The following is a 53,843-nucleotide window of genomic DNA, read 5'->3' as shown; positions in this document are numbered from 1 at the left end:
GGGTTATCCAAATAAAGCTTTAAAAAAAATTGAAAGATATAGTTATAAGTTAACTACTTTAGTAAGTTATATATTAAATCATTATCAACTGAACTAATTTTTTATTTCTTTTCTTTTTTAAAAAAATAGTAATCTTTTTCCATTGTAAGCAGGTGATGGATTAAACTTTCATTATGAGGGGGGGTCAGAAATGGGTGGGACGTGAGTAGAGGTTTTATATATTTGAAACCTTTATGATCAAGGTATAAAAGAAGTTATAATATAGAACTTAATTTAATTTAATTTTTTTAAAAAAAGCAGAGATATTTTATCAAGCTTTTTGTACGGAATTACAGAAGGATCATATGTTTTCTATACTTTCATTTACAGATCTTCCAAAATTTAAAATTATATAAAATTTGAGAAGTTTTACACAAAATGCAGGTATTTCCCATTATATATAAATTTTGTTTGAAAAAATGACAATAAAATCTCTCCAAATTATATAAATAATAATTTAGTCCCTTGAAATATTATAATATCAATGAAATTCTTAGAAATTTTTTTATCATTAAAGAATTAATATAAATAACCAAATTAGCCTTACTTCAAATATCAATTGTCATTCACAAGTTTTGTTCTAAGATTCATAACTTTTCCTTTTAAAATTGCAAGAATTCAATAATAATTCACTAATTTACATTTAAAATTTTGATAATCCTCAAGTGTTGCAAATATCAATTACTATTCACAAGTTTTATTCTAATATTCACAATTTTTCTTTTTAAAATTGCAAGAATACAACATCAATTCTCAAATTCGCATTTGAAATCATAAACTAAGGATAATTTGATCATTTATATTAATTCTTTAATAATAGAAAAGTCTCTAGGAATTTCATTAGTATTATAACATTTTAAGATATCAAATTATCATTTACATAATTTGAAAAAATTTTATTGTCATTTTTTCATTTTGTTTTGCCAAAATAGCTGGTTTTTTTTTTTTTTTTTGCTGTATAATTCTCATTAATTCGATGCTTGCTTTTTCCTGCGCATCGATTGTCATTTTTGTATTCGGTTGAGCAGCAAGCTGCAATAACTACTCTGAACTCCCTTGAAAGCTTATATTTCACAATTCACATCAAAATCTGAATGGGTTTGCATATTTTTATTGGCTTTCAATTCAAGAACCTAAGTCTCATTTACAATTGATCTTGTCCATGAACATGTAATCTCATTTATTGAAAATTTTGATGCTTAATAAAAAATTTACGGCAGCTGCTATGTATGTTTTCCTTGTTAAAATGAAATATTATTTTGACGCAAGTGTTTTTCTTGTAATTATATATGATTATTCATACAATGCACGATGACTATGCATTGTATGAATAATTACTGATACATGAATAACAAGAAAAACATATGCATCATATGATGTTTTATTTCAATGCAGAATAAGTCATGGAGAATAATAATTACCTTATGGTTTTTTGGTTCATGCAATTCATTATATATATATATATATATATATATTACTCCAACATATTTTAATAAGTTGGTTATTTTTTATTCATGTGTTAAAATTTATGATAATTTTATTAAAATACCCTTCTATTAAATCAACCTAATATTTTGAAGTGAAAATATTTTGTAATAAATAGGGTTATTTTTAAATAATAATAATAAGATAGACAAGTGATATTAAAGTCTTACGAATATAATTAAAACAAGCTCTTCAACTAGTTCTCACATTTAAAATAAGATTAGATAGGGTACACTCCTTCCCATCCTAATTATGGAGCAAAGTTAACAAACTATATGGTTTTCAAGAAATTGTAGTTTTTTTACCTTAAGGAAATGTAGTTAATACCTTAAACTTGTATAAAAATATATGACTTTTCAATTTTACCCTTAATTAAAGTTAATAACCATAATAAAATGCTCTGTAGAAATCAAAAGCATGTCAACAATTTACTGCAATTAAGAAATGATAAGATTAAAAAAATTAGCTACCATATCTTTGTCCTATATAATGCTCCTTCTGTTAAAAAATATAAGGTATTTTTTAAAGAGTTGGGTGTTCAAAAATGTAAGGCATTTTTAATCTTTCAATGTGTAATCATTGCCTTTTTTTTTTTAAGTATCCCTATTGATAATGACTTTATATTTATTATAAGGTATTTAATAGGGGTAAATATGAAAAGATGGAGTTAATTAAAAAGTAGGTAACTACTTTATTAAATGTAAAATTCGGTTAAAAATGCCTTAAATTTTTAAACGGAAGGAGAATTTAAAATCAAATAAGGTTTTAAAATTGTCTTATGATTAAGATTAAAGAGAATAATTCCTCCAAGCCCTATTATAAATCACCTTTAACTATCTTTTCAAAATCAAGGTAATGTAGTTAAATTATTATTTTTGTCTAAAAATGAAATAAATTTTCAATTTTACTTTTATTTAAATAAAAAAATTTGAATTTGAATTGAATTCTTTCTCATAGTTAATGAATTTAAATAAAACATATTAAAAAATGTAATTAATACTTCATAATGTGTCTTATATTAAGAGGAATATATATATATATATATATATTGAATGTGCTCTGTAACAAAGGCAAGAAATAGTATAATTTTATTTATGTTGAACAAATAGAGGAAAAGGGCTTTGGGGTTGCCGGCAGCCAAATGCAAGGAGTTAAGAGTGGTCACCACCTTGTAATCACAAACCGGCCATGCCTTTGTTTACCTTTTATATCACACATAGAAACATCCTTGTTAGTTATTAGCCTCCCTCTTTATCTCTTCCTCTATGGATTTAACTCTTTCCATTTACTATTGCGCATAAATACCAAGTTTAACTGTATTTGGCCTTTTCTTGCTTGGAACCCAGGCCAATGTACACAATCTCGACTCTCAATAACGTCACAATAACTTAAAAGATTTCAATAATTTTTAGCTTATTAAACCTCTGAGTGTGTTATTGGCCAATTCATGAATCTTAAAATAATAACATATTTAATTGTCAATTTTCTCACCTTGAAGAAATGCACATGATACAATAAAACCACCTTATAATTCAATTTCCCCTGCCCAAATGTGTCCTTAGCAGCTTGATGACATCTCAATAAAGAATTTTGCTATCACTTTATTATTAAAATCTCCCTAACTTTCTCTCTCTCTCTCTCTCTCTCTGTGTGTGTGTCTCTGCTCTTCTCTTCTGGAGAAAGAAACTATAAGATAACGACAGTCCCACGTCTGAAAATAATCCCATCTAACTCAAAAACGTAGATCAAATAAATGCTTATTTTGCTTCCAATTCCAATCTCTGAAAATTATAGTCGACCCACAAAATTTCACATCTCTTTAAGTCTCCTTCTTTTCTCTCCATTCATTTGCAATCACTCGCTCTCAGTCATAATTTCTCACCATTACCTTGCCTTCACACCTTCTGAGGAATTCCCGGAATGGGAAAAAAGGATAGTTTCTTCTCTGCCCTGAGTTCTGATCATTAATTACATTATCACCTTCAAATTTGAAACTCAACTATACTCCCTCTCGTCCTATTTATAGGGCAGAGAGAGAAGAACTATTTTGATCCTATTTATAAGTCACATTATTAAATTTTTATTATAAATTTTCTTACCCTCTATTGAATGTTGAAGAGAGGAAATATGTTATTTTAGTATGTATATTTAATAGGAGTAAAGTTAAAAACTTATTAAATTTTAAAACAAAATTAATGAGTTTTAAAATTTTTTTTGGTACTGATAAAATATATTGAAAGTGACTTATAAGCAGGATCAAAAGAGTATTTCTTTATCTCATCTGAGGAATTTCCTGCTCAAAAGATAGCAACTTGTGATGACCCAGATGGAGATTTCGGGCAAGATTCCATGGCGACGATTGGGGCAGTGATATCTTGGTACAATTCAAACATTATTGTACTGCTGAACGTCATCCCGTTCATGCTTCTGTACAAATTTTGCATAGATCCCATTGTAACATTGCCTTCTAAAAGCTTTATAATATATTCAAGGGGAACTGCCAAGAAGCTAAATAGAAAAAAATAAAAAATCAACCTCAGCTTCAGCATATAGGATTTTGTTCATTGACTTTCTCATTGTTGTCTTGAGATTAATTACACAATCATTTACACTTTGAGCGAGTCCAATGATCAGGCCGGCACTTTGATGGAGCTAGTTTAGGTATGAAAGAGGATGTAAGGTTAGATCCACCAGCTTCCCAAGCTAAGAATACATCATGCTGAGAGGAGATTTGGAGATCAAGGCTCGCTTTAACTAGACCTCAATCTACAAGTTTTTTGAGCCCTTTCTCCAGTGAGAGAATCTTTGAATTTTCTTTTGTCCTTTCTTTCCTTCTCTCTTTCCTTTTTGCTTCTCATTCACTCTACTTTTCCCCTTTTTTGTCTTTTTATTCATCCTTCTACCGTCTTCCATTTTTCTTTTGTTGCAATCTTTTTTACTTTTTTTTGCTTTTTTATATTTTGTAATGACGAAAGCTGCTAGTAAACAAAGAATATCATTGGAGTAGATGGAGGCAATTGCTCAAATTGAGAAAGAATGTCTGCTCGTTGGGAAGCTCTTCACTGATAAATGGATGAATCAAGAGTTTTTTGAAAAATGGTGTTGAAGAATTGGAGAAAGTTGAAATGAATGAGCATAGTGGCTGGTACATCTTTAGTTTTTCTTCTAAGATTGATTATGATCATATTATTCATGATGGCCCTTAGAATGTATCTAGTCATTTATTGCATGTGTGGCCATGACCGCTATTGTTGTCCATTTATGAGGTTTGTCTGGAGAAATGTCTCTTTTGGGTTCAAGCGTAGGACCTCCTAAAGGAAGTTATGACGGTGAAAAATATTCTGCTAATGGGTAGCCAAGTAGGGAAGGTTATTTTTTTAAATACTCGAAGCTTAACAATGCCCTATTTCAAGATTTTGTTTGAATTAGAGTTGAGATTGATCATCATAAGCCTCTTATTGTTGGGTTTTAGGTATCTCGACTAGAGTTATCTGATGCTTGGGTTAATATGAGATATGAAAAACTAAAAAACTCTTGTTATAAATGTGGAATTATTGGGCATGATCAGTGATCCTGTGGGAAGGAAAGAGTAATGTCTAAAGTTAACCCTGATATTCCTTTGTATGATGCTTCATTGGGTTTTAGCCCAGTAAGAGACATATCTGCTCTCATTTCTATCCATGATGCGTCTCAGTGGATATGGAGGAGGTGCGTGACTCAGTTGATTCTAAAAGGAGTGTGGGTGAGGGCCATTCAAGTATGGGAGATGTTAAATGTGATTATGTTATTTTAGATATAAAACATGATTTTGTTATGGTAGAGAAGAAAAAGACAGTCCGTTTTAGCAACTTACCACAGGGTGCTAATAGGTCAACACCTGTATAAAGGAAAGAAAAGACAAAGGGTATAAGTAGGGGAAGATAAGGATATAGGGCCTAAGCTTAGGAATTCATATGCATAGAGGCCAGAAATGGTTACTAAATCAAAGGATAATTAATGTTCAATTCTAAGCCCATCTAATGCTATAGTTATTGTACCTGTGAAGAAGTCCCTTTTGCCTACTACAAAAAGCCCCTTTAATTAAAAGCCCTCAGATTAGTAATTCCTATTTTGTTGAATTTCCATTTGAAGAGGAGAAGCGTATGATTCCATTTGAGATTATTCCTAGGCTTCTTATCTATAAGAAAATTTTGATTTAGGAATTAACTAAAATTAATCTGAAAAGAGGTCGTGGTGAAAAGTGGGAGGATTTTGTTGCTAAGAAGGCTATAATCTACAAGAAATTAGTTTTTGAACCACAAAGTGAGAAAGATAATGGTTCTATTTAGAAACTAAGGTTTGTTGAAAGGAAGAAGTCTTGTTGTTCTCTAAAAAATAGGAAGCAAAGAGGGAAGGAAAATAAGAAGCAAGGCTTTTCTAAGCTGGTTGAGGTTCCTGTGTCTATTTGTGATGCAGTGGATGTCAAATTTATTGTTGATGCTATTGAAAGGTGTGGTGGCCTACCGTCAAAGGCCACTGAGTCGCCATGAGTGCTATAACTTGGAACTATCAGGGAGCAGGGTCTTTTCTGACATGAAAGGAATCTTTAATTCCTTATGAATAAATATTGACCCCATCTGGTTTTTCTCTCCGAAACCAGACAACAACAAGCTAGAATGGAGAGATTTTATAGGCAATTTGATTTTCATTTTTTGACTTATGTGGACCCTATAGGGCTTTCTGGTGGTTTGTGTTTATTGTGGAAAGAGGAGGTGGTCATTTATATTTATAGTTCTTCTAAGAATAACATTCATGTTAAGGTTAAAAGTGGTACAAACAATCTCAAAGGGTAGATTGCCTTTGTTTATGGCCTACCTACTTTTGATGAAAGGCAACGTTGGTGGGCTTTGCTTACTCAGTTAAATCCTAGATGTGATGAACTTTGGGTTTGCTTGGGTGATATTAACGATTTCATTTATGATAGAGAGAAAGAAAGTGGAAGGGTGCGTCCTAATAAGTATGCTCATGGCTTTTTTAATTTTATGCAATTTAATCAGTTATTAGATTTGGATTGGAAAGGGCAATGTTTTAATTAGGCTAACAAGAGAGAGGATGCTGACTTTATACGCAAGCATTTGGACGAATCTATTTGCAATCTAAGGTGGAGATTTAAATTTCCTAATGCTATTTTATTTAATTTGGAGCCTGTAGGGTTTGACCATTCCCCTATAATTCTTCACTCTCATTATGTCGATGTTAAAGGTTAAAAAAGTTTCAAATTTAAGCATATATAGACCTCTCACCCCCAATACCAAAGCGTTGTTAACAAGAGTTGGAAGCAAGCTTTGGAGGTTCAAGAGATACTTATTCACGAATTAAGAGCTAGACTGGGCATTACAAGCAAAGCCTTGATTAAGTGGAGTTGTGAGCACTTTAGGAATAATCAAATTGAAATAGCTCAAATTAAGGAAAAGCTGAAATAGTGTTACATGGGGGATTAGGATGCTGTAAAAAAAATACAGTCAGGGAGCTCAAGCAAGAATTGTTATGTAGGTGGGAGAATGAGGAAAAATTTTAGGGAAAAATGGCTAGAATTAACTAGCTCAAATATGGAGATCAGAATTCACGCTTCTTTCACTTATCTACTATTATGAGAAGGCAGCATAATAAGGTGATTATATTAAAAGATCCTGAAGGGAATTGAATTGAAGATCATTTGGAGATTGATAATCAATTCAAGAATTTGTATACTGATCGTTTTTCTACGACAGGACCTCGAGATTTTAATGAAGTTCTTGGTTATGTTAAACCTGTTGTTACTTCCCAAATGAATGAAGATCTATTGAGACTTGCTTCTAGAGATGAAATTTGAAGAGCTGCTTTTGATCTTGGTAAACTTAAGGCACCTAGCCCAAATGGCTTCTCAAGTATCTTTTATCACTTTTCGTGGGACACTATTAGGGACTTGGTTTGTGATTCTGTCAGTGATTTATTCAATCATAATCATCCAATCGATATTATCAATAATACTAATCTAGTCACGATTCCTAAGATTGAAGTGCCTGGGACTGTGGGGCACTACAAACCTATTAGCCTTTACAATTTCTCATTCAAAATTATTTCAAAAATTATTACATCTAGGCTAAAGCATATTTTTCCTAAGTTGATTTCTCAAAATCAAAGAGCTTTTGTTGCAAAAAGACATATCCAAGATAACATTGTTATTGTTTATGAGATGTTCCATTATTTGAGAACTAAGAATTGGAAAAAAATAGGAATTAGCTTTGAAGTTAGACATATATAAAGCTTATGATAAGGTAAAGTGGAACTTTTTGAAAGAGGTTTTGTTAAAAATGGGTTTTGACAGTGGTTGGGTTGATAAAGTTATAACCTATGTCACCTCTATTTCTTTTAATCTCCATATAGCTAGGAGAAGTCTAGCTACAATTCTTCCCCAATGTGGTCTCCACCAAGGGAACTCATTGTCTCCTTATTTGTTCATCATTGTTGCAGACGTTCTATCTAATACGATTACTACTTTTGCTGAAAATAGTTTACTTACTAGTGTGAAGCTTGTAAGAAATTGTTCTGTTATCACCCATAGCTTTTTTACTGATGATTTAGTCTTCTTTATTAAAGCTAATAGTCAGAATTGTGTTGTTTTGAAGTCACTTATTGATTTGTATTGTCATGCTTCTGGGCAAAGAGTCAATTTATAAAAATCTTATTTATTTTTCTCTAGTGGTACTCCTAATACCATTAGAGAAGAGTTGTGTGATCTCCTTAATATACAGATGGTGGATTGTCCAGGGAAGTATTTGGGTTTGCCAGTGCTGTGGGGTAGATCTAAGTTATAGGCTTTGGTGTTTGTAAAAGATAGAGTCAAAAGAAAGATTTAAGGTTAGAAAAATAAGTTTTTATCTTTTGCTAGTAGAGAAGTTCTTATTAAATTTATGGCTAGTGCTATTCCAACCTTTTCAATGTCTTGCTTTCTTTTCCTAAAAAAAGTTTGCCAAGATTTGAATAGTTTGATTTCTAATTTTAAGTGGGGACAAAAAGCTAATGAAAGAAGATGCATTGGGTGGCTTGGGATAAAATGGCACATTATAAATGTAAGGGTGGTTTAGGTTTTAGGGATTTTTTAAATTTTAATATTGCTTTTTTAGCAAAATAAGGATGGCGTATTCTTAATGAACCTAATGAACTATGGGTGCAAGTTCTGAAAGGAATTTACTTTCCTAAATCTAATTTTATGAGTGCCGAGCAGGGATCTTAAGCCTTATGGCTTTGGCAGAGTATTTTGGTAGGTCGCAAGCTTCTGGATGATAAAGTTTGTTAGAGTATTGGGTCTAGCTAAAATTTAAGTTTCTAGAATGACCTATAGATCCCTAGTATTCCTAGCTGTAGATTGTGCCTTAGTGACAATCCCAGGGGTCTTACTGACAATCCCTAGTATTAGGCCAAAATTTAAGATTAGCACTAGCTCAATGGGAAAAAGAACATGTGTATAATGTTAATTGTCAAGTTCTATATGCAAATGCACTATTCACAAGCAAACTCCTCATATCAAGCCATAAACCAATCCTCATAACTAGAGAAACTAATACTAAGTTGTAAGATCTCCTTTACTGATCCACAATAAACTCCAAAATCAAAGTAATCAAGGGATTAACCTTAAAAGGATTACCGAAGTTGTAAAATTTTATAAAAAAGAAAATTTCTCAAATCATGTACAATGGAATCCTAAATTCAACATTTTAAATCTCAAATAATACTTATTAAGCTCAAATCAGAGTTTGAAAACAGTGCGAAAGCTTAAAAATCAAATGGGACCCAAAACACTGAATTTTACAACTCAAAAATAAATTTTGTACAAAAAATGACATGTGCACTGCAACATACGACATATGTGTCGTGGCTCATCCTTCTTTGTGCCATATGCCACGGCCCATTGCACGAAATGACAGTATCAGTGCTGTAATTTGACAGCATAAGGGGCAAACTTCTGATGCATTTCAAATCTCCGTCTGACATTCGATTGAGGTAGTTTCAATGTCTACACAGAGCTTTCTCCTAACTTTAGCTAATGGCATAGGTTTCGCACTCAAATTCTTTTTCCATAAAAAGTTGGCTACTAAAACCTATTTTGACTACTTTTCACAAAAATCTCACAATTTTAGTGTTCCAACTCAACTACAAGTGCTAAAAGCCTACATCTACCATCCAACAACACTCAATAGACTATAGCGGACTCGTGTAATGCACCATATACAATCAAAAACACTTATATTATAAAGTCACTACTCAACCCCAATTTTCACAAAACACTAAAAGGGGAGGAAATTGTTGCACAAAATCATCATTTTCATTCCAAATCTTTCAAAATACACATGTTTCTACTTGCACGAGTATTTTAGCCCTATCCACAGGTTTACAACTAAAACTCACTAACCCGAGGCACAAAATACACAAGTTATTCACAAACTAATGCAAGTAAAATAATGTCAAGTGATCCTAATTGGCAATTGCATTAACATATATACATGAAAATAATAAAAAAAGGCATGTAGATGATTACTCCACAATCCTAAGCCTCCATATGTTTTCCCAAACTCGGATCCAAAGAGCTAGATCTTAAAATATTGAGAATTAAGGGGTGAGTACAATCACTCAGTAACCAAGTTTTACCTAACCTATACAGTTGTATATCAATTGTGGGTAGATGCAAACAAGCGAACACATAGATAACACATGTGAAAACTTAGCCGCGGATCATAAAACTAACAACCATGTGAATGGGCCCAAAAACACATATATCCACTTTTTAAATCACAATGCACAATACGGGATCGCAATACTACCAACCATGTACCCCTAATACATGCTGGACCACAATATTAAAAACCATGTGGCTGAATTTATATGCATGATTAAATGCCAACCTTATACCCTCTTGTTACCTTCTACATAAAATCGGTGGTTATCACGTGGTTACGTCCTTCACGGACTAACCCAGCCTTCCACTTATGAGGAGTTATTGGGCTACGATAAACTCACTCACTTATGTAATCTGGTTTCCTCCAATACTAACAACCATGGGGTGTTGTATTCCTAATCTAGCCTCCTCATGATCCAATAGAGACTAATTAAGTCCAAATCTCTCATAAAACAAGTGGGACAGTCTTTAATCAACCATGGGATAAGGACTACCTCTCGATTTCAATGGTCGGTGCCAAGGCAAGTTTCCAATTTCAACGATCACTACTAGCACCACGTGGATTTAAACTAATTTACTCCTCTTCCCTAGGTGAACTCTCACCAATGATCATGCTATGCACATTTCTCACATAATATGCTTTTCAAAGAATTAATTTATGGCAAATAATCTCACATACTCATATTCACTTACTCCACATAGTCAATACATGTCATATCACAAATCACCACCCATAACAACAAACCATAATCAAGTTCACAAATCATAAGGGGTGGCAAAATTGAGGTTTTTCTTTTCAAAATCATTTTACAAGTCAAACACATTACCAATATGCATCATTAATTTAAATCATAAACCATATTTCACAAATACAATTAATATTCAATTATAAAAATTAGGTTTTTTCCAGGTATCTCAAACTTTTGAGAAGTCAAAGGTTTACCCTTCACACAAAAATACTTCCAAAGTTTCTCCCAAGCTTGAATGGTGCCAAATTTAACTCACACTACAATCAAAATCAAGAATATTATCATAATCCCATCTTTGAGGATTCACCAATATCAAACTCCACATGTCTATTCTATCAATCCATAAATTTCTACCCATTCACACCCAATGGGCTCTTTAAGTTCCATTAATACACATTATCATTAATAACTCTTCAAACCACTATTAATAGACATAAACCTCTCCTAACTATCACATTTATATTAATTTTTGAGTATTTACTACCCCCATGGACTTGCCACTTGAAAAATCATTAATGTGGTATTCCAACACCTTAGATAACTCCCATTATACTCATTTTAATCAATGGAAATGGACACATAATCCTACGGACCAAAAATTAATCTCTCAATTCAAACCCTATCACAAATCATCATAAATGAAGGAGAGAAAGGAAGAAGAGGGCTTAGATTACTTACCTTAGGTGTTTAGGAGCTTCAATCTATCCTTAATGTGATCCCTCAATATGCCCTAGCAAAGCTAAAGTTGAGCTCTTCAGTTTCCTTCCTTCTTCTTCTCTATTTTTACATAGAATGCAAACTGATTTATTAGAATTTTGGTTGTATGCCATGGCGCACGCTGCCCTCTGCCACAACGTATGGCACAAAGAGGCCTATTACTTTCATATTTTCCCTGTACGCTGTGGCAGATTGATCACGTGCCGCAACATGTGGCATAAAGGGCAAACCTTCATTCTTTCTTCCTCTTTCCCTACTCGGGTGGCCCGCCATCGATCTGAACCCACTTCTAGGGCTAAAATCACAACAATTACACCAAGTTAGGCCCCTTTAGCCATACACCTCATTAACTCATTAATCTAAATCATTAGGTTAACTAATCATGATTAATTTGTCCCAGATGTTACATTACACTAGTGTTTTTTAGATTCTGATTTTGATGATTTCAGGAAAGCTTTAATTGATATGATGTATTGGCAAATTTGAAAATGTAAATGCTCTTGCTTATATAGTCTCACTAATATTGATCCTCTTTTTATTGCTAATCATGCTGAATTTATGTTGTGTGAATTCTAGATGGCTCATGGTTGGGAAGATCACTTTCAGTCTAGCTCTAGTTCATATAATGTGTTGTGCGCTACTCAACCACATTAGTTTTCCCTTTCTGATCCTTTCATTAAATGTAATATTGAAGGAAGTTTTAATTGTGATGGCAAGAAAGGTGGGGTTGGTGTTATGTTTCAAGACTCTTTTGGAAAGCTTGCAGATTGGATGTCTTGCTCCTGTAAGGCTATTTCTCCTTTGATGGCAGAAGCCAAAGCTTTGAGAAAAGGGATGCAAATGGCTTTAAATTGCAGTTTTCTCTATGTGGAATTTGAATTTGAATGCAAGTTGCTGGTGGATGCAACTAATAACAATAGTCTTGGTCTTGATAGGAAATCTAGCTATTTACTTTCTAATATCTTAGAGCCTAGGTCTAAATTTTTTGCTATTATTTTTCATTGGATTCCTATATCTATTAACCTAGGAGCATACTGGCTTGCTAGTAGGTCCCATGAGGAGGTGTACCCCTTTGGTTGGGCCCCTGTGCCCCCACCTGCTCTTGATAGTATTTTATGTTTAGATGGTCTGAATTCTCATCCTGGTATTGGCTAAATTTTTGTATTGGGTTTTTGTCTTGACTTATTTTGTTGAATGAATTTCTTTTGACCAAAAATAAAAAACTAGACCTCAATGTAAAACGCACATTTATGTGTGTAAGCACATTAATCATCAAGTTCAATTAAGGTATTTCGAATCCTACTCTTTTTTTTTTAATTAATCTTCAGGCAGTATTGAATATGATTAATGGCAAAATAAATAAATTAAATCAAATGTGTGTGTGTGTGAAGAATATCAAAAATGATTGTTTACATCTTCTAGTTTTGCGTAGTTGTTTTATTCAGGAAAAAAAAGAATGGATATAATACTTTTAACAAACGAATTTGTTTTTAAGAGAAGGCTTACATAAAATTTGAAAATAAAAAATATTCATGAAAATATTGCCTAGTTTAAGCCAACGTTTGGAGTGACTTGAACTAGATTGAGCTTGGTGAAGCCTGTGAAACCAAGTTGGAGAAGTTGATGTACAGTGTTTGCAGGAGAATTTTGAAGAACCCTTAGATCATCAAAGATCAAATATATACTCTCGCATCTAACAAAAGCACCATCTCCTTTGGAATTATCTCTCCCCCACTCTAACTCAGGATATGTTTGGGTAAACTACATTTCATATTTAGAAAGGACTTTCTAACATTTAAGATGTAAAAGTTGTTTGGTATCAAATAATTGAGAAAATATGCTTTTAAAAAGTACTTTCTGAAATGATTTAAATGTGAATTTGCAAAAGTAACTTGAAAGAGGATTTGAAAAGTGAATTTAAAAAATGAGATATTATTTGACCATGCTACTCCTTTAATATATTATTCTTTTATTTAAAATATATTGTTAATTTATTAAAAATATAATTATTATTTAAATAATTATTATTATTAGAGATCAAGTTTTTAGCATTATAGATTGAATAATTAATCTTGTTAATTTTTAATATTGATGTATATTCAAACTATTTATATAATTTTGTCCAAAATATCAAATTTTATATTTTATACTATTATTAATTAATATATCAATCATGTTAATTGTCAATATTAATATCTGGTGAACTATTTATTATATAATTTTTTTAATATATCAAACTTTATATTTTTTTTATTTTTATTATTTAATATATTAAATTTTATGGCATTTAATATTTTTATCATATTTTTAAACATTTTAAATATATTACATTTATATAATAAAAATTATAAATTATTATGAATTAATGTCCTTTGTAATAATTGTATATTTTATTATCATAATTTAAACAATTTTTAATTTACTGAACTGACTTTTTAATAAATATATTTAAATTTAAATTTTATTATAATAACTCAATTTTATTAAATTAATTTTTAATAAATAAATTTTTAATAAATTGAAAATCAGACACAAACTTAATTTCACTAGCCATAAGTTTCCGACATAAGCAACTCGCTCCTGCAAAGGTTCTTTGCAATTTTCCACCGCCCACACCACGGGAGTGACATATCAAGTACTTGGTGGACTCTGTGTCATCGACATTGAATCTTAGTTTCCGGCACAGCTTTTCGCACGGATTACGCGGCCACAGTAGCATCTTTTTACAGATTTCACTCCGGAAAACCTACGTGAAGAGATAAATTCAGCTTCACATATATATCAAGTTGATAATTTTTCTTACCTTCAAAAAAAGAAAGAAAGAAAAAGTTGATAAACAATGATAATGATGAACAGTGGACACGGTAGCGAATGAGAATGATTAAGGGGTAGTGTTTTAAAACCAGGATGTTAAACCCAAAAAACGAATAAGGCATGTCAAAGGCTTGATTCTTATAATTTAATCTATTAGATCAATGATTGAACTGATCATAAAATAATTAAATAAAATAAAAATATAAAAATTAATATTAACTAATAAAAGAGTAAAATATTTTTATAAATATATTTTAATGGTATGTAACACTTATAATATTTATATATAATTTATTGTTTATATTATGTAGTTTTATTTATTTAGTCTTATTTATTTTTTAATCAAAAACTAAAATAAATATTTAAAGCTAGCATGAAAAATTATAATCATTTATTTTAGGTAAAATAATAGAAAAAAAATTATATGTGCTGTGGAGCGACGAAAGTAGAAAAACAAAATTGAGTTTTTTTTTTTCCCCCTTTCAAAGTTGGCAGTGAGCGCAAGACTCAATAAAACTGAACCAATCTGAAGATAGCTCCTCCCCTGTTCTATCCTAAAACTACCTCCTCACCCAAAGTCACCATTTAATATTCTTAGCTTCTGTTTCATTCCCTCTTCGTATCCATCTTCCCCGTGCTTTGTGTCTATCACATGTCTCTCTCAAGTCTCAAACGTTTACAGGCTCAGCCTCAGTAATTGAAGAACAGACTAGCGAGTAGCAACGCACGAACGGAGGCTTACAAACAGGAATAGGGAAGATTCCTGTTGCCGATGGAATGAGTAAAGACGGACGACGACAGCAGCAGATCTGATTGTGTGAAGAAACGTGAAAGGAAAGCTGAATGATTGAAGAAGTGAAGAACAAAAAGCCAGAACCCAGTTCCTGTCGCTGCGAGATCAACTGAAGAGTCAGGAGGCTTTTCTTTTCTTTTTTCCCCCTTTCAGACCGTTTGACTGGCTATAGACCCATTCCGGTTTGAATCCAGTGTACTGAAATCCGCCCGGTTAAATCCGACTCAACCCGATCCAACTGTCCAAACAGTCCAAGTAGCTTGACCAAGCCGTTTTCAAAAGCGGGGGGCAATCGGACGGTCAGTATGTCCAGTCCTTAAAATACTGTTAAAGAGCCTTAAGAGCGTATCAAATTTAGATGTATGATTAAATTATATTAATACATTCATAGCTTCCTAGCGCATTGTACATTGCATGGAAAAGCGCCAAAAATGACTCTATACTGTTCACTTTCTCTTCATATTCATGAATCTAATCAATTCATATTTATACGGATAATGATAAAGAATATCAAAAGGTGCATTAATTTTGATTAGTATACTCCCTCTCTTTAAAAATATAAAACATTTTAATTGGATCTTATTTTTCAATAAAATAGTTATGTACTTTTAAATTAGCCTTATTTTTTCATATTTATTTCTATTAAATATCTTACAATAAATATAAAGTTATTATTAATATGGATATTTTTTTAAAAAAGATAATAATTATACCTTAAAAGATTAAAAATACCTTATATTTTTAAATATCCAACTTTTCAAAAATTTTCTTATATTTTTAAACGAAAGGGGTGCATTTTTAATATTTATTATTATAAACATAAATTTTAATATATATAACTTTGAACAAATGTGCATGGATTTAATAATGTTTTTTAATATTTAGGCAAAATTATGATTATGATTATCTTGAAACTTTTATCATAAAAAAATCCAGATTCTAGTAACGAGTGCATAGTTATTTATTTACATCACAACAATGTTGAGTTCCATACAAATATCTAGATACTCGTTGTCTTTGTTGTTTGACTGATATAAAAGTTCCATCCAATGCAAGATATTGCCATTACGACAGTATTATTTATTTACATCACAACTTTTAAGTTCCATACATATATCTAATCCAGGATATTGCCATTGCCATCTGATATAAAATCAACATATCCAAACTTAATACAGCAAGTTCTAGAATGCCCCTTTCCTTGTAACCAAATGCAAGAAGTTCAAGCTTTGGTTGCTTCTTCTTGTTTTTTTTTTTTTTTCCTATTTTTCTAAATATAATTACTCATTATCCTACCGCTCAGTCGCTTCTTTTCTTTGCTTCTTCACCAAATAGAGAAGCCCATTGGTCAATGCAGCTTCGGATGTCAGAGATGCTCCCAACAGATTCAGTGCCTGAACCATGTAAAATAATTGATAATTGATGTCACAGTCATATTGAAAATAACAACTTTTCCCAGCATTTTCCATATTCTTAATTCACCTAATAAATCAGTCTTTAATTTCCAGAAAAACGCTAGAGCATAAATTTTACCTCAGTCTTGTGAATTGTCACCTTATGCTGTTCCAGATCGTTCAGAGGGACTTCCAATCCCTTCAGAAACGAAATGCTTGAAGTAGATGTCAATGGCTTGACTTGAAGATCATCCATCACAGCAAAAAGTGCTGGTCTCCTCACAAATCCCACGCATCCTCTCCTTCCATCAGCAGATCTTGGGTCATGAAACATCAGCGGCGATGGACTCTGTGTCTTAGCAGGGTCCTTCGAAATCACTCCATTATTGCTTAAATAACATGTGTTATTTCAATAGACGCCTGTGCCATGATAGTATTTAGGCCTTTCTTCTTCTAGGACATCTAATCTCTGCTTCTTACAGCCATATTGAGAAGCACCCTTTAGATCCAGTAATGGAGAGAATGGAGAGTATGGAGAGCGATAATGTCCAAACCATGAAGGATTCAGACCCTTCACACTTTTATGCAGATTATGCATTGAACCCAGATTGACATTGCCATCTAAAAGCTTGAGAGTAGATCCAAGAGGCATGGCCAGGAAACTGAATAGAAAATCAGCGAAATCTTCCTCAGCAAACAGGAATTTGTTCTTTGACTTGCTCACTGTTATCTGGAGATTATATGAAGAATCACTCCCATGCAAATCTTGTGAAGCTAGTCTAGGTGCAAAAGACGCCACTGGCTCGGATCTACCAGCTTTTCGAGCGCAGAATACGTCAGATAGAGGAGATGCTGAGATCAAGGCACGCTTCAACAATTCCATAATCTAAAACACACATTGAACATCAAGTTCAAACAAGGTATTATATGTGTATTGAGTGAAATAGAGTGAAAGCGACAACAATAATGACCTCGTTTAAGCTAATGTTGAATCTGAATATCTCAATTTATATGTATAATAAAATATGATAGAATAAAGTAATTCATGCGTGCCTGAAGAATTCATGAGTGTTAAAGAAATCTCAATTACCTCGAGTGTAGACAGGTGCACAACCCACAGGCCCCCAGAGCTTTTAGAGAGTTCAGAGATAATAGAAGAAATTGAGTTGTGTGTCTTTGCAGTTATTGACTAATTGTCTTATATAGATCAGATCGGTAACCGCCTTATTAAATAATAAATAATTATATATTTTATTATCTCTGACTCAGTCAGTTAAGAGATATGAAATAACTGACGGTTACTGGGTTGTGAATTGGGCCTCTGCCCATTGGGCTCACTTATGTGGTCCTCCTATTACGATCCACACAAGATCATAAGAATCAATCCATTTGGACTTATTAATTAATGTTAATTCATAAATATATATATAATTACAACAGTTCAAACAAGGTATTATATGTGTATTGAGTGAAATAGAATGAAAGCGACAACAATAATGACCTCGTTTAAGCCAATATTGTCTGGAGACTTTTCAGCGAGGTTGGTGAAGTCTGTGTAGCCAAGTTGGACAAGTTCGTGGATAGTGTTGCATGCAGAATTTTGAAGAACTGTCAAATCATCAAGGATCAAATACATCCTCTCGCCTCTAACAAAAACTCCATCTCTTTTGGCATTATCATCTTCTTCCCCCTTCACCTTCATCTCTTGGTCCATCAGTTTCCCACATGTGCAGCTCGCTCCTTCAAAAGTACTTAGCCATTTCTCCTTTAACCGTCTACAGGAAACACACATAAAATACTTGGTAGGCTCGGTGTCATCCACATTGAATCTTAGTGTCTGGCAAAGCTTCTCGCACGGGTTACGCGGAAGCAACAACATTTTCTTGCAGATTTCATTCCACAAACCCTATTCACATGCAAATTTGTGTCATTCATACAATTTTTAATTTGTAAATAAAATTGAACATGTACATCAGAATTATTAGTGCGCGTACCTGTGTGTTGAAATGTTGGACACTGTTGTAGAGATTGTTGATGCAGCCAACATTTAGTGATCGATCGGTTTGCTCGTCGGAGAGAAGCCGAACGATGGTTCCCAAAGGAAGGGTTAACAAACTGAAGAGAGCGTCTATGAAATCTGCACTTGCTTCGCCCACAACCACTTTGTTTCTTTCTCTGTCCACAAAAAGTCTCAATAGGGGCGGTGAAGAGCCTTGCACGGAAGCCATAGTTGAGTTCACAGGCGAGAAATCTGATATCGCAAATTCTGATTTCTCAAGTGGAATTAATCAGCTGCTATGAAGCACCGGGTAGCGACACGATACAGCATGATGTACGTATACGGTAATTTTGAGAGAGAGAGAGAGAGAGAGAGAGAGAGAGAGAGAGAGAGAGAGATATATATATATATATAATTAAATATTAATTATTTAGACACGTGTATATTTTTAATACAATAAACAGTTAGGTAATTAGAAAAAAAAAAGAAATAACGAGAAAATCAAGAAAATTACTCTAATATTATAAAAATAATGAACTTTGTCAAAAGTTTTTATTTTTGAATAGAACCTTTATAAGATTTTGAAAAATATTTTTTCTTGATATATAATATTAATTCATCCTTAATCTTAAAATTTATTGTTAAGTTATTTTAAAAATAATATTTATTTCTTATATATATATATATATTATGTATGTATATATATATTATTATTTTTATTTAATTATTATATTATTAATTCGATCAATGATTTAATTGATTGAATCATAAAAATTATGACTTGTTATTTTATTTGGTTTAATATCTGATTTAATTTTTAAAAAATTAATATCTTTTTTGTTCTCTTTTGCTTCTTTTTAAACTACATTGATGGATTGCCCCGCATTAGGTAAACTCAATAAACTCATATGGGTCCTGCCAATTGTCATGCCGCTGCAGGCTGTCATTGATAGAGTAAAAGTATGTTGTACTCTTCTGCCATTACGGGAAATCATTATTGTCGTGATACCTTATGCACCATGATTTTATCATTTCTTATAATGCTTATTAGATAATTGTTTGGCCTACACAAGGGGGCTTATCATTAAGATAGATTATTTTTTTTATGCATTTAATTTGCACACTCATTCTAACTCTGTGTATACCTGGGAATTTTCTTAATTCTATCAATAAGTTTGATTTAATTTTTAGACTTATCCCTCTAGGTTGCACTAACTTGTCATGTTAAGTTCTAAATATGGAAGTAAAGAAATTGTTAGGAATAAAACAACCTTAAATTTTAGCTTTCAACATACTCATTCTGTTAAAAAATATAGAACATCTTTTGAGAGATCATATGTTAAAAAATGAAATTTTTTTTTAATTTTTTAAAGTATAATCATTATATTTTTTTAAAACGTTCTTAATGAATAAATCACTTTATATTTATTTTAAAGTAAAACACCTTATTAAATATAAATAAATATAAAAAAATAGTATTAATTTACATAGAAGTAACTATTTTATTGAAAATAAAATTTAATTAAAAATGTTTTTTTTTATTTTTTAATAGGAGGAATATAAACTTGGAACGAAGAAGTATGGACCTTAAAGGTCTCACCTACCAAAAATAAATATGCTATAACTTGCAATTGTAAAAGGCCCCGCACCTTGCTTGCTTTTAATTTTGCTGCAATGAATAAAGTCAATACTTTTTTTTTAAATTTTTCAGGCTGAGCTGAACGAGAATGCAATAGATAGAAATACTATACCACAAGGACCACCAACCTTTGGTGCAAACTCACGCTATGTATTCGAAAAACTATTATCCTAGGTCTGCATCCAGAGAGTCTCTTCATATGTATGTATGCATTAAAATTAATATATATATATATATATATATATAAAGGATATCTTTAATTAGGAATGCTTTTGATTAATTTTGATTTATGGTTTGGGATTCCAAAGGCATTTAACACAATGAGGTAAGGAATTACATTTTCATTTGGCATCTGTGAAAGTTCATTATGACATCTGCTATTATTGAGACATGAATGTGGAAGTAACTACTAAAATTACTGAAAATAATAAAGATAATCATTGTGATGAAATAATAAAGCATGTGATTTTAAGTATCGCCCTTAGATTATCTATTATCATGGATCTCTTTTTTGTATAAGTCTATAAGACTAGAGGCTTGTATTTATTTCAATGATGTTTTGGGTTCAATTTAATGTAGTTAAGTATTTCCTCCAATTCTATTTATAAGACACATTTTAAAAAATGTATTTGGTTCTATTTATAAGTCACATGTGACTTTTTAGGTAATATTTAAAATATATTTTTAAAATTACCTTTTATAAAAAAGAAAAAGTAACATGGCATTATTTTTTAAATTTGTTATTTAAGAGCACATTTAGAATTCTACACATTTTTATTCTTTATATTTTTTTTAATATCGGTATTGATGAGATTAGTAGAAATGACTTATAAAAAGAATTAAAAAAGTATTAGGTGAAGAGTTTTCTATCAAATAGCTCTTAGATTATCTATTTTCCTAAAACTCTTTTTCATATAATAATGTTGTATTCAATGATGTTTCATTATAACAGAAAAGGTTTTTTTACAATGATTAAAAATAACTTTTTATATCAATTTACAAGACTATGTTGTTTCAGAGGCTGTAAAAAATCCTTAACTTTTTACATCAATTATTTTCTACATCCATTATTTATATAACCGATATAGAAAGTCATCTAATTTTTTTAAAAAATAAATTAATAACTCACTTTTTACATGGTTTGTAATCACAACTGATGTAAAACTTTTTACATCAGTCATAACCACAACTGATGTAAAAATAACTTATATAAAAATTAGGTAAAATTAACTTTTTATGCCGATTGTGGTTACAATTAATGTAAAAAGTAATTTTATATATATATATATATAATATTTTCATATACTACTCCATCCCTATACATAAAAATAAACAAACAAACAGCACAATTCATATAAAATTTTTATCCAAACAACACAATCTATTTTATTTTTTAAAACTATCAACTATCTAACATAATTCATTTACAATTTACAAACAATTGAAATTGTAACTATGAACTAACCACAAGATATTCAAAACTTGCCTAAATTCAATAAACTTATTAAAATTATCTAGAACTATCTAAACTTACAAACTCTCCATAAAGGTTGCAAAAGTTAGTCTTTATTGTTTGTTTATGGCTCTGTATAATGATAAGAAATGATTGAATAAGTTCATAAAATGTTATTCACTTACCTTTGGTCTAATCCATATAGGATTCTTGAACTTATGTGCATTCTTTCAAGAACAATTAATATGTTCTCATTGCCCTATATATGAGTAAGATCATGTAGTGACTAATATATTCATAGAAAATTAAATTAAATAGTTTTGAACTAGTATAAAATAGTGGATTCTAAAAAAACTTTACTTAGCTGGTAACATTAGAACATAAAAGAAGTTTCACATCTAAATATTAAAAGATATATTATAAATATATAAGTTTAAAAATATTTATCCAAATGGCTTAAGCTATGTTGGTGAAGTATACTATCCTTAAGCATAGTTAATATGAGAAATCTAATATGATGTTAGAGCCATTCGATCGAGGACAAAAAAAACCAAGAGAGAGAGAGAGAGATTAAAAAAATAAAAGAATTAAAGATAAAAAAACAACAAGTGATTGAAACAAAATAAGAAAGAGAGAAAAAGAAGAAATTGAATAGATTTGGGGCCTTTAAAATTAAAAAAAAAAGTACAAGCCCAAGTAAAAAGAAGAAAAAAATGAGAAAAAAATAGTAGAGAAAATATTAGAACATAAAAGAAATTTTACATCTGAAGATTAAAAGATATATTATAAATATACAAGCTTAGGAAGTATCTATCCAAATGGCTTAAATTATTTTGATAGAGTATACTATCCTTAAGCATATTTAATATAATAAATCTAATAGGTGATTTTAAGAACAACATGTTTATCACTACATATATTCATTAGCACCAAAACATACATATAATTGATTTAAAGATAATGAATTTTTTAAGTCATGAAAATGAAAGAAAAACAAAAATAAGACCAAAGAGCATATATAAAATATATATTGTTAAATCCATTAGAATATTTGAAAGTGATATATATTGAAATCATAATCATGACTTTTCTTTAGCTAACATTGTTAAATCCATCTAAACCCTTAAACTTAATCGTCATAATCATTATTACATTTGCATGCCACTTATTTAACCTTCACAACCTCAAATCATCATAAAAATTCATTCACTTTGTCTAAGGTTTCAGATTTAAGTTCACTGTTGTCATAATCACTACCAAAACAACTTAAACAACACATATTTAACCTCAAAATCATCATAAAATTCAGATTCAATGATTGGGTATCTTCAAAAACGAAATTCCTAACCATAAACTCTACAAAAACTAGCCTAAAGAAGAGATTATATGGTAGAAATAAGATTAAACAATCTTACCTTATTAATTTGAGCCTAAAAAAGTGGTTGGAATCAATGCTTTTACTAAACCCACAAGCAACTAGCTGTAAAAAGCAACACCAGCACATCTGAAAATGAAGAAGATGAAGAAGGGGGAGGAAGATTTTTGAAAAAAATAGAAGATAGGGTTTTAAGAAGAGGATGATAATAGGTGAAAAGAATCAATACCATTGAAGATCTGTAATTTCGGACAAGGAAAATAATGAAGATTAAAGAGAAAATCAAATTTATAAGTAAGAAATCGTGAAAAATGACATCTGTGTGAGAGGAGGAAGACCATGCAAAAATTTAAAAGATTTTTTTGCATTAGTTTATTTCTACATGGGTTAAAATTATAATCGATATAAAAAGTACTTAATTTTTTAAATTTTAAAAATTTTAAAATTGATGTAAAAATATTATTTTTCATATTAGTTCTGTAAAAATATTATTTTTTAAAAATTAATATAAAAAGTATTTTTTCACATCAGATCTTAAAAAATTGATGTAAAGAATTTAACATATAAGCTGAGAATTATAAAATTATTATCAATCTTAATTTTTTATATCATTTGCCTGTCAATTGATATAAAATATCTCATATAAAAAGTTAAATCTATGGTAATGTTTTGTCAACATGAGCGAACTCATGTATGAATTTTTATTAAAAATATCTAGTTATCTGCCCTTTATATGTCTGCATTGATATTGATATGTCTCCATGTCAATAGTCTATCAATTATCTATTCGTAATGAGCACACTTCGGAGACCTTGAAGGGTCTGAAAACTGAAAGCAGTACCAAACGAATTTAAAAAAACAAAACAAAGATGTCAGAATTCACATGCACTCGTCACTATTTGTGGGAGGCACTTGGTCTCAAGTCTCTATCATACCTTTAAAAAGATCCACCCACTTTTCATCTATCACAAAGTTCTAAGATATCAGGTTATAGAGAAGAAGGGTTTTGACAGCACATGAATTTTGCAGCCCCCTTTGAATAGCTGAAAAGAAAAGGACATTTCCCTTGATGTGGCTTGATTACAAGCTACGTTTTACAAGTTCAATTAATTAGCTTCACAGGTTGAAAATGGCAAAATTTGCTTCCATTGATCAAAAGACACTAAGGCCTCGTTTGGTATGATGAAATTTTTTTTGATAAAATCAGAATTAAAATTAAAATTGGAATTGGAATTAAAATTGGATTATATATGTGTGTTTGGTATGTACATGAAATCCTTATATTATTTAATATTTAATCTGCATATCTACATATTAAAAGACTAAAATATCCCTGAATAAAAAAAAACTCCCTCTGCATAGCTTTTTTTACCAGATCCCTCTACATCAAGTCTAAGCATCATGACCCTCCCAAGACCCACCTACTTTGTCTTCCTCGTCCACCTTATACATTGCCAGATTCACACCGAGACGAAGAAGCGGTGCTCAACGACATAGCTCATACAACATCCATTGCTAGATATTCATGCCCAGACCAGGAACACCTACACACACACGCACAGAGAGAGAGAGAGAGGTCATGGGAGGTGGGTCATCGACCTGTGATAGTGGTGTGTGTCTCCTTAAGTCGACGAAGATCTAGAATTAGGGTCATCGCCAGTTATGGAGTCATTGACTTGTGTGCAATAGAGAGAGAGAGAGAGAGGTCGTCGGAGGCAGGTCGTCCCTGGATGATGGAGTCGTCGACCTGTGATGGTGGTGTGAAGCTCCTTGAGTCGATGGAGAGCAAAGGTGGCTCATCGCCGGTGATGGAGCTGTCAACCTGTCTGCAGTAGAGAGAGAAAGAAAAGGAGCATCACAAAGAACCTATTGCAGTTTATGCTGAGCCTGTTGTAGAGAAGGACGTTGTCGTCCGATGCCGGTGAAAGGTAGTCATCATTGGTGGTCACCTTGTCGTCGCCATTGCTGGAAATGTCATCCTTTTCCTACTTATTGATTCCGGTAACTCATGATAGAAAAAATAGAAGGGGAAGAAGACAGTGGAGAGGGAGCTACAGATCAAGAAAACAAACCTCTTACACTCATAAAATGGCATGTCGATGGCACAAAAAAGTTAGAAGCGATGGTGATGGCGAGTGGCAAAGGCAAAGGCGATGGTTGCAGGTCATGATGGTGCTTCCATCATTTACCATTGCCAACAACAAAGAGATGATGTTCAGGCGGATTCGACGGCAAATGAGTTGAAGGGTAGAAGAGAGAAAAGATTGAATTCCAGGGAGTTTGCTCGATTCCATAGATAGAATGATGAAATCTGATTCTGCATTTTTTCATTAAATCAGGATTCCTAAGAATCCTGATTCATATATATCAAACGCTACTCTATTCGGATTCCTGCCCAAATTCCATTTCCATATTCAGGATTCTGTACTACCAAACAGGGCCTAAAAGACGCAAGATGTTATTCCTTAAATTTGTTAAAGCACAGACCATGACAAGTTAGCAAAGTCAGTCTGTTTGTGTCTCATATTGTACAGTTCTGGCATTCATTGGCCTTGAAATGTTTTTGGTCACAAGCTTTGAAAATTTTGAATATTCAATCATGTAAGCAGCTTTTTAATGCTTCTTTCAATATTCGTTTTAATTTTAGCTTTTTTTCAGCATCGTCCAGGAGTCATGGTTTATTAAGGTTGAAGCCAGTATCAACAGCATCAAGATGCCAGTGTTTAGGAAGTTGAGTATGGAGGCGAAGAAGAACGTGATGATGCCAATTTGACATCGATGGATGGAGGTGTCTCCATCTTATTATTGCTCGAACCATTATCATTATTTGTTCTTTCTTGTGAGCTCTAAGCTCTTCGATTGAATTTGTTTCATCTATACACGCATGCATGCATGACATGCATATATACATACATACATCAAAATAAAGAGACCAGAGATGACTAATGGCAATGAACGAGGATTAGAAAAAACAAAATTGATTGCCTTTCATTTTTTTTTTCTTGCCTTTGGCATTTTAGTGGTGTTTAGTCTTGAGATTTTTTTTAATTGGAATATATAATTTTTTTATAAGAATAGGAATATATAATTGATTGTGGAAATATTCAGAACCAATTAATTAGAAGAGTTTTTTTGTATAAACATACTATTAGATCATTCTTTTATATAACTTTTGATTTTTTTAAAGAATAAAGTTGGCTGAAATTAATTAGTTGTTAATTTTAATCCTCATAGTGAAGTCACATGAACGCTGTATATATCCACAATGCATTCAAGTTAACAATTGCGTTGAGATATGGAGATCAAGGTGCAGAGATCTTGGAGAATGAGGCTTTTTTTCAACGTTTCTCTTTCAATTGATCATTTGCCAACAGCATGAAATTTCCGATTTAATTAAAAAAAGAAAAAATTTCAGTCAGAACCCTTGACCGAATTTAATAAAAAAAATTTCAAATTTTTTAAAACTTCATTGAAGGAACCGTACGGAAATTCTGTTGAATTTGTGATAGAATAACAATATTGTCCTTATTTAAATAAACAACATAAATGATTTGTTAGTTCTCATACTCTATGTTGTTCATCTACTTACAGAATGTTATTCATTTCCCTACTTCACTTGTTTATAGGCCTATTTTCATTTAATTTCATTCTAAAGGCTACAAATAAGTGAAGTAAAGAAATGAACAATATTTAATAATTAAATGAACAACATAGAGTATGAGAATAAACAAGTTATCTTATTATGAAATTAACACGGAATAAAATTAAGTAAAATTAGACCTATAAACAAGTGAAGTAAAAAAACAAACAACATTCCGTAAATACATGAACAACATACAGTATGGGAACGGATGAGTCATTTATGTTGCTCATTTAAATGAGAATAATTTTATCATTTCTATCACAAATTCAGGAGCAATTCTGTACGGATCCCTCGGTGAAGTTTCAAAAATTATGAGGTCTTTTTTTTTATTAAGTTTGGTCAAGGGTCCTTGACTGAATTTGTTTCTTAAAAAAAAAACTCCTCTTTTTGATGATTCATCAGTTGCTAACTTAAAGCTTACATGGTCAGCGTTATGATTTGACTCAAATCTTGAGTTTCCTCTATGGGTGAGTGTCATACAGGCTTCTGTGAAAATTAATTTCTTCTTTTCTGAAAAAGGGTGTTTTTAGCGCTAGAGTCATTTCACACGGACTTCAATGTTAATGCTGGGAAGAAAATACTTTTTAATTTATGTTAGCCATGAATAAGATTTGCAAATCCCTCTCTCTCTCAAAATAACAATAATAAGAAGAAGAAGAAGAAGAGCATATTTAACAGATTTATCTGGTAACAAATGAAATCATTTTTCTTTGGCCATGTACAATATGAAAAGGCAGTTCTACCAAGCAACATAGATAAAAATGGACAATAAATGAAGTTAGTTTATGTGTAAGTGGAAGACTAAGTAAATTGTAACACACAAATTTGTATCTTAGTGTATATTTTTTAATGTTAAAACTTTTTTCAGGATGTAAAATCAGAACGAAATAACTCTACAAATAATAATAAAAAAATGAGTATATATTGGCATATGTTACCCCCTCCCACTGCATGTGTAAAATTTATCAGTCACAAATTGAGAATTTAATTAGTTATTATCATGTTTATTGTTTATTGAACAAATTGCAAACATTATTATTAATATTTTTGTATATGTTGATTGCGCTGATCATATGGATTTCATAGAGCTTGCTTTTTTATAATGTAAAACAATTCTAAAAAACTTTAAAATATTACTTTAAAAGTAGCGTAAACGCTAGTTTGCTTTGAGTGGAAAATGTGGAGTGACATGGAGCTTGCGGTTGTTCTGATTCGTCCATTGACTTGGCTCCAAAACTCGTTTGCAAGTCCAGCGCCGGAGGATCCTTCGCTTCTAAAGAACATTTTTTCAATATTTCAATCTATATGTATCCATTCATACAGACAATGAAAAATTAAATTTGAGATTGCATATACCTACAAAAATTAATCTAGTTAATAAAAATTTAGTCTATAACTCATAAAGTGATGGGTCCAACTCTCATTGCTAATATAAAAACTTTATTGATAAATAGTTTGTAAGTAGTTTTATAAACATTTTAGAAGTTTCGGAGGTCTGCACTAGAATTGATAAGCCCTTGCTAACATCAACACACCTAAATTTTTGCATTAAAAAGATTAAGATTGTACATAAATCTTCTTTTCCCGTATATGATATTCTACAAGGCCTCATTGTATACACTCTCAATTAAAGAAAAGAAAAATAAATGTAAGATGATTAAAATGCGAAGAGGAATAGATGAATAATATTTTCCTAATCAATATAATTAAGAATCATGATTTATAAGATTTTTTAATGGTATGATAATTTATACATTTGTAGCATATAATATTAAGTTTTATTATATTTATCATAAAGGAAAAAGATGATTTAATTCTTTTTTATTTTAATTTTTTTATTCACTCTATTTTTGTCTCTTGTAACAATCAAACAAGGCTTTAATATTCTTTGAAAAATACATTGGGCCTCCAAAATTTCAACCAAAGGTCTGCCCCCTGCTTTGGAAGGTTTGTAGCTGCAGTATTAAACTAGTAAATCATTAAATTAGTATATTAATTAGTTTAATAAAATATTTTATTTATCATTAATTTGACTATATTTTAATGGTGAATTAACACTTGAGCTAGTGTTTTAATCGATCCAATGACCTGTCGATTCTCATTGCCTTGCCTATCAGAGAGGCTCTTTGGGAACATAAATGTAGCGCATCTGCCTCTTCTGGTTGTGTTCACCGCCCCTTGGAGAACAACTGAACATGCCTTAACTTTGTGTGGTTCGCTTGCCCTTTGAGGTTTAATATTTCTTTTTTTCTTTCTTTCTTTTTTTTTTTTGACCAACAGGTTTGAAGTTTGAATCTTGGCTTTTAAATGTATGACTCTCAATAATCTCATGAACAATGACTGTAATCAAGCTTTAATTACTTGCTTATTTGTGTTGGTATAATGAGGTGTTTGACTGGTGTTTTCTGGGTAATCAGTGCAGACTTGCTAGCAGCAGTCTCTCTGAACTCTGGACTCTGAAGCCGAAAATTCTTTCCAACTTAACGTGGATACTAGTTTTTTATGCTGCCGCTGTTAAAGGTGTCTCTGGATTTGCTTTCAGAATTATGCATACAGCTTTGTGGTGGACCCGTTTTGGGAAGAGCCATATATGTTCAGATTGGCCTGCTATTTGTTTTTTATTTTTTAATTTTTGGGCCAAGGCCTGCTAATGATTTGGTTGCTAATTTATCTAATATGCTCAAGGATAATACAAATCTTAGTTTACATTTTTTTTTAATGAACAAAACTTTAGGTGAGTTAAATTGCAATGTGTCTCAAGGCTTAGTATGTGTTCAGTTTTTCATTGGGCAAAAGTTGCCATCAGTTCGGTGGATGAGAGAAAGAGTAAAAACAGAAATTGAAAAGATGAATTTTAAAAATTGAGTTTTTTATATGAAACTCAATTTTATCAATTTTGATGAAAATGACTTTTACGTACAAGTCTAATTTCATGTAATTTTAGCCAATCAAATATAAAAAAAAATAATTTTATTTTCATATCCATTTCAACCCTTCTAATCTCATCATACCAAACGGCCTTATATGATAACAACAATCCCACGTCTGAAAATAATCCCATCAAACTCAGAAACGTGCATCAAATAAATGCTTACTTTGCTTCCAATTCCGATCTCTGAAAATTATAGCCGACCCACAAAATTTCACATCTCTGTGACTCTCCTTCTCTTCTCTCCATTCATTTGCAATCAGTCGCTCTCAGTCATAGCTTCTCACCATTTTCCTTGCCTTCACACCTTCTTCTTCTTCTTCTTCTTCTTCTTCTCTCTTCTCAGGAATTCCCAGAATGGGAGAAAAGGATTGTTTCTTCTCTGTCCTGATTTCTGACCATTAATTACATTATCACCTTCAAATTCGAAACATAACCATATTTCTTTATCTCATCTGTGAAATTCCCAGCTAGAAAGATAGCAACTTGTGATGACCCAGATGGAGATTTCGAGCGAGATTCCATGGTCGACGGTTGGGGCGGTGATATCTTGGTACAGTTCAAGCATTGATGTTCTTCTTTTCAACAAATACTTGCTCAGCAATTACGGGTTCGCGTACCCTGTTTTCCTCACTCTCTGTCACATGACGGCTTGCTCGTTCTTCAGCTACGTTGCCGTTTACGTGATGAACGTCGTCCCGTTCACCCTTTCGTACGGGTTTTGCATAGATCCCATTGTAACATTGCCTTCTAAAAGCTTTAGAGTAGATTCAAGGGGAACTATCAAGAAGCTAAACAGAAAATCAGAAAAAAAAAAAAAATCAGCCTCAGCTTCAGTATACAGGATTTTGTTCATTGACTTTCTCATTGTTATCTTGAGATTAATTACACAATCATTTACACTTCGAGCTAGTCCACGATGATCAGGCCGGCACTTTGATGGAGCTAGTTTAGGTATGAAAGAGAATGTGGGGTTAGACCCACCATCTTCCCGAGCCAAGAATACATCACTGAGAGGAGATTTGGAGATCAAGGCCCGCTTTTATATATGAAGAATATCAGAACTGTTTATACATTCTAGATTTGTTCAGTTGTTTTATGCTGTAAAAAAAAAAATAAGAAGAAGAAGAATGGATATAATACTTTTAACAAACGAATTTGTTTTTAAGAGAAGGCTTCCATAAAATTTGAAAATAAGAAATATTCATGAAAATATTTCTAGGTTTAAGCCAACATTTGGAGTGACTTGATTGAACTTGGTGAAGGCTGTGAAACCAAGTTGGAGAAGTTGGTGGACAGTGTTTGCTGGAGAATTTTGAAGAACTCTTAAATCATCAAAGATCAAGTACATACTCTCGCCTCTAATAAAAGCACCATCTCCTTTGGGATTATCTCTCTCCCCCTCTAACTTAATTTCACTGGCCATATCAGTTTCCTACACGAGCAACTCGCTCCAGCAAAAGGACTAGGCAATTTTCCACCACCCACACCGCAGGAATCACATATCAATGAAATACTTGGTGAGCTCTGTGTCATCGATATTGAATCTTAGATTCTGGCACAGTTTTCCACACAGATTACGCGGCCACAGTAGCATTTTTTTTTACAGATTTCATGCAGAAAACCTATATATGTAGAGACAAATTAATTCAGCTTCACATACAAATTTAGCAACATTACGTTATTTAATTCAACTTACCTGCATGTTGAAATCTTTCACACTTTGGTAGAGGTTGTTGATGCAACCAATCTCTAATGAAAGAAGTCGAATGATGGTTCCCAGTGGAAGGGTTAAGAAACTGAACAGAACATCTACGAAATCTCTACTTGCTTCAGCCACCACCACTCTGTTCATTTCTTCGTGGACGAAAAGTTTCAAAGGAGATGCTTGGTCTTGCATGGAAACCATAACTTAGCTAGCAAGCAAAGACGAAATCTACTAGGTAAAATTTCTCAAATAGGATTTTGCTTCGAGGATGGAGCGTATGAGAGTGATGAAAGAGCCTTAAGAGTATATCAAATTTAGATGTATGATTAAATTATATTTATACACATAAATAGGTTCCCTAGTGCACTGTACCTTGCATGGAATAAGACCAAAAATGACTCTATACTTTTCACTTTCTCTTCATATTCATAACTCTAATCAATTCATATTTATACGGATTATGATAAAGAATATCAAAAGGTGCATTAATTTTGACTGGTGTACATTTTTAATATCTATTATTATAAACATAAATTTTAATATATAACTTTGACAAAATGTGCATGGATTTAATAATGGTTATAATTATTTTATGACTCATCGTGTTTTTTAATATTTAGGCAAAATTATGATTATGATTATCTTGACACTTTTATCATAACAAAATCCACATGCAAGTAACGAGTGGATAGTTATCTATTTACATCACAACATTTTTAAGTTCCATTAAAATATCTAGATGCTTGTTGTCTTTGGTGTTTGGCTGATATAAAAGTTCCATCCAATGCAAGATATTGCCATTATGACAATTCTATTTATTTACATCACAACTTTTAAGTTCCATACATATATCTAATGCAAGATATTGCCATTGCCATCTGATGCAAAATCAAAATATCCAAACTTAATGAAGAAGTTCTAGAATGCCCCTTCCCTTATAACCAGATGCAAAAAGTTCAAGCTTTGGTTTCTTTGTTTTTTTAATACAATTATCCATTATTCAGTAGGCGGGCCGAGTAGGATCAACATTGGTCGCTTCTTCTTTTTGCTTCTTCACCAGGTAGAAAAGCCCATTCATCAATGCAGCTTGGGATGTCAAAGATGATCCCAACAGACACAGTGCCTGAACCATGCAAAATAATTGATGATTGATGTAACACTCATATTGAAAATAACAACTTTTCCCAGCTTTTTCCATATTCTTAATTCACCTAATAAATCAGTCTTTAATTTCCAGAAAATCACAAGAGCATAAATTTTACCTCAGTCTTGTGAATTGTCACCTTATGCTGTTCCAAATCGTTCAGAGGGACCTTCAATTTCTGCAGAAACGAAATGCTTGAAGTAGATGTCAATGGCTTGACTTGAGATCATCCATCACAGCAAAAAGTGCTGGTCTTCTCACAAATCCCACGCATCCTCTCCTTCCATCAGCAGATCTTGGGTCATGAAACATCAGCGGCGATGGACTCTGTGTCTTAGCAGGGTCCTTCGAAATCACTCCATTATTGCTTAAATAACATGTGTTATTTCAATAGACGCCTGTGCCATGATAGTATTTAGGCCTTTCTTCTTCTAGGACATCTAATCTCTGCTTCTTACAGCCATATTGAGAAGCACCCTTTAGATCCAGTAATGGAGAGAATGGAGAGTATGGAGAGCGATAATGTCCAAACCATGAAGGATTCAGACCCTTCACACTTTTATGCAGATTATGCATTGAACCCAGATTGACATTGCCATCTAAAAGCTTGAGAGTAGATCCAAGAGGCATGGCCAGGAAACTGAATAGAAAATCAGCGAAATCTTCCTCAGCAAACAGGAATTTGTTCTTTGACTTGCTCACTGTTATCTGGAGATTATATGAAGAATTCCTCCCATGCACATCTTGCGAAGCTAGTCCAGCTGCAAAAGACGACACAGGCTTGGATCCACCAGCTTCTGGAGCCAAGAATACGTCAGTGAGAGGAGATGCTGAGATCAAGGCACGCTTCAACAATTCCATAATCTAAAACACACACATGGAACATCAAATTCAACCAAGGTGTTACATGTGTATTAAGTGAAACAGAGTGAAAGCGATAACAATAATGACCTGGTTTAAGCCAACGTTTGGAGAGATTTCAGTGAGCTTGGTGAAGTCTGTGTAGCCAAGTTGGACGAGCTGATGGATAGTGTTACATGCAGAATTTTGACGTACTGTCAAAATCATCAAAGATCAAATACATACTCTCGCCTTTAACAAAAACACCATCTCCTTTTGGATTATTATCTTCCTCCCCCTCCACCTTCATCTCTTGGTCCATCAGTTTTCCACATGTGCAACTCACTTCTGCAAAAGTACTTACCCATGTATCGCCAGACTCTCTACAGGAGCCACACATGAAATATTTGGTGGGCTCTGTGTCATCCACATTGAATCTTAGTTTCTGGCAAAGCTTCTGGCTCGGATTACGCGGACACAACAACATTTTCTTACAGATTCCATTCCACAAAACCTATTCACATGCAAATTTTGTTTCACTCATACAATTTTTATTTTTAAAAAAATAAAATTGAACATGTACATTCAGAAATATGAGTGCATGTACCTGTGTGTTCAAATGTTGGACACTTTGGTAGAGGTTGTTCAAATAGGTTTGCTTGTTGAAGAGAAGCCGAACGATGGTTCCCAAAGGAAGGGTTAAGAAACTGAAGAGAACGTCTGTGAGAGCTGCACTTGCTTCACCCACAACCACTTTGTTTCTTTCTTTGTCCACAAAAAGTCTCAAAGGGGACGATGAAGGGCCATGCACGGAAGCCATAGTTGAGTTCACAGGCAAAAAATCCGATATGGGAAATTCTGATTTCTCAAGTGGAATTAATCAACCGAATCCAAAAGGCAAAATGGAAAAAGAGATGGGAAATGAAGAAGAAGCTTCCTAGGGACTCGCTTTTCTGTTGTTTTTCAGTAACAGTGAGCGTCTGCTTACTTTCCAATTTGTTTTCGCCCCCGGGGGGAGCGGGGGGAGGTGGTGTGACGTGGAGCTTCCAGTTTCTTCTGAGTGACTTGGCTTCAATCCATGTATTCATGCAGACCAAAAAACAAAACAACAAAAACAAAAAGAAAAACAAAAATATTGTTGTGTATGAAATTCATTTTGGTAGAGGTTGTCGAATATACCAAAATATATTTTCTTGGGACAATTTGAACTAAGAATCAAGGAAGAAATTTAATTTTAGGTGGGTTCAAAAACAGTTTAAAATTTCAATTCAATCTAAGAAAAAAAAGTTAAAAGAATTTCGACGATAAAAAAATTAAAATATCCTTCACTTATTATGCAAAATTACTTATTGTTAATTTTTTATTTTACTTATTTATTTACAAATATGAGTTGTAAATTATATAAGTTGATATATTAATAATTATAGAAAAATCGATATCAATTTTTCAATAATAAGCAACAACATCAGTTGTTAAATTATCAATTTTACTTATTAATTTACTAATATCAGTTGTAAATTACTAATAGGTCTTATAATTTACTAACATCAATTGTTAATTTTTGACAGGTCTTGTAATTTACAACTAATGTTAGTAAATTAACAACTAATATTATTGATTGTTTGACAAATAGATGTAATTTACAAGTGATATTGATAAATTAATAAGTGCAATACAAAAATTAACAACTAATGATTCTGCATAATACATGAAGTTTTGGTCCTTTCACCATTAAAATTCTTTTGACTTTTCTCCTTTTGACTGAATTAAAATTTTAAAATATTTTTGGGCAAATTAAATCTCTTTCATGATCCTTAACTAAAATTCTCCCTATTTTCTTTTTATTTTTTAAATATAATATATATATATATATTCACTTTTAAAAGTATAAAAGTTGTGAAATAAGATAGGAAAAATTATATATAAATCTCACATAAAAAAATTAATTACTATAAAATTTATTAATAATTGAAGTAATTCCTCTTTATATAGGACTTCAATGCATTTAAAGCAATAAGATATTTACCTATTCAAGTGATCCCCTGAATAGGCATGAGCCTCCACTCTGACTTGTGGGCTTAAGCCCTTTGTTTGCACCACACACACACACACACACACACACAAAATACCCATTCAGTTGTAAAAGAACTTGTGAAATAAAATTGAGATTGTCTATAAATCTCTCCTTTCCTGTATATGATAGTCTTCAGGGCCTTATTTCATGCACTCTTAATGATCTTTGGAAAATAAATTGGATCTCTGAAATTTCAACCAAAGGCCCATTACTTGCTTTGGAGGGTTTGTAGCCTTGCATTGCCTATTATTATCACAATATTAAAAACCGGGTCAATCAAATTGATAAATAGGTGAACTATCTTAATCATTTTAATAAAATACTTTGTTCAAGATTGATGTGACTATGATTCGATTAGGAATTGATTTTTTGAACTAGTGTCTTTGTTGGTTCAATAACTAGTTGACTTTCAGTGCCTTGCCCATCCGAGAGGCTCTTTGGGAGCAGAAATGTAGCGCCTCTTCTTTTTGCCTTCACTGCGCCTTGGACTTGACTGTTAATGAATTTAACGTTTGAAGTTTTGAATCTTGGCTGTATATATGTGACTCTAAATAGTCTATAGAACAATGACTATAATCAAGCTCAAATTAGCTGCTTATTTGTGTTGGTACATTTGAAAAGCCGATTGCAATGAGGTGTTTGAAATCAGTACAATTCCTGATGTTTCCTGGGTAATCAGTGCAGACTAGCTAGCAACTGTCTCTCTGATTTTTGGATTCTCAAGCCGAAAATTCTTTCCACCTTAACGTGGATGCTTGTTTTTTATGCTGCTTCTGTTAAAGGTAGCTCTGGATTTGCTTTTAGAAATGCACAAGGCTCTGTGGTGGACCTGTTTTGGGACGGGCTATATGCCCAGATTGCCCTTATGTTTTTGTTTTTTTGGGCCAAGGCCTGCTAATGATTTGGTTGCTGATTTATCTAATATGCTCAAGGATAATGCTAATCTTGGTTTGCATTTTGTTTTCAGATCTTGTATCCTGCTAGCTAATTGGTTAGCCAGAGCTGGTTGCCATGAGGTGGGATGCTTTCTTTTATTTGGGGCTTGCCTCCATTTTCTTTTTTGTTTGTTTTTAATAGACAAAAGTTTAGGTGAGTTGAATTTTATGATATTAGCAAGATCAATACATGTCTCAAAACTTAAAAAGAATTTAGAGACACTTAGAAATCATCTAACCTTATAAGTTATGGATCAAATCATGATGAATTGAATTAATTTTCTGTACTTTCATTTTCAGATCTACCCATATTTAAAATTTTATAAAATTTGAGAAGTTTTACACAAAATGTTGGTATTTTTCATTATATATAGATTTTATTCTCTTTCGATGCTTGCTTTTTTCTACGCATCGATTATCATGCTTGTCTTTTGTCGAGGAGCAAGCCGTAATAAGTACCAACGCTGAATTCCCTTGAAAGCTTATATTTCATAATTCACATCAAAATCTTGAATGGGTTTTCATATTTTTATTGCCTTTCAATTCAAGAACCCAAGTCTCATTTACACTTGAGCTTGTCCATGAACATGCACGCTCATTCATTGAAAATTTTGATGCTTAAAAGTTATGGCAACTGCTATGTATGTTTTTCTTGTTAAAATGAAATATTATTTTGACGCAAGTGTTTTTCTTGTAATTATATATGATTAATATTCATACAATGCATGATGATTTTCATGAATGAAGTTCATTCATGAAAATCATCATGGATTGTATGAATAATCATACATGGATAACAAGAAAAACATATGCAACAAAATGATGTTTTATTTTAACAAAGAATAAGTCTTGGAGAATAATAATTATCCTGTGGTTGTTTGGTTCATGGCTTCATGCGATTCTTTATATATATTACTCCAACATATTTTAAATGTAGAAACTAATTAACTAATTCAGAAGACTAGAAAACCAGTTAAGTTGGTTATTTGTTATTAATGTGTTCAAATATATGATAATTTTATAAAAATACCTCTCTATTAAATCTTCCTAATATTTTGAAGTGAAAATAGTGTGTAATAAACCGGGTTAGGTTTGGAAAAAAAAAATTAATAAGACAGACAAGTGGTATTAAAGTCTTACAAATTGATCAAAACAAGCTCTTTAACTAGTGCTCACATTTAAAATAAGATTAGATAAGGTACACTCCTTCCAATCCTAATTATGGAGCAAAGTTAGCAAACTTTATGGTTTTTTAAAAAATGTAGTTTTTTTTTTTACCTTAAGAAAATGTAGTAATACCTTAAACTTGTATAAAATATATGACTTTTCAATTTTACCCTTAATAAGTTAATAACCGAAATAAAATGCTCTATAGAAATCAAAAGCATGTGAACAATTTATTGTAGTTAAGGAATGATAAGATTAAAAAAAATTAACTACCAAATCTTTGTCTATATAATATTTGGAATAAAATAAGGTTTTAAAATTTTGTCTTATAAGTAAGACTAAAGAGAATGCTTGCTCCAATCCCTATTATAAATCATCTTTAACTATCTCTTCAAAATCAATAAGAGGCAGTCAAGTTGTTAATTTTGTCTAAAAATGAAATAAATTTTTAATTTTACTCCTATTTAAATAAAAAAATTTAAATTTGAATTGAACTCTTTTTCATAGTTAATGAATTTAAATAAAAAATATTAAAAATGTAATTAATATCTTATAGTGTTAAAAAAAAATTAGGATGCGCTCTATAATAAAGACAAGAGATAGTATAGTTTTATTTATGTTGAACAAATAGAGGAAAAGGGCTTTGGGGTTGCCGGCAGCCAAACGCAAGGTGTTCAGGGTGGTCACCACCTTGTAATCACAGGCCGGCCATTCCTTTGTCTAACTTTTATATCCCACACATCCTTATTAGCCTCCCTCTTTATCTCTTCCTCTATGGATTCAACTCTTTCCATTTATTATTACGCATCACTGCCAAGTTTTGACCTTTTCTTGCTTGGAACCCAGGCCAATGGCCAATGTACACAATCTCAACTCTCAATAACGTGACAATAACTTAAAAGATTTCAATAATTTGTAGCTTATTAAACCTTTGAGTGTGCTACTGGCCAATTCATGAATGTTAAAATAATTACATATTTAATTGTCAATTTCCTCACCTTGAAGAAATGCACATGATACATTAAAACCACCTTGTAATTCAATTTCCCCTGCCCAAATGTGTCCTTAGCAGCTTGATAACATCTCAACGAAGAATTTTGCTATCACTTCATTATTAAACCTCCCTGACATTCTCTCTCTCTCTCTCTGTCTCTGCTCTAAGCTGTATGATAACAACAGTCCCACGTCTAAAATAATCCCATCTAACTCAAAAACGTGCATCAAATAAATGCTTATTTTGCTTCCAATTCCGATCTCTGAAAATTATAGCTGACCCACAATTTCACATCTCTGTGACTCTCCTTCTCTTCTCTCCATTTATTTGCAATCACTCTCTCTCAGTCATAACTTCTCACCATTACCTTGCCTTCACACCTTCTTCTTCTCTCTTCTGAGGAATTCCCAGAATGGGAAAAGAGGATAGTTTCTTCTCTGTCCTGAGTTCTGACCATTAATTACATTATCACCTTCAAATTCGAAACTTAACTATATTTCTTTATCTCATCTGAGGAATTCCCGGCTAGCAAGATCAACTTGTGATGACCCAGATGGAGATTTCGAGCGAGATTCCATGGTCGACGGTTGGGGCGGTGATATCTTGGTACAGTTCAAACATTGGTGTTCTTCTTTTCAACAAATACTTGCTCAGCAATTACGGGTTCGCGTACCCTGTTTTCCTCACTCTGTGTCACATGACGGCGTGCTCGTTCTTCAGCTACGTTGCCGTTTACGTGATGAACGTCGTACCGTTTCAGAGTATAAAATCGAGGAGCCAGTTGCTGAAAATCTGTGGGCTGAGTGTCGTTTTCTGCTTCTCCATCGTCTGCGGAAACATCTCGCTCAAGTATATACCGGTGTCGTTTAACCAGGCGATTGGAGCAACCACCCCATTTTTCACTGCCGTTTTTGCTTACCTGGTGAACAGGAAAAGGGAAGCTTGGGTTACTTACGCCACTCTCGTGCCTGTCGTTGCAGGGGTCGTCATAGCTACTGGGGTAATCAGATTTTGATCCTCATTTTTTCTTTTGAAGCACCCCCATTACTAGTCATGTTCGATTCTGTCAAATCCTTCTCATGCATGTATCATTTTGCTGTAGGGTGAACCAAGTTTCCATCTTTTTGGATTTCTGGTATGCGTTTCAGCAACTGCCGCAAGAGCATTTAAATCTGTGCTGCAAGGCGTTTTGTTATCTTCAGAGGGGTAGGCATCTTCTCTTTTTGTTTCGTTCCAGAGAGAAAAAATTAGAAGTTATATGCGCGCGCGCGTGTTAGGGAGGTAACAAATAGGAAAAGAGCCATGGAAGAACACCACACAACTTTATCTGATATGAACTTTTCATATCAGCTCAAGTCTTATGCCTAAACAATCTAACAATATATACATTGTTTTGTTCTCTTATATTCAGGGAAAAGATGAATTCCATGAATCTGCTGATGTACATGGCACCAATGGCAACGGTGGTGTTACTTCCAGCAGCATTGTTAATGGAGAAAGATGTGATTTGGATCGCGATGAATCTGGCCAGAAACGATGTCAGAATCGTCTGGCTTCTGCTCTTCAGTTCCTCCCTTGCTTATTTTGTCAACTTGACTAATTTCTTGGTCACCAAATATACCAGTGCCCTAACTCTTCAGGTATGTATATATCATTCCAAATCTAAACAGCTAAAAAAGCTTGTGGTTATATCTCGTGCATGTGCGTAATCCAGTAATATATTGGCAGGTTTTAGGGAATGCAAAGGGGGCAGTGGCAGTGGTGGTGTCAATATTAATATTCAAGAATCCAATTTCAACAGTAGGAATGTTGGGCTATGCTCTCACTGTGATTGGCGTTGTTCTTTACAGTGAAACCAAGAAGAGGTATACCTGAAACTTGTGCCATGGCAACAGAGGAGTTGTTGATCCACTCCAAAATACAGAGTACCCTCAATTTTTCTTTATGAGCATATAGCAGTCTTGTTATAAATATTTTTTTGGTTAAAATGTTTTTTAAGTTATAAATTATCACTCCATGACTCTCACCTTCCAATCATTCCCGCCTCTCTATCAATTCATGATTTTATTATTTATCAATCTATTCTACTTCTTTCCATCAACCAAGTAGATCTTAAGTATTTTTGGGGAGATCCTAACCTTAGAAGTTCAAAAAAAGATAATAAAAAATAAAAAAAAAGAAAAATTGGTTAAAAAAAAAATTGATTCATGCCAATCCATCTAAATCACACCCTCCTGTAAAATTTTCGTTACAGTGACAATCGTGCCAAAGCATTCACCTCATTCACAAAAACAATTGTAATTTAGTCCGTCAAGTGTTGATGCTGTCATTCTTGCGGTTTCTTTATGTACAATAGCAAAACACGCGTGTTCCTGACAATGTAATTGAGATTTCGAAGAGTCAGAAATAAGAAAACACACACATATATAACCTCAAGACTCAGGTCAGGATGGTATCTGATTATTGGCCAACTGACATTATCGTGTTGAACCTGGAACCCAATACATGATGCTAAGGGGCCATCGTCTTTAGGTATGCTACACTCAACCTGCATCTTCGTTGGGTACCTTGATTTCTCTGAATGGAATGAGTAAGCTTTTCTCAAAGAATTGGGAGGCCGATTTGAAATTCCTCTTGGATGAATAGACTTGGACTATTCAACGAATCTAATTATAACTCTTGCAAATATGTGTGGTTTTATTAAGAGAAAATAGTCATGAATGACTGTTAGAAAAAATTTATATTAATTAAAAATTAATTGTTATTAAAATTTAAATGAATTATTATTAATTTAAAATAAATTATTAAAACTTGAATAAAAATTTATTAATAAAATACTAATATGAATAGATAAATATTCATTTAACCTTTGATAATAAATAATTATTGATTACTATAAATTTCTCTCAACGATCTTTCATTGATATTTTTTCTTTTATTCACTTGGTGATTTTTCTTCTCAAAACTAGCGACACAATTAAAAGCAACCTTATATATATATTTATATATATATATATATATATAACTATATAATTGCTATTGTTCATCTACATATGGATGAACAATAACAATTGTTTTTCTTTTCGTTTTTAATGTTTTGTTTAATGAAAATTCAGATGGGGGATGCAATGCCAAATAAATGTGGGACCCATGATCAAACCAATATAAGATTTATAGTAAAAATGATAGATATAGTACATGATATTTATTGATTGAGTTTTATATACGCATGTATAAGATAATAAATTGGAGAATAAAATACATAATTAAATAATAAAATAGAATAGAACATTTTATTGTTTGGATTTTAATTTATGTAATTTCTAGCAATTTAATTGAAAGAGGCCTGCCTTTTGCCTTTAGTACTTTGACGAGGATAATTTATATTGCTGGCAAAACCTACTTTTTATATTTACCCAAAAAAATATATGAAGTAATAAATTTATTATCAATCATCAATATATTATAAAAATTTATTTCAAAAAGTGATCTATACAAACAGTAATTAGGGGTATTTTTAAAATTTATTGGGCATGTAAAATTGGAAACACTCCTCTTCTCTCTCAAAATATGAAGCCCGTCAGGGCCATTTCTGGTTTAACACATTTTATTAGTAAAAAGTGAAAAGTATCTAATGCAGGTTTTGAATAAATCTTTATCTTCTGGTTGCTTCAATTATCTCCTATCTAAAGCTAGCATACCTTGTACTCTAATAACAGTGGAGGAAAGTGATATAGGTCTCTTCACGAAATCTCTGTTCAAGCATTAATGCACTCTCATTTACCCATTACCCCAAAAAAAAAAAAAAAAACTAGCCTCTCAACCGCCTCCTCACATTTGTGCCTTTGGAATCTAAAAACCCCAAGCCTTCGCAAAACTCCATCATCCCCTCTTTCCTCCCAAGTGACAATTCCCATTTTCATTCAATCCGATAGCATTCTCCAGCTCGACCCTTTTTCATAACCAACTTCGCAAGCTCCTCCCCCCTTCTGGCTAAGTCTGCAACCATCGGCCATCGAATCTTCATTATCTCCTTCTTCAACCTCGTTTGTCCTTGCCTTGTCGCTCCATGAATGGCTGCCTCTAACCTTAGGCCTTTAGTAGAAGATCTTACTTGCTGGTTTTCCCAAGTGTATTCAATCTGTTAACCTTCTGATGTTTGACGCTCAGGTTAGTTCCTACTTTCATCATTTTCTTTTCCAAACTAGATGACCTTCTGATGTTTGACACTCGAGTCTGTTCTTTTTAAAGTGTCTGCTTGATTGCCTTGACCTCTCCAATGGATGTGCGGCTCTAGAGATTGCTAACAGAGTGGAAGCCTCAAGATTGGTGTGCCATCGAAGGGCTCATTTGAGACCCACAACTATTCCCAGCCGCTCAACAGCAAAATCAGCCTAGGAAATAGTAAGAGATTTCAGGGCTGATGGAGACGAGAGAATTGCTAGCAGAAACAGCTGAGAACTTCTTGATTTCCTTGAAGCAGAGTTTCTTATGTTTAACTCAAATCACCCTAGACACCAGCAAGATCTAAGGCAAAAAGGTTCCAACATAAACTTCTTGATGAAAATTATTTTTTCTTTGTTTAAAATAAGACCATTTTTCAAATTTTAAATGACTCATCTTGAATAATTTCAAGACATGGGTAAGTGTCACTTAAAAGTCCTCTCTTTGGTATTTTCTGGCTCTGTGGCCTTTGATTTGTCTTTAGTCACAGAGGTTTCTAGTGGATTTTTTGTGATTTCTTACTTGGCTTTACCCTCTCTTTATTGTAGTTCTTTGCAAGAACTCGTTTCATGGGATTTCCATCATTTTTGTAGATGAAAACAACATTTTTGAATTGAGTGTGATGATAATTTGATAGTAGACTTCAATTTTTCACTCCTAAATTTTAACAAAGCATACCTAAGGTTCTTTGGTGTTTTTCTTTCGGCTACAGGAAAAAAAGGAAGATGATGGAGTAACTTTGGTGTGAAAAAAAGAATGAGATGTGAAGTTTCTTCATTTGACTTCTTAGATTGGCACAAAGGAAGAAGAAAATGTTGAGGCTTATTAATTTTAAGTTGAGGAGTAGATTCACAAGGCTTATTTCTGGAAGGTTTGTTTTTTATCAATGTGCCATTCCTTTGGTTTTTCTTGATGCTTTCTTTGGTTTGTTTCATTGGTTGCTGATGACGTATCAAGATTTTTTTGTCAGTTTTCATTTTCATTTTTATTTTGAGGAACTATAGTTCTTCAATTATATAAATAACATGGTTATTTATACTGAATTTTTATCATTTTTCTCTAAATTTAGTCTTTTGCTATTGTATTTATTAGTCAAGCTGAAATGCCTATTTTTGTGGCAACCAAAATGGTGTATTAGATTTAACGCCATGATTGAGGTCAAATTCTTTGTTCTTCCAGTTCTGTTACTTATTTCTTTGAGTGTATATCAACTCAATGCTATGGTAAATCTTGAACCTACTCTCTCATTGTGATATTGTAGCTCAAATTTATCAAATGTAAAAGCTGAAGCAAAATAAGTCCTAAAAGCTAGAAGATTATATTGTATCCTAACCTTTTCAGGCAATTTGAGAAAAATATTATATATTGTGAGTTCAACTAAAATTAATACATGTTCTTGCAATGGCCTTTCAAATAATGAATTTTACTTTGGAGAATATCTATGATCATTTTAGAAAAACTAATTTTTTGTTATTTATAGATCAAGTTTAAAATCCTCTATATATTTCATGCATCCATCATCGTCTACCTTGAAGCTCGCATCTCTACCACATTCGCTGTTGCCATTGACCTCGAAGCTTGGCGTCTTCATCTCTCTCTCTCTCTCTCCCTCAATCGTCAGCAACGATCTCCCTTTGTTTAATGTCTAAAAAGCAGAGTTCAATAGACTTCAATGGTCATTTTCACAGCGATCCTATCTCAAAACATTATGAATTTGCAGGCGTGAATGTTCCTTGCTTCATGGCCATGCATATAGCCGTCTTTTACAGCTGCTATCTAAATGGATACCAAGACACCCTCACAACACAGTTCTACCATGACTGCATCATCTCCGGTACAATCGACGTCACTTGCGGCCACAACATGGCCAACAGCCCCATAACCATTGTGCTCCAAAGCAGCTACTTCACCATCAAGTTACTCACAATGTTCAGGTGTGTCGCTTCAAAATGCCAGTCCACTGTGTCATTCATATTTGAAGATAGAAAAAGAGAGGGAGAGAGAAAGAGAAGGGAAAGAGGCCTGACAACAACAAAAACTAGACCCTACTTTGACCACAACTAAACATTTTCAATAATTAACAGCAAGGTCTAATTTGCTGCACTTTTATTAGTTTAATAGCAAAATTATTATAATAAAAATTTTAGGATATCAAGTGATCCTCAAAAAATACTTCAAAAACAAAAACACACCTTTATTTTTTTATTTTCCAGGATGTAAGAATAAGCTAATTGTTTATAAAGGCAATGCATTGCAAATTAAATGGTTTTGCTATGATTTTAATTTACATAGAACAAATAGTGAAATATCTAATAATACTTATAAGGCATAGAAATTAATAAAAAAATTATTTTTTAACCAAATTTCAAAGTTTTCCCTCATATTAATTAAAGAAAATCACGAATATAGGCGTTGCCTTCTTGAATCTACATGAGAACAATACATTTTAAGATGTTAAAAAGTTCTTGGAGGTACCTAATAACTATGTCTTGAGCATGATTTTCTGATAATTAAATATAAGAAAAAAAATATCCCGCATATCGCACTTGCCAAAATCTAGTTTTTTGTTTATTCAGTCATTCAACTACAATGAACCCAACATAAATTCATTTTTAATATACACGTCATTGAATTAATTATAAAATGCTTGATATAAATATAACTACTTTAAAAAATTAATTTTGAATTAAGTTTCAATAAATTGACATGAAAAGTGCAAATGATTCAAATCAAAACTAAATTTATAATTAATTTGCTAATAATTATTCCGCCGATTTTGTAAGTAGCAAATACACTGGCTCAAAATAGCTGTCTATAACATGGGCAATTGGATCAATTAAAAGCTGGGAACAGAGAACTAAACCCAAAAAATTGTTGGCCTCAGAACAGAACCCAAAAGCGACTCATTGTTGTCCTGCCTCCCTGTTCTTATCCGCCGACAATCTGTTCTTAGGTACCAAGCTTTAGCTTTTATCTTAATTCTTAATTCTTGACAATAATTACTGTATATCCAAAATATCACATCTTTTAATAATAATCCACGTATCAATAAAATTTTTATTCACATAAAAATATACTGTTTTACTTTTTTACAGTTAGTTTAGATTTATGAGCAATAAGAGAATGGTCATAAATTAATGAAGACAAAAATGCAAGTTAATAAATAGGGTAAAATGTAAAAAAAATGTTACAAATACTAGGTTATTTTTATATTTTAGATCAATTTTTTTAAAAAAATGTTTATATTTTCAGTAGCAGGAAATGTAAGAATTTAGTGAACTGTGGAGGTTTTTTTTGTCCTAACGAGTTGATCATCAAAAGTGGGATCTATAGCTATAAGATAAGCTATGAAGTAGTGGGCTTAGCTTGGCCCCACCATGCAATGAATGTGCGTCCTAGAAAAAATTTCAGTCTAGGTTCTTCGACTAAATGTAACAAAAAGCCTTTTGTTTGATTAAAAGGAAGAGGAAGAATTTTTTCACCCACTCCTCATTTGGCTTTAACATTTGGAGGGAAGGGAAAGAAAAATTTTTAAAATTTTTTTTCTCCCTCCCTACAAACTCCCCTCTAACTTGAGGGGATTAGCAAAAGAAGAGGTAAATTTATCACATCTTAATCAATATATTCTCCGTAATAAACTCAAAAGATACAAATACTTTTTCTTAGTATCTAAACACTAATAAAATGAGAATAAAATTTTATATATATATATATATATATATATATTTCTCCCCTCCTATCTACACAAACCAAACACATCTTTAAATAATCTTTGAAAGTTTTTTTTTTGTAAGATAAAATAAAATAGAATAGAATAGCTATAAAACTTATGTCATTGTTTGGGAGAAATTTTTTAAAAAGAATGAAATGGCCTGGATAGCCTTTAAAGTCATCCCTTACTATCCCTAAATTCATTTTTCTTGACCCTCCAATTTGGAGAGTTGATGATAAAATAATATAATATAAATAATATTCTTATGAAATTATCTTTATCATTCTCACACCCTCTCACTCTCACTCCTCCTCAACTTAAAATTGAAAAATATAATTATACCTAATTCAAATATATTAATTTTATGATTATTCTTAAATAATGATTAAATAAAATTATTTATTCTTTTACTAAAATTCTCAAACAATGAAACATTCCATTTTGTCTCACTTTGCGCACTCTATCACATTCCATTCTAATAATGATTATTCTTTTTCATTCTATCATTTACTCTCATATATATTGTTTGGTTACAAGAGAGAGGAGAAGAGGGCAAAGAGGGGGAGGGGGCCTCCCAATTTGGACAAGGGGAGGGGAGGGGAGGGAAAATTTTAACTCCTCTCCCTCCAACCAAACAAAAGTTAAAGTTAGAAATTTCATTGCAAAACAAGGGTAGTGAAATGAAATTAAAACAAGTGAAGTTATGTGAATCAACAGCTCTTTTAAAAAAATTAATTATTGTAGTATGATAAATGAACAATTTCAGTTTGGAGAATTTCTATTTTTAATATGATAGCAATACTACAAATAAAATTAAGTGAAATTATGCACATATGCAACTCCTGTAAGAAAAATAACCACTTAAATATGAGCAATAAACAACTACAATATGAAAAATTTGCAACTATTTTACCATGATAACAACATTAAAAATAAAATTAAGTGAAGATATGTATATAAATGACTCAAATAAGAAAATTAATCACTTCATTATAAAAAATGAACAATTTCAATATGAAAATTTATAAGTGTCTTTTAACAGGCTTAAACTATCAAGGACAATGAGATAATTTTAATTTACATTTTAATTTTATTTCACTACCCTTGGTTGCACTCCTAAGTGAAATTTTAGACTCTAAAGGGTTCTTTTTTCATTATGTTTGGTCAAGAAATTTTCTTTAAAAAAAAAGATATCAGTATAATATTGAAAATTGATTTGACCTATTTAGTAACCTTCAAAAGTACATTCAAATTACATAGGTAATATGTTTATGCTAAATCTAACAAATAATTTAATTCTTGAGATAAATTTTTGTCAAATGTAAATTAAAAACCAAAAACACACTCAATCTAGCTATAACTAGCAGACTATTGAACTATTATATTGACAAGTCTGATTTAATAAAATGACTTGTTTATATTTTGATGAAATATTAAATAAATAATAAACTGAATAAAAAGAGTCGGGTCAGAGTCTTACCAGATTCAAGTATGGCAGAATCTATTCGACCATCCACACAAGTTTAGACTATTAAAGCTTAGACTATGATGCATGGTAGATGTATTGAAGAGCGGGGGAGGGAGAGGAAGAACAAATTAAAAAATTATTTGTTTTGGTGTGTGTTTTACCTCTAGCCACTTGTTTCTATTTATAGTGGAGGGAAACCACCTAAAAAAAAATCAATAAGTAATAATTCACCTTATTGTAGAAAAAATAAATTGATTTAAATAATCACCATTATTGTAGAGGATTACTTTTTCTTTTAAAATTCAATAAGAAATAGTTCAAACTAATTCCAGATTTTGATCAACTTATCATTGCCAAATTTATATCACATCCTATTGATTATTTTAGATAAATTTCAACATATTTGATACAATGAACTAAGATTTTGACCATTCATCTTTTAAACTGATTTAATGATAGGTAGAGTCGGGAATAAGGGTCGGGCCTAAAGGGCCAAGCTTGGAGACCATGTTTAAATAAGGGTTCGGGCTTTGAAAATAATTTTTTTAAAAGTAATCGGGTTTGAAAGCTTGACCCTGATAAGTCCTGTAAAAAAGGATTCGGGTTTAGGTGGCCCTTCAAGCCTTGTTATATTATTATTATAATTATTATATTATTATTATTAATTTTAATTTATTCTAAAATTAATTTAATATAGTTTAATAAATATCAGTGTATAGTATAAAATTTTTGATATTTTTTATTTTTTTATAATTATTATGTTTGTATATTTATAAAAAATAAATTGTTTTTAACTAAGATTTAAATTTTATTACTAGGCTTTTAAATGTGTGTTGTTTAATTTCTAAAAAATTATGAAAATTTTAATTTAATATAGTTTAATAAATTTTATTATTAGGCTTTTGATAGATGGACTTCCCTGCCTGATCCTCTTGTCTATCACGCCTTTCATAATGCCGACTCTATTCTCCATACAAGAGTCTCGGATTTCTACAGGCCCAACAGAGGTTGAACAAGAGCAATTTGGGTGAAGGTATCTTTTTATGAGATTTAAGTTCCAACCTCCGTTGGGCTTGCAGAAATCCGAGACTCTTGTATGGAGAATAGAGTCGGCATTATGAAAGGCGTGATAGACAAGAGGATCAGGCAGGGAAGTCCATCTATCATACCAAAAGGAAATTTTATTTCCTTTACCAATTTTCCAACCAACTAGAGATATAAATTTGTCCCAAATTTTACAAATGCTACTTCAGGTATAGGAGCAGGAATTAGGTTTGACAACTATAGGGACAGTCAGACGGCTACAATTATATTTATCCCTTAGAACACGAACCCAAAGACAATTTGTTTTAGTGAGGATGCCCCAGCAAAGCTTCATGATAAAGGCAATATTTTGGCTTTTGAGTTTTCTAAGGCCAAGACCTTCAACCTTTTTATCAGATGTGATACAGTCCCAAGATATAAGGTGAGGTTTTTTCCTCCCATCAGAAGAGTCCCAAAGAAAATTTCTAGAAATTTTATCTAACTCCGCTAACACGTTATCAGGTAACAGCATAGTTTGCATGGTGTAACTAGGGACAGCTGAAAGAACATATTTTATAAGGACCGATTTTCCTGCCATGTTAAGGTAACGACTTCTCCAATTTGCCAATCGAGAATTAGTCTTCTCAATTAAAGGTGCAAAAGTGAGCTTCGTAACCTTCTCATGAATGATAGGGATTCCGAGGTATTTTCTAAGGTTACCGGTGAGAGAGATTCCAAGATTATCGCTAATTTGTAAAGCTCTGTTGATATTGACATTTCTAAAGCAGAAAAGTTTAGATTTGTCAGCATTGATCTTTTGCCCAGAAGCTTTACAAAAATCAGAGAGACATTGTAGAATGATTTGCATTTGAGAAATAAATAGTTCTGCAAAAAGCAACAAATCATTAGCAAAGAACAAGTGAGAAATAGGGGGCCCATTAGGTGTTAGTCTAATAGGTTTCCATTCATTTTTTTCAATGCTAATAAGAATGCAATGGCTCAACCATTCAATACAGAGAACAAAAATATAAGGGGAAAGAGGATCTCCCTGACAAATGCCCCGAGAAGGCCTAAACTCTTCAGTTGGTTCGCCATTCCAAAGGATTTTCACACGAGAGGTGGAGATGGCTGCCATGATAAGTTTTCTAAAGTGATTGTTTATACCAATGGAGATAAGAGTATCGTCGATGAAACTCCATGAAAGTTTGTCAAAAGCTTTTTCAAGGTCAACCTTAAGAGCCATGAATCCTTTTTTATTGATTTTCCTCCTCATAGAATGAATGACTTCTTGAGCAATAATAATATTATCACTACTCTGCCGTCCCTGAATGAAGCTACTTTGATAATCACCAATTAAATGATTTATGCAGGTGTGCATTCTTGTAGAAAGAATTTTGGTGATAATTTTATAACTAACATTGCAGAGAGAAATAGGCCAGAAGTCTTTTATACAAGTAGGGTGGTCAATTTTTGGGATCAAGGTAATAAAAGTGTCGTTAATCTCCCTTATAAAATCTGGGTCAGTAAAAGCCTTTCTGACTAGATTGAAAATGCTGTCTTTAAGATCATTCCGATAAGAATGAATGAATCCAGCATTGATGCCATCAGGGCCTAGGGCTTTGAATGCCCTAATATCAAAGGCAGCATTTTTAATTTCTTCTTCAGACACATCCCTATAAAAGGATTAAAGTTAGATAGGGGAGAGAGGTGGAAAACAAGTGGCAGTAGAGAGTTTGGGCCTTATCGTTGTCTTCCTTAAAAAGGTCTTTAAAGAAGGAAACTGCCATGTTCTTGAAGGTAATTAGGTCTTTCACCCAGTTGTTGTCAACATTTTTAAGAGATAAGATTTGATTTCTTTTCTTTCTGATGATAGATGTAATATGAAAGAATTTAGTATTTTGATCACCCTATAAAAGCCATTTACATCTAGACTTCTGGAACTAAATCATCTCTTCTTGCAAAAGAATTTTATTGTAATCTTCCCACAGGGATTTTTCCAATTTCTGAAGGAAGTAATTGTCTTTGTAGCTTTTGTTCTTATCAATGCCATCCAATCTCTTCATATTCTTTTCTTCTTGGAAGAAATATTGCCAATTATCTCCTTATTCCAAGTAGTAGCCTTGTTGGCAAAGTTAGAGGCTCCCTCAGTCGAACTATTATTGATCCAAGAGTCCTTGACCATAGGATGAAAGGATTCCTCGAGCATCCAAGCATTATGGCACCGAAAAGGTATAGACTGGTTTTTATGAAGAGACTCTTTGAATAATTGAATTCTAATTGGGCGGTGATCAGAACCATATCTAAGCAGATGATAGGAAGTAGCTTGATGGAATTTAAGTCTCCAGTCAGTATTGCAAAAAGCCCAGTCAATCCGTTCTTTAACATTACCTTTTTCCTAGGTAAATCTATCACCACAGAAATCAAGTTCAAGAAGATTGAAAGAATTAATGCATTGTTTAAAATGTTTCATGGATCTCCAATTGAAATTATCCCCACCACTCTTGTCATCACATGAAATGTAGGAATTGAAATCACCAACAATGAGCCAAGGATCAATGATAGTATGGGCAAGAGAATTGATAGAATCCCAAAGCAGATCACGTTGGAAGGGATTGGGATCACCATAAACACAAGAAAGCAAATAAGAGCAATTTCTAGCTAAAATATTAACCCTACAATGTAACAGTTGCACATTAGAATAAATATAATCAATGTTAACAAAATCATTATTCCAAAGTAATCAAATACCGCCAGCATAACCAGTAGCTTAAACACGAATCCAGTCAGAAAAACCTAATTTTCTGACAATATTATCCGCTCTAGAACCACTAGCTCTAGTTTCAAGAAGGATTAGGACTTGAGTATTAAAATTTTTTGTCATATCTTTGATGCATGAGGGAAAATTCCTAGCACAGGAACCTCTACAATTCCAACGAATTAAATCCATAATAAAAATAATAATAAAAGAAAAGGAGAAGATAAACCTGTTTGGAGATTACTCATCATGATCATTACTAAAATCATCATCCTTAAGATCATCGCAGTGGGCAGATTTGCTAAAGTCTTCATCTAAGAGATCATCCTCAAGAATATCATCCTCATCATTTCCTTGAATGGATTCGTTTAGCTCAGCTTCCATAGCAGAATGATTATTCACTAAGACTTTAGAAGAGACTTCATGGAATTGGGTTTTTGGAACAATGCTAAGGTTGATATTAGGATCAGGAGGCTCATTATGATCAGATATAGAGGAGGAAATGACGATGTAATTTTGCTGGCTGGAGGAAATTAAATCCTCATTGTTATTTTTCCAGACACTCATATCAGGTGTGAAAGCATTATCAGTCAGATTATGATCAAGATTGTTCCCCTGGACATTTATTTTTCTTGCTTCGTTTATGGGCTTAGCAGCCAAGCCCAGATTCCTCTTGCTACCTTTAACCACGTTATGAATGCGTTTAGACTGTCTGATAAAAACATTATTGGGCTCAGCTTCATTTGTAGCCTTTTTTACCTAAGCTGACCGTTTTTGGGCCTGCCCATTCGAAACTCGGCCCAGGTCTATCAATTTTAGCCATTTTCTCTCCTCCATTACTTTCTCTCGGCCTCACTTCATCAGCTTCTTCAGCCTCTCTTACCCGATTTCTTTTCGTACCAGTCAGATCTTTCCTCCTCCAAATCTGTCTGACAATCCTCGTAGGTGGAGGCTTAGATGGACCGTTGGAGGTGTGTCCTCTTTGATTTGCGCCGCTAGAGTCCTGGTTGAGATCGGTAAGGATGTCAAATCGTGATCTAGAAGCAAAGGTTTGTCCGCGATTGTGACGTGTGATCTGGAAATCCGCTAGGTTCCTCGAGAATCGAGAGTTTTTTGAGGGTTTGTACTTCATCCATTCTCCATATTCATTTTCCGGCAGGTCAGGATTATTTTTCAGTGGGTCACGAGGTGTTTGGTTAATATTTTCATCTTGAGCTTTCTTCGAGTACCTTAGGTTATTGTTGATGGTACTGTTCTGCCCGATAGGTTGTTCTCCTTCTATAGGTTGATTTTCACTTTTGTTCTTTGGGTTATGGGGGCAGATGTTCTTATTGTGCGCATAGCATCCACACCCAAAGCAGATCAGGTTTAAACTTTCATATTCTACATTATATAATTCATCCTTGATCAGTAGCCTCGGTACTAATTTTTTCTGGAGGTCAACTTCAACACTAATCCTCATGAACTTTCCTCTTTCTGTCTTTCCCTGTTTGTCTTTAGAATCAGTTTCAGATAGGGAGTTGGAATCGACTTTCAGAGTTCTTCCAATACAATTTCCTAATCTCCATAGGATTTCTTTGTCATAGCATTGAATGGGGATATTAGATAATCTAACCTATAATGCGACCTTGCCTAAGATATTAGAGTTCGGATTGAAATCGGGTGCCCAACGTTGCACAAGAATACAGTGATCAAAAATAGTCTAGGGGCCATCGTTCAGGATTTTATCATAGGCAGATTGATCATTAGTTCTAATAATGTATTAACAATTAACCAGGTCAATCAATTCAAAATCTCTTAGTTGCCACATTTTAGCTAACCTGGGCTTTAGAGATTTGGGATTAAGGTGTAATCCAAGAGTATTGATGACTATGGCATCCATCCATGGCAAGCATATATTCTTCCATTTTTCATTGGAGATTTGGAGGGCTGGGTATTGGTCCATTAGTTTTTTTGTTCTTTCAGATATTCCATTCCAGCTTTGATTTTATAGCAACCATTGTAGCCTATCAGTGACTCCTTATAGGAGATAGGAGCTTTAATTCCTTAAGGCATTAAAGGTTTGCTATGGATTA

General features: G+C 32.5%; 3 protein-coding genes, 1 long non-coding RNA gene and 1 pseudogene across 5 annotated transcripts; 2 read left to right on the top strand and 3 right to left on the bottom strand.

Moving 5' to 3' along the window:
- Positions 1-16,374: 16,374 nt before the first annotated feature.
- On the bottom strand, positions 16,375-18,955 carry LOC129287469 (uncharacterized; annotated as a pseudogene).
- Positions 18,956-32,284: 13,329 nt separating this feature from the next.
- On the bottom strand, positions 32,285-33,437 carry LOC129287616 (uncharacterized). The gene is made up of 2 exons (XM_054923830.1): positions 32,695-33,437; positions 32,285-32,555 (listed from the first exon to the last, which is right to left on the bottom strand). The coding sequence occupies exon 1, from the start codon at positions 33,435-33,437 to the stop codon at positions 32,964-32,966; it is 474 nt and encodes a 157-aa protein (XP_054779805.1). The 3' UTR covers positions 32,285-32,555; positions 32,695-32,963.
- Positions 33,438-33,518: 81 nt separating this feature from the next.
- LOC129287615 (uncharacterized) lies at positions 33,519-34,237 on the bottom strand. Its single transcript, XM_054923829.1, has 2 exons — positions 34,024-34,237; positions 33,519-33,930 (listed from the first exon to the last, which is right to left on the bottom strand). The coding sequence occupies exons 1-2, from the start codon at positions 34,234-34,236 to the stop codon at positions 33,610-33,612; spliced, it is 534 nt and encodes a 177-aa protein (XP_054779804.1). The 5' UTR covers position 34,237; the 3' UTR covers positions 33,519-33,609.
- A 4,582-nt stretch (positions 34,238-38,819) lies between these two features.
- On the top strand, positions 38,820-40,620 carry LOC129289585 (probable sugar phosphate/phosphate translocator At3g11320). The gene is made up of 4 exons (XM_054926378.1): positions 38,820-39,586; positions 39,689-39,792; positions 39,998-40,226; positions 40,315-40,620. The coding sequence occupies exons 1-4, from the start codon at positions 39,131-39,133 to the stop codon at positions 40,459-40,461; spliced, it is 936 nt and encodes a 311-aa protein (XP_054782353.1). The 5' UTR covers positions 38,820-39,130; the 3' UTR covers positions 40,462-40,620.
- A 1,797-nt stretch (positions 40,621-42,417) lies between these two features.
- LOC129287494 (uncharacterized) lies at positions 42,418-44,882 on the top strand. Of its 2 annotated transcripts, XR_008587720.1 has the most exons (4): positions 42,418-42,756; positions 42,838-43,126; positions 43,523-43,681; positions 44,531-44,882. It is a non-coding gene; the product is annotated as an uncharacterized LOC129287494 (long non-coding RNA). The 2 variants fall into 2 exon arrangements; XR_008587719.1 differs by lacking the exon at positions 44,531-44,882 and having other exon boundaries at positions 43,523-44,063.
- The last annotated feature ends 8,961 nt before the right edge of the window (positions 44,883-53,843 follow it).

Source organism: Prosopis cineraria, unplaced genomic scaffold, assembly GCF_029017545.1.
Source record: "Prosopis cineraria cultivar Desert tree isolate PC_DT_omini unplaced genomic scaffold, ASM2901754v1 PC12, whole genome shotgun sequence".
In the NCBI taxonomy this organism is placed as follows: Eukaryota; Viridiplantae; Streptophyta; class Magnoliopsida; order Fabales; family Fabaceae; genus Prosopis; species Prosopis cineraria.
This window is presented reverse-complemented; position numbering and strand designations above follow the sequence as displayed.

Bases quoted from the DNA above. Each gene is read 5' to 3' on its own strand.
- LOC129287615 (XM_054923829.1), bottom strand. From the start codon at position 34,236: ATGGCTTCCGTGCATGGCCCTTCATCGTCCCCTTTGAGACTTTTTGTG. The intron at 33,931-34,023 runs GTACATGCACTC...GCATGTGAATAG, and splicing joins TCCAACATTTGAACACACAG to GTTTTGTGGAATGGAATCTG.
- LOC129287616 (XM_054923830.1), bottom strand. From the start codon at position 33,437: ATGGAATTGTTGAAGCGTGCCTTGATCTCAGCATCTCCTCTCACTGAC.
- LOC129289585 (XM_054926378.1), top strand. From the start codon at position 39,131: ATGACCCAGATGGAGATTTCGAGCGAGATTCCATGGTCGACGGTTGGG. The intron at 39,587-39,688 runs GTAATCAGATTT...ATTTTGCTGTAG, and splicing joins GGGTCGTCATAGCTACTGGG to GGTGAACCAAGTTTCCATCT. The intron at 40,227-40,314 runs GTATGTATATAT...ATATATTGGCAG, and splicing joins CCAGTGCCCTAACTCTTCAG to GTTTTAGGGAATGCAAAGGG.